General features: G+C 37.3%; 1 protein-coding gene across 1 annotated transcript; it reads left to right on the forward strand.

The window, feature by feature from the left end:
* The first annotated feature begins 29383 nt into the window (after positions 1 to 29383).
* On the forward strand, positions 29384 to 45777 carry TYRP1 (tyrosinase related protein 1). The gene is made up of 7 exons (XM_049895866.1): positions 29384 to 29768; positions 31260 to 31582; positions 34097 to 34301; positions 37866 to 38033; positions 39502 to 39681; positions 44144 to 44290; positions 45572 to 45777. The coding sequence occupies exons 1-7, from the start codon at positions 29384 to 29386 to the stop codon at positions 45775 to 45777; spliced, it is 1614 nt and encodes a 537-aa protein (XP_049751823.1).
* The last annotated feature ends 26312 nt before the right edge of the window (positions 45778 to 72089 follow it).

Here is a 72089-nt window from a genome sequence, read left to right on the forward strand (position 1 = left end):
CTGTAAATGTCTCTGGAAGCAGACAGCCCTATCTTTCCTCTGAGGAGCCACTGGTAGTTTTGAACTGCCGACCTTTCGGTTATCAGTCCATTGCTTTAACTACTGCACCACCAAGGCTCCTAGCTTTGGCCCATTTATGCTAAATTTCTTCATCTATTAGCCAAGTGAAAGTTTTAAAAAATAAAGTGAGATGATGGCAGTGCCTAATGTTTTAAGAACCCGATCTTTTCTCTTCAGTGATTAAAATAATGATGCGAATACTTAATACATATTTTCTTTGAATCCAAAAAAAAAAAGAAAACCCATAGCCATCGAGTTGATTCCAACTCACAGCAACCCTATGGAATATAAATTATTCCATAACCAGACTTCTATGCTTCATCTATTCAAATGAAAAGTGTGTTTCCTTCCCATTTGATCTTTTGTACTGATTAGTATCTAGGTTTAATTTTCTCTCTCATCAGTTTCCTAGTTTATTTGTTTAAACCTTTCACACATGTTGGAGAAAAATCATTGAGCACTTCAGAAAGAATATAGAGCCCTATTTTTTTACTTAAAAAAAAAATTTACCTGCTTATAATTCTGCACGAGAAAATAACCTACTGACAGAGCTCATTTTGAAATACAGGAAAAGGTTTAGTAATGACCACTGACTAAAACAAAACTCAAATAGCATCTGGAACATTGCACCACAACTGGACAAGGGAGTCGGTATTAAAAGACCATAGTCTATTTGTCTATATTTGTTAGTATAAGATATTAACATAGCTCATAAACAAAACACATCTATCAACCTATGTTGCAGTCCCTTACATAGTCCTTTAGATATAAGTTTGACTCCCTTAAACATTTCCTATCCTTCCCTTCAATTGTCCTGTTAATTTCAAACTGTAGATGTCCTTGCCCATTGTGGTCCAGAGAACTAAAGAAGCTTGCTCAAGTTTGCACACCAGTAAATCAGTAAGCTGGAATTGAGCACATTTTTTTAGTCCCATTTCTAGTATTATTGAATTGTGTCCCCCCCCAAAATATGCATCGGCTTGGTTAGGCCATGATTCCCAGTATTGTGTGGTTGTCCTCCATTTCGTGATTGTAATTTTATGTTAAAGGGGATTAGGGTGGGATTGTAACACCACCCTTACCCAGGTCGCATCCCTGATCCAATGCAAAGGGAGTTTCCCTGGGGTGTGGCCTGCACCACCTTTTATCTCTCAAGAGATAAAAAGGAAGCCAGCAGAGAAGGGGGATCTATTACCACTAAGAAAGCAGCATTGGCAGCAGAGCATATCCTTTGGACTCAGGGTCCCTGTGCAGAGAAGCTCCTAGTCTGGGGGAAGACTGATGAGGCCTACAGAGAGAGAAAGCATTTGCTTGAAGCTGATGCCCTGAATTTGGACTTTAAGCCTGCTTTTCTGTGAAGAAATAAATTTCTCTTCATTAAAGCCATCCGCTTGTTTTATTTCTGTTACAGCAGCATTAGATAACGAAGACAATAGCACAACCACAATCAGCTGTAATGTCATGGAAATAATACCGGAAATGGGACTAAAAAACATGCTCAATCCCAGCTGATTTATTTACTGATTTACTGGTGTGTAAACTTGAGCAAGCTACTTTAGTTCTCCAGACCGCAGTGGTTAAGAATATCTACCTTAGAAAGTTGGCATGAGGATTAAATGTAAGGCGTGTTGCACATTTGCCCCCAAAATTATAAGTACGCTTTTAGTACAAGTTCTCTTTCCTTTTCAATGTCCACTGAGAAGAACAGGTTCATAATAAATGGGTGAGCTAGGCATGACAGTCTTGACAAAGAGTCAGATTTATGAAACAAACAAGTGCTAAAAATAAAAACTGCAAAAGAAAAAAACAGGTCCTTAAAATATGTAAAAATTATATATGTTTTTATTAGGTAAAGACATAGTTCACTACTTATTATATGTACAGTATAAAATAAGTAGTGGTAATAGATCTTTAAATAATAAAAACATAATTTTATAAGAAAATTTTTTAATTAAGAAAATACTTAAGGATTTTGATGGAATATTTTACAAAGGGAATAAATCATGTTGACATTAACAAAACTGTTCTGTAGATCTCAAGAACTCCCAGATGCTGGTAGTAATGTTGTTAGTTGCCACTGAGTTGATTACAACTCATGGTGACCCCACGTGTGCGGAGCAGAACTGCTCCGAAGGGTTTTTAAGGCTATGACCTTTTGGAAGCAGATCCCTAGGCCCGTCATCTGAGGTGCCCCTGGGTGGGTCCAAACCACCAACCTTTTGACTAGTAATGCTTAGCCATTTGTGGCACCCAAGGGATCCCTGAAAGTAATAGATGTGAATAAACAGGCAGATGGCCTTTGTAATGAGCCAAGTGCCAGGCTATCCAAACGAATTGTAAAAACAATAGTAGTATTCACGGGCACGCACCAAGTCCCTCAATGTTGATGATGCTTTTCATTTATTTCTCTGGATTCTGTAATTTTGACTTCTTAAATGTCTCACTTTCTACATCTATAAATTGGAAAATTAAAATAAGCAAATTCGATAAAAAAAGAAAATTTATTTAAAATGTCATATTAGTTTGATCTTCCTCAATCCATTATTGCACATAGTTTTCATCCCATTTTATTATTTGACAGTAATCATGACAAATCTATCCAGAACTTCACTTCTCCATCTGTATATTAAAGTTTCATTTTTTAATATAAGGCATTTTTTTCTAAAAAATTCAAACATTCTTGTAGGATTTCAAGGATTTCTGATTTCAAAATATTATCATGCTTATTTGTGAGATTTTTATACTTGTATATCAGATATCTAAAGTAAATTCAATATAACTTGGATTAAAAAAAAACAGATTTAGCTTACATGGGCTTTGGTTTTATATAGTAACCTGCCTGACCAAAATGATGGGACCAGGGAATCCTTCCAGGGCTCTCTTCAGCCTACAGTAAGCAACTTACTTGCTCATATCTGGAGTGAACTATTCCCTCGGAATCTTCCCAGCACATGTTTTGTATATACTTTTTCCACTTAATCAGTGAGTTCTCCTGAGCTGCTCCCTCTCTATTTGAGTGTTTCTCTAACATTATCCAAAACATAACTAATTTTTTCTTTTTTTTTCTGGTCTCATAATTATCTGATGTCCTTTAGTAGTAAGGTCAGTTTCCACTAACATCTGGTAAAAAATTATCAACCATCTTTCAATGAGCAATAAGGAGTTGTCCAATCCAAAACCCCAGGTCTCTTTCGGTCAGCAGTGTTTCATTTCTGGTAGTGATTATCGTATTGTATTTTAGTGAAGACGCTTTTGAAAAAATCAACATAGTAGTTTGGCCAAAGGTCCCAGTCAGACAGGCACAACACTTTGTAAATCTTTTAATGCTTATCTCTGCATTATTTGTGAAGACAACCAGCTGTATTCCTAAATGGGAAATGGTATTTCACCAGCACCAGAGAAGTCCCATTGTTTTCTGGGTTTCTTGCTTAGCAGAGGTTTGCTAAGAGGTAATAACTGATTTCTTACAGTTGGAATTTTCCTTGCTTTCACTAGACCATGTGATTTCCAAATGTTTCATAGATTAGGCTGAGGCTTGGATTTTATTTGCATTTTGTAGTCAGCCTCTATTTGTCTTATGAGTCACTGAGGTTTAAAACTGCTCCTGTACTTTTTCCTCAGTGGAGGCAGTTATCAGGGTATCATTAATGTGGGGTACTAACTTATCCTTAGTGATATTACAAAGTTATGACATCCATTTCAATCAAGCATTCAGGTAACAGCAATGCAACCACAGAATATTATCTTGGTACCATAGCAGTCACTATACTTTCAAGCCTTAGCACTATGTTTTTTTCATAGTTCATACATTTTCTTCTAAAAAAGAACCTTAAAAAAATGGCCAAAGGACTTGACTAGACATTTCACCAAAGAAGAAATACAAATGGCCAACAAGTACTTGAAAGGATGCTCAATGTCATTAGTCACTAGCGAAATACAAATCAAAACCACAATAAAACCAAACCAAACTCAGTGCCGTCGAGTCTACTCCAACTCATAGCGACCGTATAGGACAGAGTAGAACAGCCCGGTAGAGTTTCCAAGGAGTGCCTGGTGGACTTGAACTGCCGACCCTTGGGTTAGCAGCTGTAGCACTTAACCACTACGCTACCAGCGTTTCTAAGACCACAATAGATATGATTTTATTTTCACTGTGATGGCTATGACTTAAAAAAAAAAAAAAACAGAAAACAACAGGTGTTGGTGAGGATATGGAGAAACTGGAACCCGTATCCATTGCTGGTGGGAATTTAAAATAGTGCAGCTGCTGTCTAAAGCAGTTTGAGGTTCCTCAAAAGTCTAAATGTAGAATTACCATATGATCTAGTATTTCTACTTCTGGGTATAACCCAAAAGAACTGAATGTAGGAACACAAATAGAAACATGTACGCCAATGTTCATTGCAGCACTATTCACAATAGCCAAAAGGTAGAAACAACCTAAATGTCCGTCAGCAGATGAAAGGATAAACAAAATGTGGTGCTTACATGCAAAGAAATATTACTCTGCTGTAAGAAGAAATAAGTCCTGATGTATGCTACAATATGGATGAACCCTGAAAACATCATGCTGAGTTAAATGTCACAAAAGGACAAATATTGTATGATCCCATTTATATGAAATGTATACAACAGGCAAATACATAAAGGCCAAAGTGGTTACCAGGGGTGGAAAGGAGAGGGAAAAAGGGAATCATTGCTTAGGGGGCACTGAGCTTCTGTTAAGGGTAATGGAAAAATTTGGAAATGGGTAGTGACGGTGATTGTACATCCAAATGAACATAACTAATGTCACTGAATTGTATATGTGAAAAATGTTGAAATGGCATACATTTTGTTAAATAACTTACAACAATGATTTTTTTTTTAATTCTAGATTCTAAAATAGCAACCACAATAAAAGAACCCTGGTTATGCATCAACCTGTAATTATCCTACCCCTCACCAAGTTTTCCTTTCCTTTGAAGCCATTATTACAGATTTCATCAAACATATTTTGGAGACCATAATTTTGCCTCTATGAAGAAAGGGGCCAATTTCTACTCTTCTTTTATGTCTAAGACACTGGCTGTCTTATTAGAAACTCTTCCCATTAGATACATCCATTTATTTTGGAATTCTGTCAGACCACTTCTGATTGGTACTAGCATTGGTCAGAGGAAAAGTAATCAGGGGAGACAAAAAAATCACTGGCAAGATCCAGGTCTCAGAAACATGATGAATCTTCCATCGGAAAAAATCAATCAATAAAAGAGTATAATTATTATGTTGGCCATTCTGGAGCCTTGAAGATAGTCTATGGTCAGTCATTGGGACAGAGACAACTAGCTGATCACCAAGTATATTTCCTCTTTTTCCTTGGCCCAGCCTTTCTTGTAGTATGTTGGGGCCAAATGACTATTTTCCGAATAATGGAATTTTATAGAATATGATGTATGATGTTGCAGGTCAGGCCTATGAAAACCTCCCACATAATGTAGTCCCTGCTCTTTCTCTCTTCCAGATCTTGATGCAAACGTATGGTATATTTAAAGCCATGTGTTGAAGATGAAAGATTCACAAAATGGAGGGAATATGAGTTCTCTCACTTGGAGGAGAACTAGTCTGACTAAAAAATTTGGGTTCCATGTGAACAAGAAATAAGCAATTATGATAAGTTATTGGTGTTTGAGGTTTATTTATCACAGCAACTAGAGCTACTATTTGTTTTAACAAACTGGAATTTATTTTCTCACAGTTCAGGAGTCTAAAAATCTGAATTCAGGGCACTGGCTCTAGGGGAAGAATTTCTCTGTCAACCCTGGGAGAAGGTCTTTGTCTCTTTTCAACTTCTATTCTTCAATTGGTTGGCAATCATCATGTGGCATCTATCCTCCCCCATCCGTGGTAGCTTTCTTCTGTGCCTAATCTGCTCCTTTTATATCTCAAAAGTGATTGGTTTAAGACATACCCTACACAGGTATGGTCTCTTTAACACAACAAAGAAAGCCCTGTTCTCAAATGGGATCACATCCACATGTCTAGGAGTTAGAATTCCAACGCATATTATTGGGGGACACAATTCAACCCATAACAATGACTGTGATGAAATTATGCCCTAGAGATATGTTGAGAAATATCAAAATGATCGTAGCTTTGTCTTTACCAACATTATAAAACAAAAAAAAACCAAACCCAGTGCCGTCGAGTCGATTCTGACTCATAGCGACCCCATAGGACAGAATAGAACTGCCCCATAGAGTTTCCAAGCAGCGCCTGGCGGATTCGAACTGCCAACCCTTTGGTTAGCAGCCGTAGCACTTAACCACTACGCCACCAGGGTTTCCATACCAACATTATAGTGCAGACCAAATCTTTGGAAATTAGCACAGTAATTTTAACTGCACTATAAATACACTACTTAATTCCACTGCAAACAAAACACTAAGCCTCTTTGATTATTTTGACTTTATCACTAACACACAGGTATTTAGAAAGCTCTCTGTAGGGAAGCCTAATAAGACCGTTTGCTTAAAAAAGCAGAATGGAGTGATCGGTAAAACAAATATTTTAAATTCTTTAATCATTAGTCAGCAACAGAGAGTTTCACTGGACAGAAATCAAATTATTGTTGAATAACCCTCACCAGTATTTGCAATGTTGTGTTGAGTTTTGAAAGCTCAATTAAGAAATCAATGGCACATTTTATCAGAGATCACGTTATCAGAGACCTCTACTGCAAAATATTCTGCCCTAGAAGAGAAATGCTATGTTTGATTGAACCTCTGCTCAATGACACAAAAACACATTCCTTTTCTTTTACTGAATTTAAGCTTCACCATGAGTTGAAAACACATGACTGGCCTAACAGACACATTGAAATGCCATAATGCCTGTGGAATTCTAACCATTAATCTAAGCTTAGTACAGCTAAAGACATAATTTAATGACATGTAATCCAATTGGAGGGAGCCCTGGTGGCGCAGTGGTTAAAGCATTCTGTTGCTAACCAAAATGTTGGCAGTTTGAACCCACCAGCCCCTCTGAGGAAGAAAAATGTGGCAGTCTGCTTCTGTAAAGATCTACAGCCTCGGAAACCCTATGGGGCAATTCTACTCTGTCCTACAGGGTTGCTACGGGTAGAAAGCGACTCGATTCCATGGGTTTGGTTTGGAATTCAATTGGATACTGAATACATGGAGTATCAATTGCCACAAATGATCACTAAAGATATTAATATTCATTAATAATTTGACTGGAAAAATACAGGAATTCAAGTGCCCCTGAAACTCTCTTTTCCTCAATTTAATCTAAATCCCTGGTCTTTATAATTCAATTTTTTATTAAGTTTTTGAATTAATTATTTTATAAATGACAATCAGAAGACTTCAAAGGAAAAAGTGGGAGGGGAGATGAGTTCTTTTTCCTGAAATATGATCTCAGTACCACTGTGAATGTATGGCACACCCGCCAATGGCAGTTACTAGTCTTTTGGTGCTGCCAAGTTGTACATTTCTAAACAGCCCTATTCTTAATTCTTTGTCAAGTATTCCTTCTTCTGTTTTTTTCTCTGTTGTCTTCAAAACTATTTCTTTGGTTTAAAAATGCATTAACACGAAGAGATATTTTATACAATGAAGCTGTATCATTTATCTAAAGATCTTTCAGTATTTGTTCTTATTAATTGATAATATTGAGTAATAAGTGATTTATAGATGGATGTATTGTTTGGTTTCTGCTGTAGGCAACTGAATGTTGCTAAATACTTCAGACTTCGCTCATTGCTCTATCATAAGGCAAAATTACTATCAAAAAACTCTATCTCCACCAATAAAATCTTAGAAATAATTTTTGCAGTGGACCAAGGGGTGTTACACATGTATTTTAAACATTCATTTCTAATCTAAGCTGTGAATAACTATACTGGATAATGGCATTTTAACCACTTCACAATGTTTGGTCAAAAAGGAAAAATATAAGTACATTTTTCTTTCTATGCTTTGCACCAGCATCCTGCATTAGAAGAACATCTATAAGCTGAGATATGATGTCAGTACTGTGGTGGAAAAAAAAAACAAGATGGGTTGATACAGTGACTGCAACAATGGGCTCACACATGGCAACAATAGTGACGATGGCACAGGACTGGGCAACATTTTGTTCTGATATACATAGGGTCACCATGGGTTGGAACTGACTCAATGGCACCTAACAACAACAACACATGTGGTGGAATACTCTACTACCGGTCTGTTTTCTGGTTTTTATAATTAATAGAAAATGCTTCTCTTCTTCCTTCATTCCTTGAAACTCCTATTTTACAGGACTAATAATGTTGCTTGGATATTTAGTAAAGGAGTAATAAAGAAGGCAATACGTAAAATGCTTTTCAGTCTACTAAGATGGTTATCAATAAGGTATTAGTTTCAGTATGTTTCATTTACTTTAATATTTCTAGCTTCAATTTGTTCATGTATTCAGTTAGTATTGATTGCATTCTATAAGTATTTTAAATTTAAGCTTATTTCTTTCAATAAGTATATACAGGCATACCTTGTTTTATTGTGCTTTGTTTTATTGTGCTTCATAGATATTACATTTTTTACAAATTGAAGGTTTGTGGCAACCTTTGTCAAGGAAGTCAGTCGGCACCATTTTTCCAACAGCATGTGCTCATTTCATGTCTCTGTGTCACAACTTGGTAATTCTCACAATATTTCAAGCTTTTTCATTATTACTATACCTGTTTATGGTGATCTGTGATCAGTGATCTTTGATGCTACTACTGTAATTGTTTTGGGGTGCCACAAACCCATATAAGATGGCAAACTCAATTGGTAAATGTGTGTGTTCTGACTATTCCACTGATGGCCCATCTCTCTGCCTCTCCTCTCCTTGGGCCTCCCTGTTTCCTGATGGCAATAATGAAATTAGGCCAATTAATAACCCTACTATGGCCTCTAAGTGTTCAAGTGAAAGGAAGAGTTGCACATCTCTCACTTTAAATCAAAAGCTAGAAATGATTAAGCTTAGTGAGGAAGGCATGTTGAAAGCTACGATAGGCTGAAAGCTAGGCCTCTTGCATCAAACAGCCAAGTTGTGAATGCAAAGGAAAAGTTCTTGACAGAAATTAAAAATGCTACTCCAGTGAACACACAAATGATAAGAAAAAGACAAGGCCTTATTGCTGCGATGGAGAAAGTTTTAATTGTCTGGCTGGAAGACCAAACCAGTCACAACATTCCCTTAGGCCAAAGCCTAATCCAGAGCAAGGCCCTAACTTTCTTCAATTCTGTGAAGGCTAAGAGAGGTGAGGAAGCTGTGGAAGAAAAGTTTGAAGCGAGCAGAGGTGGGTTCACAAGGTTTAAGGAAAGAAGCCGTCTCCATAATATCAAAGTGCAAGGTGAAGCAGCACGTGCTGATGTAGAAGCCGCAGCAAGTTCTCCAGAAGATCTAGCTAAGATAATTGATTGAAGATGTGACTGAATTGTTGCAATTTCATGATAAAACTTTAACAGATGTGGAGTTGCTTCTCCTGGATGAGCAAAGAAAGTGGTTTCTTGAGATGGAATCTACTACTGGTGAAGATGCTATGAACATTGTTGAAATGACAGCAAAGAATTTAGAATGTTAGGTAAATTTAGTTGATAATCCAGCAGCAGGGTTTCAGAGGATTGACTCCAATTTTGAAAGAAGTTCTACTGGGGGTAAAATGCTATCAAACAGCATTGTATGCTGCAGAGAAATCTTTTGTGAAAGGAAGAGTCAACCTATATGGCAAACTTCACTGTTGTCTTATTTTAAGAAGGAATTACCACAGCCACCTCAGCCTTCAGCAACCACCACCCTGATCAGTCAGCAGCCATCAACATCAAAGTAAGAACGTCCACCAGCAAAAAGGTTAAGCCTCACTGAAGACTCAGGTGGTCATTCGCATTTTTTAGCAAGAAAGTATTTTTTAATTAAGGAATGTACATTGTTTTTTTAGACAATGTTATTTCACACTTACAGGCTACAGTATAGCGTAAACATAAATTTTATATGCACTGGAAAACCAAAAAATTCATATGACTCGCTTTATTGAGATATTTGCTTTATTGCAGTGGTCTAGAATGAAACCCACAATATCTCTAAGATATGTCTGCATTTATTGTGGTTATTTTATAGATGAGGAACTTAGAGAAATAAAAGCACTTGCTCATGGTGGCAAAGCAGGTACGTTTTATGACTCGAAATATTGCATCCTTCACATTCCCCAGCCTTCTCTTATTTGAATGTAGTATGTATGACTCAGAGGAGTACTTGTAAAGGACAGACATTTTAGAACCAAACTAAGTTGCGTTCAAAGCCTGACTCTGCCACTTGCAAACTACCTCATCTTAGGAAACTTTAAGCCTTGGTTTTCTCATCTGTAAAACAGGGATAAGAGTAGTATTTTAATAGATTTTGAAAGAATGAGAAATAGTCTTATATAATATTTAGGAAATAATAAATGTTTATTAATAGTACTTTTTTTAAAATAAAATATTAAAGGCAGGTTATAGCTATACCTTATTGTAGGATGGTACAATATAGCAGAGAAATCATATTTATAAAAGGCTTCTGTTAGGCGGAGCCAAGATGGCAGAATAGACAGACGCTTCCGTGGAGCCCTCCTTACAACAAAGACCCGAAAAAAACAAGTGAAACAAGTATATTTGTGACAAGCTGGGAGGCATGAACATCAAAGGCAAGCTTAGACAATGAACTGAGGGGCAGGGAAAGGAAGAGACCATTCAGAAGCGGAGAGGAGTTACCGGACCTGAATCGCAGGGAGCCTTCAGGCACCATTCCTGAGCTGCAGCGGCGACGGCGGGCTGGTCCTAGTGTTTGGCCGCAGTTTCCTCAGGGAGAAGCAGCCAGCCACACAGCCCACTCAAATCTCTGGAAGGTGAGCAGAAGGGCGCTCTCAGCAAAAGCTAAGTACGTGTGTATATTTTACCACGCCCCCACATCCCCAAGCCAGCTTCAGCAGCTGAATCCCTCGGCCTGAGATAGACCCTGGTGAGCACATAGAGCCATCCTCCTGGCCTTGGGGAAGGAAAAAATTTCCAACTGGGGGGAAAGATAATTTGCTAGCTCCATTAACTGGGGGAGCTCAGGTCAGAAGCGGCTCCTGTCCAGGCATAAATCGTCCGTGGAGCTTGAGCACCTTTCCCTTCTGCATGGACCTGTGTGGGCCTATTTCGGGAGAATAGGCCCTTGTTGGCAAACTCCAATCATTTCAGCTGTGCGGTGGAGAGGTGGGTGTTTGACATTTGACATTGCTTTGCCTATTAAACAAGGTCCTCACTTACCCACATCAGGGACCTAAGGACTTGTGGCTCCACTTAGGTCACCCAGCCACCCGCGACAGGGGTCCAGGGATAACTGCTACCTCCCAGTCCTTACAACAAAAACTTTGGATGCCCATGGTCCCTCTGCAGAGCCCACCCACCAGCATGCTCTAGGGAACAGAGATGCGTTTTCCACGGAGATACTTGGGGGTCGGTTCTCAGCCCCCTGCCTTGTTCAGAGCATGACCCCCTGCTGCAATCAGATATGGGTATATATGCCAATCACCCCTGCCCCTCTAAGACTGTAGGACAGAGCCTGTACCACACACTTGAGATCAGCTACCTGGAGACCTGAGCTGAATTCATACAAGAAAACTGAATGGACTCCTAGACTGACATACCTGATAACAGCTCTAGCCAGCTGGGGACAGGACACCAGAGCTCCAAAGGTGAAAATAATCAAGCTAGCTCACTCAAGGAACCCATAGGGGTATAACAAAACAAAACAAAGCAAGCAGCTATGACACAGTAAGCAAGCATAAACTAATACAATAACTTATAGATGGCTTGGAGACAACAGTCAATATCAAGTCACATAAAGAAACAGGCTTTGATCATCTCAATAGGCTCTCAAAACAAAGAATCCAGGGATCTTTTAGATGAAAGTGCTTTCCTGGAATTACCAGATGCAGAATATAAAAGTTTAATATACAGAACCCTTGAAGACATCAGGAAGGAAATGAGACAATATGCAGAACAAGCCAAGGAACACACAGATAAAGCAACTGAAGAAATCAGAAAGATTATTCAGGAACATAATGAAAAGTTTAATAAGCTGGAAAAATCCATAGACAGACAACAATCAGAAATTCAGAAGATTAACAATAAATTACAGAATTAGGTAACTCAATAGAAAGTGAGCGGAGCAGAATTGAGCAAGTAGAAGCTAGAATTTCTGAACTCAAAGATAAATCACTTGGCACTAATATATTTGAAGAAAAATCAGATAAAAGAATATTAAAAAATGAAGAAACCTTAAGAATCATGTAGGACGCTATCAAGAGAAATAACCTATGAGTGACTGGAGTACCAGAACAGGGAGGGATAACAGAAAATACAGAGAAAATTGTTGAAGATTTATTGGCAGAAACTTCCCTGATATTGTGAAAGATGAGGGGATATCTATCCAAGATGCTCATCAAACTCCAAATAAGCTAGATTTTAAAAAAAGAAAGTCACCAAGACATATTATAATCAAGCTTGCCAAAACCAAAGATAAAGAGACAATTATAAGAGCAGCGAGAGATAAAAGAAAAGTCACCTACAAAGGACCGCCAATAAAAGTAAGCTCGAACTACTCGGCAGAAACCATGCAGGCAAGAAGGCAATGGGATGACATATTTAAAAAAATTGAAGGAAAAAAACTGCCTGCCAAGAATCATATACCCATCAAAACTGTCTCTCAAATATGAAGGTGAAATTAAGACATTTCCAGATAAATACAAGTTGAGGGAATTCGTAAAAACCAAACCAAAACTACAAGAAATACTGAAGGGAGTTCTTTGGTTAGAAAATCAATAATATCAGGTATCCGTCCAAGACTAGAACACTGGGCAGAGCAATCAAAAGTCAACCCAGACAGGGAAATCAAAAAAAATTAAAAAAAGCAAGATTTTTTTAAAAAAAGCCCAACACAGGGTAACGGCGATGTTATTACATAAAGAAGACAACATTAAAATAATAAAGAGGGACTAAGAAATATAATCATACACCTTCCATATGGAGAGGAAGATACAGCGATACAAAGAAATAAAAGTTAGTTTGAAATTTAGAAAAATAGGGGTAAATAAAAAGGTAACCACAAAGGAGACAAACTATCCTACACATCAAAATAAAATACAAGGGAAAAATACAGACTCAGCAGAAACAAAATCAACAACAAATATGAGGAAAGGACAATATACAAAGAAAATCTACTCAGCACATAAAATCAAGTGGGAAAAAGAAGCTGTCAACACACAAAAAAAGACATCAAAATGATAGCACTAAACTCATATAAAAACTAAACTCATACCTATCCATAATTACCCTGAATGTAAATGGACTAAATGCACCAATAAAGAGATAGAGAGTGGCAGAATGGATTAAAAAACAAGATCTGTCTATATGCTCCCTACAAGAGACACACCTTAGACTTAGAAAAACAAACAAACTAAAACTCAAAGGATGGAAAAAAATATATCAAGCAAACAACAATCAAAAAAGAGCAAGAGTAGCAATATTAATTTCTGACAAAATAGACTTTAAAGTTAAATCCATCAGAAAGGATAAGGAAGGACACTACATAATGATTAAAGGGACAATACACCAAGAAGATATAACCATATTAAATATTTATGCACCCAATGACAGGGCTGCAAGATACATAAAACAAACTCTATTAGCATTGAAAAGTGAGATAGACAGCTCCACAATAATAGCAGGCAACTTCAACACACCACTTTTGGTGAAGGACAGGACATCCAGAAAGAAGCTCAATAAAGACACAGAAGATCTAAATGCCACAGTCAACCAACTTGACCTCGTAGACATATACAGAACATTCCACCCAGCAGCAACCAACTATACTTTCTTTTCTAGTGCACATGGAACATTCTCTAGAATAGACCACATATTAGGTCATAAAGCAACCCTTAGCAGAATCCAAAACACTGAAATATTACAAAGCATCTTCTCTGACCATAAGGCCATACAAGTGGAAATCAATAACAGGAAAAGCAGGGAAAAGAAATCAAACACTTGGAAACTAAGCAATACAAAAAAAAAAAAAAAAAAAAAAGCAATACCCTGCTCAAAAAAGACTGGATTATAGAAGACATTAAGGATGGAATAAAGAAATTCAGAGAATCCAATGAGAATGAAAACACTTCGTATCAGAACCTTTGGGACACAGCAAAAGCGGTGTTCAGAGGCCAATTTATACCAATAAGTGCACACATCCAAAAAGGAGAAAGAGAACTATCCCTACAGCTTGAACAAATAGAGAGCAACAAAAGAAACCCACAGGCACCAGAAGAAAACAAATAATAAAAATTAGAGCTGAACTAAATGAAATAGAAAACAGAAAAAACAATTGAAAGAATTAACAAGACCAAAAGCTGTTTTTTTGAAAAAATCAACAAAATTGACAAACCACTGACAGAACTGACAAAAGAAAAACAGAAGAAGAAGCAAATAACCCGAATAAGAAATGAGATGGGCGATATTACAACAGACCCAACTGAAATTAAAAGAATCATATCAGATAACTATGAAAAACTATACTCAAACAAATTTGAAAACCTAGAAGAAATGGATGAATTCTTAGAAACACACTACCTACCTAAACTAACACAAACAGAGGTAGAACAACTAAATAGACCCATAACAAAAGAAGAGATTGAAAAGGTAATCAAAAAACTCCCAACAAAAAAAAAGCCCTGGTCCGGACGGCTTCACTGAAGAGTTCTACCAAACTTTCAGAGAAGAGTTAACACCACTACTACTAAAGGTCTTCCAGAGTATAGAAAAGGATGGAATACTACCAATCTCATTCTATGAAGCCACCATATCCCTGATACCAAAACCAGGTAAAGACACCACAAGAAAAGAAAATTATAGACCTATATCCCTCATGAATGCAGATGCAAAAATCCTCAACAAAATTCTAGCGAATAGAATTCAACAACATATCAAAAAAATAATTCACTGTGACCAAGTGGGATTCATACCAGGTATGCGGGGATGGTTCAACATTAGAAAAACAATGAATGTAATCCACCACATAAATAAAACAAAAGACAAGGGTCACATGATTTTATCAATTGATGCAGAAAAGGCATTTGACAAAGTTCAATACTCATTCATGATAAAAACTCTCAGCAAAATAAGAACAGAAGGAAAATTCCTCAACATAATAAAGGGAACTTATACAAAACCAACATCACCCTAAATGGAGAGAGCCTGAAAACATTCCCATTGAGATCAGGAACCAGACAAGGATGCCCTTTATCACCACTCTTATTCAACATTGTGCTGGAAGTCCTAGCCAGAGCAATTAGGCTAGATAAAGAAATAAAGGGCATCCAGATTGGCAAGGAAGAAGTAAAAGTATCTCTATTTGCAGATGACATGATCTTATACACAGAAAACCCTAAGGAATCCTCCAGAAAACTACTGAAACAAATAGAAGAGCTCAGCAGAGTATCGGGATACAAGACAAATATACAAAAATCAGTTGGATTCCTCTACACCAACAAAAAGAACGTTGAAGAGGAAATCACCAAATCAATGCCATTTACAGTAGCCCCCAAGAAGATAAAATACTTGGGAATAAATCTTACCAGAGATGTAAAAGACTTATACAAAGAAAACTACGGTACACTTCTGCAAGAAACCAAAAGAGACTTACATAAGTAGAAGAACATACCTTGCTCATGGATAGGAAGACTTAACATTATAAAAATGTCTATTCTACCAAAAGCAATCTGTACATTTAATGCAATTCCGATCCAAATCCCAAGGACATTCTTTAATGAGATGGAGAAACAAATCACCAATTTCATAGGGAAGGGAAAGAGGCCCTGGATAAATAAGGCATTACTAAAAAAGAGGAACAAAGTGGGAGGCCTTACTTTACCTGATTTTAGAACCTATTATACCGCCACGGTAGTCAAAACAGCCTGGTAATGGTACAACAACAGACACATGGACCAATGGAACAGAATTGAGAATCCAGACATAAATCCATCCACATATGAGCAGTTGATATTTGACAAAGGCCCCAAAACAGTTAAATGGGAAAAAGACAGTCTTTTTAACAAATGGTGCTGGCATAACTGGATATCCATCTGCAAAAAAATGAAACAAGACCCATATCTCACTCCAAGCACAAAAACTAACTCAAAATGGATCAAAGACCTAAATATAAACTCTAAAATGGTAAAGATCATGGAAGAAAAAATGGGGACAACATTAGGAGCCCTAATACATGGCATAAACAGTATAGAAAACATTATCAAGAACGTAGAAGAAAAACTAGGTAACTGGAAGCTCCTAAAAATCAAATACTTATGCTCATCCAAAGACTTCACCAAAAGAGTAAAAAGACTACCTACAGACTGGGAAAAAGTTTTTAGCTATGACATTTCTGATCAGCGCCTGATCTCTAAAATCTACATGATACTGCAAAAACTCAACTTCAAAAAGACAAATAAAACAATTAAAAAATGGGCAAAAGATATGAACAGACACTTCACTAAAGAAGACATTCAGGTAGCTAACAGATACATGAGGAAATGTTCACTATCATTAGCCATTAGAGAAATGCAGATCAAAACTACAACGAGATTTCAGCTCACTCCAAGAAGGCTGGCATTGATCCAGAAAACACAAAAGAATAAATGTTGGAGAGGCTGTGGAGAGATTGGAACACTTCTACACTGCTGGTGAGAATGTCAAATGGTACAACCACTTTGGAAATCGATTTGGTGCTTCCTTAAAAAGTTAAAAATAGAACTACCATATGATCCAGCAACCCCACTTCTTGGAATATATCCTAGAGAAATAAAAGCTTTTACACGAACAGATATATGCACACCCATGTTTATTGCAGCACTGTTTACAATAGCGAAAACATGGAAGCAACCAAGGTGCCCATCAACGGATGAATGGATAAATAAATTATGGTATATTCACACAATGGAGTACTATGCATCGTTAAAGAACAGTAAGGAATCTGTGAAACATTTCATAACATGGAGGAACCTGGAAGGCATTATGCTGAGTGAAATTAGTTGCAAAAGGACAAATATTGTATAAAACCACTATTATAAGAACTTGAGAAATAGTTTAAACTGAGAAGAAAACGTTCTTTTGTGGTTACGGGGCGGGGGGAGAGTGGGAGAGGGGTATTCACTAATTAGATAGTAGATAAGAACTACTTTAGGTGAAGGGAAAGACAGCACACAATACAGGGGAGGTCAGCACAATTGGACTAAACCAAAAGCAAAGAAGTTTCCTGAATAAACTGAATGCTTCAAAGGCCAGCATAGCAGGGGCGGGGGTCTAGGGACCATGGTTTCAGGGGACATCTAAGTCAATCGGCATAATAAAATCTTTAACAAAACATTCTGCATCCCACTTTGAAGATGGTATCTGGGGTCTTAAACACTAGCAAGCAGCCATCTAAGATGCATCAATTGGTCTCAACTCACCTGGATCAAAGGAGAATGAAGAACACCAAGGACACAAGGGGATTACGAGCCCAAGAGACAGGAAGGGCCACATGAACCAGCGACTACATCACCCTGAGGCCAGAAGAACTAGATGGTGCCCGGCTACAACCGATGACTGCCCTGACAGGGAACACAACAGAAAACCCCTGAGGGAGCAGGAGAGCAGTGGGATGCAGACCCCAAATTCTCATAGACCAGACTTAATGGTCTGACTGAGACTAGAAGGACCTCAGTGGTCATGGCCCCCAGACCTTCTGTTGGCCCAGGACAGGAACCATTCCCGAAGCCAACTCTTCAGACAGGGATTGGACTGGACAATGGGTTGGAGAGGGATGCTGGTGAGGAGTGAGCTTCTTGGATCAAGTGGACACTCACTCGAGGCTATGTTGGCACCTCCTGCCCGGAGGGGAGATGAGAGAGTGGAGGGGGTTAGAAGCTGGCGAGAAGGACACGAAAAGAGAGAGTGGAGGGAGAGAGCAGACTGTCTGATTAGGGGGAGAGTAATTGGGAGTGTGTAGCAAGGTGTATATGGGTTTTTGTGTGAGAGACTGACTTGATTTGTAAACTTTCACTTAAAGCACAATAAAAATTATTTAAAAAAAAAGTCTTCTGTTAGATATGATAAGTATTTGTTCTATACAGATGACCAATGCTTATTTTATGCCCTCTCAAGCTCCAGAAATAATGCTTTCCTCACCAGTGCTTTTCTAAAACTCTAAATCCCTTTTCTATACTAGTTTCCCAAAGTTAATTCTGTGTAACATGGGAATACCGAAGATGAAGTGTCTTATATAAAGACAGAAATCTCAGAAGGATGCCACCTACTTTATTCCATACACTGTGAGGCCTATTATCAGGTAACATCCATCTGTCCCAAATAGGTAACTATAACCTTGTAGGAGGTAGGAAATCTTCTCCAGTACTTTATAAAAAAAAAAAAAAAAAAAGTACATTTGTTGATAATGACTGAGTTAAAATTCTGAAATAAAGGCTACGTGCATTTTTGCCATAAATTAATATAGATGCAAATTTACACAATAGACCATGGATATTGTAGTTTATTAACGCTATCATCTAGTTCTTCTTCATTAAAAAACTGGTGACAATGCTCAAGCAGCCAAACCAAAAGGATAGTTTCTACTGTGACCCAGATTCAGCTTCTATATACATTCACATTTCAGGTATTCTCTCTATTCTTGCAACATGCCACATGGAGTTGGAGCCGTGGGTCTCAGAGCCCTCATGATTATCCAGAGACAATTCTTACTCTGCCCACGAAAAGTGTGAACCTCTAGGAAACAGAATTCTTAGAGGCTTTGCTTTTTTTATTCAATGTATTTTGTTAAAATGTTTTCTGTTAATGTGTTGTTCACTCTAAGAACAGCTTTTGTCTCTTGGCTTCACTACAGCTCTTTGCTCTAACCTTAGTGCTTAAATACTAGTTTTCTCCCTGACAGCTTGAATTTTTTTCTGAGGCTCTAGGAAGAAGAGCTGTTTCCCCAATTTGATGGTAAGAGTCGCTTCCTTGTCACAATAGAAATAGCAAGTCTAACTATGTATTTAGGCTTTTCTTATATTCATGTCAATATAACTGGATTGTGCAAAGTTTATAAAAAATTAAAAAATAAGAAATATACATTGAAAGAAAAAATTATGCAAAGTTAATAGCACTATGTAAATGAGTGTACACACTTTTGAAAAGTCCTGATGGCACAGTGGTTAAGAACTCAGCTGCTAACCAAAAGGTCAGCAGTTTGAATCCACCAGCTGCTCCTTGGAAACCCTATGTGGGCAGTTCTACTCTGTCCTATAAGGTCACTATGAGTCAGAATCGACTGAATGGCAATGGGTTATACACTTTTGAAGTGGAACTACGTATATAGAAATATAAACAAGAGTACAGTGTCATTTTTGTATAGATACCAGAGAAAATATATTGAGCTATATATTTAAAACAAAGAAATTAATTTTGTGGAAGTATATTTATAGCATTCAACTAAATAAAATTATATAAATAAAAACATTTGAATAAATTCCATAGGAGAATATTACCTTTCCATGAAATTTTGTTCATAATAAATAGAATTATATAATAATAGGTAATAAACATAATTGTATAATCACAATGAAATGTTTTAAAAAACTGATTTAAAAAATTATCTGAGTATTTTCCATTTCCTATAAAATGTTTTTTTTTTATAAAATGTAACCTTAATAAAATATATCCTTTCAATAGTTTCGTAGGTAGAAAGTTGAATATATTTTTCCAAGATACAATGATTTATATCTTTTAGCAGCCTGGCATAGTTGACTGACAAGTAAGAAATCACCAGTCCAGGTTACTCATCATTGTCTGTGCCCAGAACTCTACTTCCTGGTCTTTTAAAGTGTGACAGAAAGTGTGTGGGTATCTCTGGGAAAAAAAAAGTATTGTTTTATTATTACTTTGGGTTCCTTCTATCAAGACTTCTCACTTGCAACTTTCCAGACAGAACAGGTTGTTTTCTTCATTCTTTCTCTTTTCCCAAGGGACCTCTTCCTTCTTTCATTTACCTATTACACAGTTTCTTACCTATTAAGATATGTGATAATAGTCAAAAGTTGGTACTAAAAAACAATTCTTTTTTTTTCTCTTTGTCTTTCCCTTCACCTAAAATAGTTCTTATCTACTATCTAATTAGTGAACCCCCCCCGCTCTTGTAACCATCAAAGAATATTTTCTTCTCTGTTTAAACTATTTCTTGAGTTCTTATATTAGTGGAAATATTTATCCTTTTGCAACTGACTAATTTCACTCAGCATAATGCCTTCCAGATTTTATAGTAGGATATTGGAATTTTTGCTGACATTTTCTCCTTTTAATTCTGGCTCTGTAACAGGCCAGAGAATGGGAATAAATTTTGGTGTCTTTTAAGCCACCTCATATATTTGGCTGCACACTGTATTATTGGCTAAATAGAAATGAGAATAATTTATGAAAATGTATATTTAATTGACAAGAATATACCATAACTCAACAGAGAAATTTAGAAATAATTAGATCTGTTTAGAATAAACAGACCTTCTTCTAGCTTTTAATCTGGCTCACCTATCAAATATAACTTTTGGATATACGTCTGGTAACTTGTGTGGTAGTTTTCATTCTTTTTTTCACAAATGTGCAGTAATAGAAATAGCAACCATGGATTCTTAAGTCTAAATATTGAGCCTGGTGCCTTGAGATTATATTTTATGGTTATAAAACCACCTGTTAAAGACATTGGTATTTCCCTAGTCTATAACCTCCTGGGAATAGATCCAGATTATAATCTAATAAAACTCCCAACTGTTTCTTGTGATTCTAAGAAAATCCAGACTAGGCTGCAGACTAAAAGGGTATGGGTATATCACCTCCTTTAGGTCCCGGAAGTCACTGAGGTAGTTTTGATTTCTCACATTATACCTGTGTGCTCATCATTTTCTATAAGTACATAATTAAACAATGTTTCGGAGGTCTGGAGAAAAAAAAATTGAACATAAGAACCCACAACTAAGTGATTATATTTTAGGGTATAGGACAATATTTAAAATAGATTTCTACCCAAAATCAAATGTCATAACAATTCCAAATGTGTTAAAGACTCAAAGAAAGAAAAAGGAAGCCCAATTTATTATGAGGAGGACCTTTATCAGCAAAAGGTTATGAGAAGAGACAGTGAAGTAAATCCCTATTACTGTATTTAAAATGCACATGAAAATACCACAAACAAATCTTAAACAGAAAATTATAAACTGGGAAATGTATTTATGGCATAAAAGACAGCAACTCAAAAGATTAGATAGGAATATTAGAGGGCAGTGAGTTTTTGTTAATCAGGGAGGAACAACTCAGAAAAGGAGGGTGAGAACAGTTGCACAATCTGAAGAATGTAATCAATGTCACTGAACAGGTAGAAACTATGTTTTGCCATTGTTTTAGTTATCTAGTGCTGCTGTAACAGAAATACCACAAGTGGATGGCTTTAACATAGAGAAATTTATTCTCTTACAGTCTAGGATGCTAGAAGTCTGAATTCAGAACACCGGTTCCCAGGCAAGGCTTTCTTTCAATGTCAGTTCTAGGGAAAGGTCCTTTTCATCAATCTTTCCCTGGCCTAGGAGCTTCTCAGGCTCAGGGACACCAGGTCCAAAGAACATGCCCCTTCCTAGTCTTGGTGGTATGAGGTCCCTCTCTCTGCTTGCTTCTCTCTCCTTTTATCTTTTGAAAGATAAAAGGTGATGTAGGCTATACCCTAGGGAAACTACGCTTACATGAGATCAGGGCTGTGACCTGAGTGAGGGTGTTGCATCCTGCCCTAATCCTCTTTAACATAACCTAATCTTGCCTAATTGACCACACACAGAGATTGTGTCTAATTGACCACACACAGAGATTAGGATTTACAATACATAGGAAAATTACATCAGATCACAAAATTGAGGACAACCACACATACTGGGAATCATAGCCTATCCAAGCGGACAAATATTTTGGGGGGAACAATTCAATCCATGGCGGCTGTGTATATTCTCAACAACAACAACAACAAAATAATTAAAATTAAAATAAATAAAAATAAAATGTCAGTTATACCCTTGGGGGATGGAAAAGCACAAAAGACAAGTAAAGGGTTAATAAGCTCCCCATGTAAGAAATGCTAATAAATTGATTAAAAATGATACACATTCCATTAGAATACTGAGCCAAGATCATGAAGTAGCAAGTCACAAATGGTAAAAAACAGAAATGATATCATGAAGAAGTCATTATTTGACTTCACTAATAAAATTAAAACCACAAAGATATATCAATATACTCATATGCAATAGGAATATGTTATTATGGAAATGATAATAGCTATTATTGGGAAGTGGTGAAGAAATGGATAATCTCTATCCAATATATATCAAAAATCTTACTTTTTTTTTAATGTTCCCTACACCAAGCATTATACTCATAGAAAAGTAAGTTAACGAAGCAATCTGAGGTAAAAAGCTGATCAAATAATTATTGATAATAATGGAGAACTGGAAAGAAAGCAAAAATTATTAATGTTATTCATTAATGCACAGCAATATAAAAATGGAAAGTAAATATTATCCGTAATCCCAATGTCACCACCAAGAAGTCGCCATTTAAGCACTTGGCCTAATTTAGTCTAATCTGGGAATTTTTACTTACTCCTTCTTGTCTCTTTCTCACATACACACACGTGTATTTGTGTGTATGTGTGTGTGTAAAATTTGTTTTCTAAATTAAGAGTTAGGTATACAGCCCAGTGGTGCAGTGGTTAAGTGCTCAGCTGCTAATGAAAAGGTTGGCAGTTTCAACACATCAGCTGCTCCATAGGAGAAAGATGTGGCAGTCTTCCATAAAGATTTACGTTTAGGAAACCCTAGAGGGGCAATTCAACTCTGTCCTACAGGGTGTCTAAGAGTCAGAATCAACTCAACAGCAACAGGTATGCATTTTTAAAATGCATAAATGACTGTTACATTTACAATAAAAAAAAAATTCTTTTTAAAAATCATTAGCCGTTTGAAGTAAAGTAACAAGTGATGATTCATTCAACCATGTATTGAAAAATACTTACTGAGAAACTACTATATGGAAGACATATGCTAATTTGTCGAGATATAAATGCCACATTTACATTTTTATCCCCAGAACCAGAATATTTATATAAATATCTTTTATATAGATCCTAATATATTAATTAGTAAATATTTGCTAATTAAATGTAATGTAATTAATGAAAAAGGAATAATAGAAGTACATTTAAAGTAAAACAGGGACACAAAGAAAATAATCTTAACTTTAATGGATAATTAATTATAAGTTAAATAAATAAAAACATCAGAAGCAATCCTGTCCTTTAATTTCCTTGAGAATAAATACCCTTAAGTGCTTAGATTGGGGGAAAGGAATACAAAGACTAAGGAACTAAGCCTCCAGCTTAAGTCAGATAAAGAATAGCAGAATAAACCAAAAGAAAGTTAAAAAAAAAAAGTGATATAAGAGTAGAAATTAATAAATTAGATAAAATATATATTTGAGATCAACAGAACCTGAAGTTGATTCTATGAAAACATGAAGAATCACTCTGGCTACACCAATCAAAAGAAAAAGGCAAAGAATACAAATAAATACCATTAGGAATAAAGAAGAGGACACAACAACAAATACAGAGATTATAAAGAAAATACTAGTTTAGGTTTAAGTGAATAAAACTGAAAAATTCAAAGGGATGGAAAGATTTCTAGGAAAAAAAATGTATCAAGCATGTCTAAAAAAAATTAGAGAGCAGAAATAGTTATATAGCCATTGAAGATATTGAATCAGTAGTTTAAAATCTTCCCACAAAGAAAGCAACAGTCCCAGATAATTTTACAAGGGATTTCTATCAAATTTGCAAGGAAAAAAAAAAAATCTAATAGTATCCAAACACCAGTAAGTAAGCACAAATAAGCCCTTGGTTACCTTGTTTACTGGTCATCCATCCCATCAGGAAAGGTAAATTTGAAAAAAGACTTTGATTTTGTAGGAAGGTGCTGTGGGGTAGGAAGAGACAGATGTCAGCCATACCTAGAAGCAGAATCTTTGATGTGGTGAAATGAATGTGAAATTGTTCACTACAGATGATCTGGTAAGCAAGGTAAGCACCTGCTCACCTTGCTTATTGGATAATCCACCCCTGCCAAACACCTTCATAGATAAGAAAAAGGGGAAACACCCCACAACCTATTCGATGAGTTCAGAATAACTTTGATGCCAAACACAGACAAGGACAGAACTGGTAAGAAACTTGAGGCAAATCTCACTCATGAAAATAGCTTCAAAAAATCATAAACAAAAATCTGAGCAAATATGAGATTAGAAGACATTTGGGAAGAAGAACAATTTGGGAAGAATTTCAGAATGTCCCTACCACAGTAATGCCTATTATACAGTAGGAGTAATCAAGCATATGTAGTATTGACAAAACCAAAAAAGCAAACCTGTTGCCATCGAGTTCATAGCAACTCTATAGGACAGGGTAGAACTGCCCCATAGAGTTTCCAAGGAGTGCCTGATGGATTCAAACTGCCTGACCTTTAGCAGGTTAGCAGCCCGAGCTTTTAACCACTGTACCACTAAAAAAAAAAAAAAGTAGGATTAACGAGAATATGTAGTATTAACAAAAGGATAGTCAAATTCACCAACAGAACAGAATGACAATCCCAGAAAAAAAATCCATTCATACCTAAAAAACTTGAAAGTGTGACATTGCAGGTAACTGGGAAAAGAGTATACCATTCTGCAGATGGTGTTGGGACAATTGGTTATTGATAAAGAATAAAATATTGAATTGGATGCCTGCCCCACATCAGTCACAAGACCCAATTTATATACATTTAGAGAATTAAAAGTAAAAAATACTTAAAATACTTGCAGACAATATAAGAAAATATCTTCACTCCCTCAGGAAAGGCAAGGGTTTCTTAACTAAGACATGAAAACTACTAGCAATAAAAAAAAAGTTGATCCAATAAATGAAGAACTACTATTCATCAGGAAACCCTGGTGGTGTGGTGGTTAAGTGCTACAGCTGCTAACCAAAGGGTTGGCAGTTCAAATCCGCCAGGCGCCCCTTGGAAACTCTATGGGGCAGTTCTACTCTGTCCTATAGGGTTGCTATGAGTCAGAATCAACTCGATGGCACTGGGTGTGGTTTTTTGGGGGGTTTACTACTCATCAAAGGGCTGTAAGAAGAATGTGAAAATTAAGCCATAAATTAGAATAAGATGTTTTGAGTACATATTTCTGACGTAAGATTAGAACCCAAAATCTATGAAGAACTTATATATATCACATTGGCGAAAACAAGGCTCCAGGAATTGATGGAGTATCAACTGAGATGTTTCAACAAATGGATAAAGCGCTGAAGGTGTTCACTTGTCTATGCCAAGAAATACGGAAGATAGCTTCCTGGCCAACTGACTGGAGGAGATCTATATTTATACCTATTCCCAAGAAAGGTGATCCAACCAAATGCAGAAATTATAGAACAATATCACTAACATCACATGCAAGCAAAATTTTGCTGAAGATCAGCAGTACCTCGACAGGGAACTGCCAGAAATTCAGGCCAGTTTCGGAAGAGGCCGTGGAACCAGGGATATCATTGCTGATGTCAGATGGATCCTGGCTGAAAGCAAAGACTATCAGAAGGATGTTTACCTGTATTTTATTGACTATGCAAAGGCATTCGACTGTGTGGATCACAACAAATTATGGATAACATCGTGAAGAATGGGAATTCCAGAACACTTAATTTTGCTCACCAGGAACCTTTACATAGATCAAGAGGCAGAGCAAGGAGATACTGATTGGTTTAAAGTCAGGAAAGGTATGCATCAGGGTTGTACCCTTTCACCATACCTATTCAATCTGTATGCTGAGCAAATAATCCGAGAAGCTGGACTGTATGAAGAAGAAGGGGGCATCAGGATTGGAGGAAGACTCGTTAACAACCTGCGTTATGCAGATGACCCAACCTTGCTTGCTGAAAGTGAAGAGGACTTGAAGCACTTACTAATGAAGATCAAAGACCACAGCCTTGTATGGATTACATTTCAACATAAAGAAAACAAAAATCCTCATAACTGGACCAATGAGCAATATCATGATAAATGGAGAAAAGACTGAAGTTGCGAAGGATTTTATTTTACATGTATCCACAATCAACAGCCATGGATGCAGCAGTTAAGAAATCGAACGATGCATTACATTGGGTAAATCTGCTGCAAAGGACCTCTTTAAAGTGTTGAAGAGCAAAGATGTCACCTTGAAGACTAAGGTATGCCTGACCCAAGCCATGGTATTTTCAATCGCATCATATGCATGTGAAAGCTGGGCAATGAATAAGGAAGACCAAAGAAGAATTGACACCTTTAAATTGTGGTGTTTGCGAAGAATGCTGAATATACCATGGACTGCCAAAAGAACGAACAAATTTGTCTTAGAAGAAGTACAACCAGAATGTTCCTTAGATGCAAGGATGGCAAGGCTGCATCTTACATACTTTGGACATGTCAGGAGCAATCCATTCCTGGAGAAGGAGATCATGCTTGGCAAAGTACAGGATTAGTGGAAAAGAGGAAGACCTTCAGCGAGGTGGATTGACACAGTGACTGCAACAATGAGCTCAAGCATAACAACGATTGTGAGGATGGCACAGGACCGGGCAGTGTTTCATTCTGTTGTGCATAGGGTCGCTATGAGTCAGAACCAACTCGATGGCACCTAACAACAACAACAAAATATATCAAGAAGAAGACAAACAACATCTATAAACATGGTCAAAAGACATGAAAAAACATTTCATAATTAATGAAACAGAGGGATAAGAGCACAGGAATGATATTAAACCTATTAATTATCAAGATGAATGAAATACCATTTAACATACATATAACTGGCAAAAATTAAAACATCTGTTAATACCAAGTGTTAGCAAGCATGTGAATCAGTAAGAAATCTCAAACACTGCTTGTGGGAAAATAAATTGATACAACCATTTTTAAAGCCATTTAGAATTCTCTTGTAAATATTCATAAGTCCTGTGACTAGCAATCCCCTTTCCAGATACCACGAAGAATTTTTTATATATTTCCACCAGAAGACATTTACAATAAATAGCAGCATTATTTATAAGAACCAAAATATGTATATACATATATATTTAATATATTCCTGAAAAATGACCCAAATACCCACTAAATGGAGAAAGGGTAAATGATGTATCATGCTATAGTCTAACAATGATATATCAAACTACCAAAAATGACATATTAATTACTGTCATATGCAACAATATGGATAGATTTTAGAAACAAAGCATTAATGAAAAAAAAAAAGTCACTGAAGCCTACTAGGAATGACACTATTTTTCTGATTCTAATAGCCTAGAGATGCGGGGGTTGGGGGGGTGGGGAGGGGAATGGAAGGTAGACCTTTGCCCCCTAGGTATATGCTAGATCAAACCAGAATTGTTGCATTTTTTTAAAGCATTTTAGGAAATATTCTAATATGTATTCACATTAAGAGGTTGCTGTATATATAACAAACCAACCAATAAAAAGGAAAAGAATAATACTTCAGATTTATAGATACATATCTTCATCATGGTTTGACATGATTTAACAAATCATGCTGATGGAATAGGCAAGGGCTCTGAAAAGGAAATCTTTTAATTATTTCTTATTAACTGAATTTATACCTGTAGCCTTAGCTAGATTGTTTTTTTTTTTAACCATACACTCAATTCCTTTCTATAATTTTCTGGACAATTCATTGTATGGCTGGGAATCAAATAGGACAGATAACAATGATCATGAATCCTGATAACCTTTGTACGGTAATTATGAATTCCAAACTAAAGATTAGATTTGAAGATTGACTTCATATACTTGAGTTCTCAACTTCAGAAGAACATTTCTCTTGAAATAATTGGCTTCAGACTCCTTAGAGAGAAAGTAGGAAATAAGAACCCACTTAGTGAGCAGCTTCCAGGCAATGGAAGTAGCAGTGAACCTGTGATGCTTTGTTGCAGAGATGGAGACCAGCCTGGATGGAAGTAAAGGAGTTGGGTGCCAAATCTGGGAGCACCAGTAGGTGCCATGATGGCCAACGTCATGTGATTTGATGTAATTGTGACTGATGCTCTTCTACCACAATTATTCTTTCTAGAAATTGTAAGAATGACAGCATCTGTTTTAGAATCAGAGCACAACCAAAAACTACTATCAGGTGAAAGCACTAACCTGGCCCTTGTATCACCAAGAAAAATTAGTTAAGCTCATGTCATCTTCTAAAGATATGCTGTCAAATAAAATAAAACAAAATAAAAGCTCTGCAATGAAAACAGGAGCTCTCTCAGTTTCTCTGACTTGTCATGTTCCAAATTAGCGCCTCTGACCTTTTCTTAAAACTTTAAGCATCACAAGGAGATCAGCAGGAATCATGTGCTGACCAAGTACTTAAAGGGCAGAAAAATCTCACTGTAGTGGAAGGGGATTAATAAAGGGTGGAGAAGAGGGCTAGCCCCTCCCAGCTTGTGTGAGCAGATTTGGGATTAGTTATCAGGCAGAAACTGGCAAGTAATTAACAGCTCTGACATCAGGGGCCCAGCAAATATAAAACACTCAGCTGTAGGAGAGGTTCAGCAGAGAAACCCCTCAGGAGTTGAAGGTACTAGAGACTAGCTCTATGGGGAGTAGGCGGACTCCCACCAAAACTCCCTAAGGATGGGGGGCTTTACATCACAGAAATTCACTTGCTGGAAATATGCTCCCAATTCTTCAGCTCCATGGTTAGATGTGATTACTGGTGGTGACCTGCTAATGAATGCTTTTGATAAATGACGTTCAGGATAAGTATTTCTATATATAAATTAAAATGAAGTCTAGGATAGGGGATTTAATTATGTAGGTATTATACACGTCACATTTTTAAAGGTAAATTACTATTTTTATTAATCCTTTGTTGGAAATGTCATTTCACAAGTATGGAAAGCATTCTGAAAGTGGGTTGGGAAAGACTTATGCCATTTATAAGAGAACAACAACAACAAAAAAGACTGCCTAATTGTGTTTTTGCTTTCTCCTTTTTGCAGCTGAATCTATGTGCCACAGTCTCCTCTACACAGAGGGCTGCTAACTAGAACTTCGTCTTGCACTCTGGCTTGAAGCACAATGAAACCTTGTAAACCTCTCTCTCTGGGTTATGTCTTCTTTCCCCTGCTGCTTCTTCAGCAGGTCTGTGCTCAGTTCCCAAGACAGTGTGTCACTGCTGACGCTTTGAGAAGTGGCATGTGTTGCCCAGACCTGTCTCCTGTGTCTGGGCCTGGGACAGACCGCTGTGGCTCGTCAACCGGCAGGGGCAGGTGTGAGGTGGTGACTGCAGACTCCCGACCCCACAGTCCGCAGTACCCGCACGATGGCACAGATGACCGGGAGGGCTGGCCCACACGGTTCTTCAATAGAACATGCCACTGCAATGGCAATTTCTCAGGACACAACTGTGGGACATGCCGTCCTGGGTGGAGAGGCACTGCTTGTGACCGAAGGGTTCTCATAGGTAAGTGAAGACGTGAACCAGGTACACAGCCCTGCATGAGGTTGAAGGCCCTTCATAGAATGGTAAATCATTTGGTCTGGAGTAACATGGGGAGATCATATAACTCAAGCCTCTCTTTTGCACAGTGGAGGAAACTGAGGCTTAGACTGGTTAAGAAACTTAACCGAAGTCTAAAGGGTTGAAGATGGTGCTCAGACATTCTAACCAATAATATTTACTTTCACAAACATTCATTGAGCAACCACCATATGCTGGAAAGGATGGTAGGTTTTCCTGACCAGTCCTTGCAATAACTCCTCAAGGTAGTTATTTTAATTGTCATAACCAGTTGTTAAGCAGATGCTGTCAAGTCAATTCTGACCCATGGTGACCCCATGTGTATCAGAGTAGAACTGTGCTCCATAGGGTTTTCAATGACTGATTTTTTCAGAAGTAGATCACCAGGCCTTTCTTCCGAGGGTCCTCTGGGTGGAATCAAATCCCCAACCTTTTTGTTAGCAGCCGAGCATGTTAACCATTTGCACTACCAAATTCACACAGATGACAATTAATAAACCTAGAATTTACACTGGGGTTTGTCTAGCTCTTTTACACTTAAGCTGCTTCTACTACCCTTGCTGACTCACAGAGAAATTTCCCACTGAGATGATCAAATTCAGGAATGATTCTGTTCTGCGACCTAAATAGCACTCTATAACAAAGCACTAAATAATAACAGTGAACAATACTTGATTGTTTTCTATGTGCTAGACACTGGACCAAGGAGCACTGGTGGCTGCTAAGCAGTTCGAATCCACCAGCTGCTCCTTGGAAAACTTATGGGGCAGTTCTACTCTGTGCTATAGGGTCACTACGAGTCAGAATCAACTCAACGGCAATGGGTAGACATTGGACCAAAGGTTTAACAGAACATTTATTGTTTATTATGAGCCAGACCCTGATCTAATTGCTTCTTATGTTTGTGTGCTCTTTAATCCTTATAACAACTCTGTAAAGCAGCTATTATTATCCATGCTTTATAGATGAAAAACAGGCTTTGAAATATACTTCCAGCATCATAGAACAAGTCTCTGGTCTTACCAACTATGATATACCACCAACTTTGTTCTTTTGCAAGATTTATTATATTAAAAAGTGTAGAAAATTCCAAGTGAAATGCCAATAGTGAGTAGATATAAATATAATACGATCATAGAATTATAAAATCCATATATAAGATTAAAGAAAGCGAATAGAAATTCCAGAGTAAGTTGGAGGGAAGTAGGGAAAGAGGTGGAGAAAGTGAGAGAGAGAGAGAGACAGATACTTGAAGTAGGGGTTTTAGTCGGGGTATTATAAGAAATAGAAAAGAATTTAAAACAGATGCGAATATCTGTACAAATGTTCTTTAATGGGTAAATGAGATATGTTGTTTTACAAGATGATTGTACCCATTCTCTACCCACCCCCACAAGGCAGATGTTTTCATAACTGAATTTTCTATCCCTAAAGTCAGGAGAAATCTTTTGGACTTAAGTGTAGAAGAAAAGAACCGTTTTGTCCGAGCCCTGGATATGGCAAAGCGCACAACTCATCCCCAGTTTGTCATTGCCACCAGGAGATCAGAAGAAATACTGGGGCCAGATGGCAACACACCACAATTTGAGAACATTTCCATCTACAACTACTTTGTTTGGACACACTATTACTCCGTCAAAAAGACTTTCCTTGGGAAAGGGCAGGAGAGCTTTGGTGAAGTAGATTTCTCTCATGAAGGACCAGCTTTTCTCACATGGCACAGGTACCATCTACTGCAGCTGGAGAAGGACATGCAGGTAAGCATGGAACATTTTGATGTTCAGATCCTTTATAGACCAGGGCCCTTGTTTGTAAGCCATTTTAATTCACTCTTGTTCTGAATGGTAAGGACATGTGATGAGAAAGCAATTTCAAGTTTCTGCCTTTGACATTCACTTAAACTTTCTTCCTGTACCAATTACTTATTTAATTAATTGATCATGTTTTGTAGAAGTGAGAAGGAAGTCACATCAATGATGAGGAGGCCAACTGAGGTATTTCTAGGTGTGAATTAAAGCTTTAAAAATATTCCACAGCTCTGTAATTGAAAAATGACACTCATAAAGTCTGAATGAAAAGAATCTCAATTAACACATCTTTCTTCAGTCCCAGATATAAATAGATACCTTCTCCTGGTCTGGGTGAAGGAGTGTGTGTATACTTCTCAGGCTCTCCAGTCCCAAGTGTATATCTTATCATTCCAGTTGATGGCTCTTCCCAATACGGTACAGGGTTTTAGTGCTGAAAAAAGTTTTTTTGTTTTTTTTTTCCCAATTTGGTTTGTCATATTTTATCCAACTCTATTTTTTCTCCCCCATGCCCTCTACCATTGTGCGGCTTAAAGAAAAAAAAATTAAAAATTTTACCTCAGTCAGACATTGTTTCTAATTAAAAGGTATTGGTCTTATTTGACATAAAGTGAACTTCAACTCAAGCATATTTATTTCCTGCTTAGTTTGTAAGCAGATAAGCTCAAAGCACATCAAAGTACCTGCTCATGTAAATAGCTTATCGTTGTCTTTTTTATCCATTGCTATGTTTCTTGAGGAAAGTACTGTAATTTTAAAATAAAAATTTAAATTATTAGATCTCACTAGAAAATCTACAAATTAAAGCTGTTTTCTGTGTGAAAACAGTAATCAATCCTCCCCTTCCCCCCAAGTTAAAATTTAACACTAACCTAAAAATGTCTGAAGGCAGAAATGGCGTTTAGATTCATATATCGATTTCCAGAGTGCTTCTGCTCAACATTATTTAAAAAATGAATAGTTGGGTGGTGAGAAATTAACCCATTAAAATATGGAATAAAATATTCTCATGAAAGTAGTCTATCCATATATAATTGGAGAGTGAATAAATACTCTGAACTTTATATTTTATGGCTCTGATTACAATTCAGACATTTAGTAGATTAGGAGTAGATAAATCTGTCATTCGTAATTGGCTCCAGCTCTTGATGCCTCCAATTCATCTTCCCATGGGCACACCAAAATGAAAGGGTAGGCGGAAAGTATCTAAAAGCTTTGATTTTGCCTGTGTAAACTTCAGCCTCTATGACTTACATTTTAAAAACACAACAGCACAAGGGATCATACAAATTACTACTTAAATGTAACACACAGTTGAAATGCCACATGACTACACTTCGGCTCCTGATTGTCAGTTGCTGGACCACAAATGGACCCTTAACGATCCCTTGGAAGCTGTCACTAATTTTTGTGAACCAGAATGATGGATTCTAAATGAGGACTCGAAAGCCCTGGAGATCAATAACTGGGAATGCCTTTGAAAGTTTTTGGCCCTCCAAACACCCTGAGGACAAGGAAATGCTTCCCAGAAAGGAGCTTAAATTTAAAAAAAGCAGAGATGATCTAGAACTCGAGAGGTGAGATAAAACAATGGTGATCCCTACACTGAAATCCAACCATCTAAATAGAACTCCCCAAAGGCCCAAAGAAATGAGGACTAACAAGTAAATATATGTTCTAAATATCCCAATAAAATAAATATGTGATTTTGAGCCCCAGTATTTTTTTTAAAAAATGGGAGCTCAGCTCTAAATGGTAAAAACTAGGCCTGCCTCTGGTCCAAAGAACAAAGCGCAGCACAAAGAAATACTGTGTTTTGTTTAGAATTTCCCGTTGGTATGAGTTTCAGGAAGACCATTGAGTCTTCTAAGTTTAGACTCTGAAACAGGGGCCTCAAAGTAAAACACCTTTAGTCCCCAGGCAGATCACCTAAGTGTAAAAGAGCCTGTGTGGTCTGTGGCCAAACCAGAATCTAAACAGAAAAATCACTGTCCACAAAACATATATCAAGGCTGGATCTGGCTCCCAGACTAAGAGTTAGTGACACTTGAATTAAAAAAAAAAAAGAGATAGTAAAATCAGAAAAAGGTGGAAATGTCAAGGCTTGGAGTTATTATTAATAATTTTTGGTAAAAACAATAGAAATGGAATTGACTGCCTAATTAAAGAAAGAGGAAGACTTTTTCCCCAAAAAATCATTTGCAGAAACTTCTATATAATGAGCTGAGTTTCCTTCCCTCTAGTGCCTAAAGGGTTCCTTATAGTAAATTAGAAGCTTTGTTAAATAGGTATCTAACTTCTCCAGGCCCCTCAGACACCACTGATACACTTACTGATTGCTAAGTGGCTGAAGACAGCTAAAAGAAAGAGAGATCAGGAATGTAAACCAAGCAAAGAGGGAGAATTTTTAAACAGAGAGAGAGGATACTAAGAACGCTACTAAACAGAGTTTCTGTGATCTAGGAAATGTTGCAGGATCCTTCTTTCTCCCTTCCTTACTGGAATTTTGCAACTGGAAAGAATGTCTGTGATATCTGCACCGATGACTTGATGGGATCGAGAAGCAACTTTGATTCCACTCTTATAAGTCCGAACTCTGTCTTTTCTCAATGGAGAATAGTCTGTGAATCCCTGGAAGATTATGATACCCTGGGAACCCTTTGTAACAGTAAGTTCCAAATGAAATATAGAAGTAAGAATTCCTTCTTAGATAAAAAGATTAAATGTGCTGCCCGGAAATTCCTTTATTCTAGTAGAGACTTCAGACTACCATCTACTTTTACGATGGAAAATCATTGAGCACTTAGGATAGTCAATGCAATCTGTAAGGTACTCCCAGGAGTCAGAGTGCCCATACATTTGTACATTGCTTTTCTTAAATAATTTGGTCAGTGCATTGTCAACTTCTTTATTTTGGAAATGTCTAGTTATAAAAATTAATCCTCTTAGTATACTCAGCACTGCTTAGTAGTCATGTGTCTCATGTTGGAATTTCACAGAAAAGTTTTCTGTAGACAATCTGAAATACGCACAGAGTTAGGACTAAAAAAAGAAACATTATGCTTATTTAGTCAGAGGGGTAAAAACCAAAAGGTGATACTAAGACTGCTTTTAAGAAAATGAAGACACTGCACAGAAGACGTCTACCACCTAGCTGCCTTCCAGTTCCTCAAATGTCAGTGAGAATAAGAGCCAATGCCTAGTCAGTTGTCCTGGCATCCTTCCTCCAGTGATTGCAATGCCACCTCAGCCAGGTGGGTCTGTTCCTAGGTTTCCTGTTGTTTTCTTTAGGTCATGTTATCTGTCCCTGTGCTAGTGACACAAGGTTTTAATTACTAGAATCCTTCTACCCCATCTTATTTTTCTTCCTTGGACATGTCTTGACTATTTTGAACTTTTGGTCTTCCGTAGAATTATGGGAAATTATTTTATTATTAATGTAATTTATTCATGTTACCTTTATTCTGCATATATGCAGAATATTTTATGCATCAAATATTAAAATATTTTTAACTTAAAAATAACATTCTAAACACATCAGAAGGGATTCAGTAGACTTCCCTTCATCAGAAGATTATTTACCTAAGTATAAGAGTAGTGACAGTGTATGAAATCTCCCCTGGAGAAGTGTAAATATTAGAATAAATTTCTGTATGTTTGGCATGCTGAATAAGTGGTCCCACCTTGTGGCCGACAAATGAAATTGAGGGTCAAGATATCTTTAAATACCATAACTTTTTTCTGTTTCTGACTATCCTATTATATTTTGTCCAGGGAGTTTTCTAGACATTTTCCAAGCATTTTAATCATTGGATACCAAAATGTAAACCAAAAACCAAACCCACTGCTGTCAAGTCAATTCCAACTCCCAGCGACCTATAGATCAAAGTAGAATTACCCATGACGTTTCCAAGGAGTGGATGGTTAATTCAAACTGCCGACATTTTTGGTTAACAGCCAAGCACTTAACCACTGCGCCACCAGGGTTCCAAGCACAATTTAAATGGATATATAAAATTATATCATAGGAGGAAAGAAGAAAGGGGAGGAGATTTTTTTTTCATCACCATTTTTCTTGTCAACTAATATAACAAACCACTTCATTTCATACCAATTAAAGATTATACATTTTTGGTTAAACAAATTTCAAAATGATCTCTTTCCTCAGTTCAATAAATACTCAGCAGTATTGATTAGGTAAGGGAAAAAAGAAAGGAACTATCATTTTATTGACCATCTCTGAAAAGGTGCAATATGCTTTTAATATTCTTATTTAATCCATATAGCAATTCTTTCCTCTATTTTTCTTTTTGGATGGTCTTATCCATTCCTGTGGTTTCATTTATCATCTTTTACAGAAGACTTATACGTGAACACACTTAATTTAAACCTTAATTAGACTTTCCAAACCTATGTCTTTATATGTTTGTTGCACAAAAAAACAAAAACCCCATTGCTGTCGGGTCAATTGCGACCCATAGTGACCCTATAGGGCAAAGCAGAACTACCCCACAGAGTTTCCAAGGAGCGACTAGTGGATGCAAACTGCAGACCTTTTCAATAGCAGCCAAAGGCTTAACCGCTTCTCCACCAGGACTCCTCTTGTTGCATAGTACCTTCCAAATATGTATTCCATTAATACACCAAACTCACTGTATTAAAAAGGGAATTATTGACACCTAACATTCTTCCAGCTATTATAACATCATATTTGATTCCTCCTATGAAAAACATTGCCAAGTTCTTTCCTCACAGTATTTCACAAACCCATTTTCTCCTTCAGACACTCAGAACCATTCATTCAGGGCAGCATTTCCTACTTGGAAGTTCTCCAAAACTCAAACCAATAGGATGTTAATAGGTGTAGTGGCAGAAGTTCTCAAGATGCAAGTATATTATTTGGAAATCACTGGGTTAAAGTTAAACTAGCTTAACTAGTTTCTTCACTATCAAATTCTTTACTTTGAAACTCCCTGAGGATAATTCAAGATGTGATGCTTTCGAAACCCACCTTGGCAATACTTTTTCTTTGTTCTTCGTGAACGGTCATCCCTAACACATCACTGGAATTGATATTTTCAGTGGTCTCTGAACATTTCTGATGATCGTGTACACGGAAAAAAAGCACATGTCCTTCCCAGACTCAAGATAGGCAGAAGTTTTATTTACATATAATAAAAATAAAATTCATTGAGCTAGTTCGTTATGCACTAATCATGATGTTACTCATAACGCATACAAAATAGGAACTTTCATGAAAGCTAATCATCCTTTATCACCTTTGCCTAAAATGTTTGACTTTTAAAATTAAAGTTTCTCGCATTTCACTTATGGAAACTCTCTTTAATCCTTTGGGGCTTTTTGCAAATCTCTCTTCTTCATGAAGCCCCGTAGCTACCCAACTAGAGGGGACTTTCTGTCTCTCTCTCCGTCTCTCTCTGTGTGTGTGTGTCTCCTTGCTATTTCTCCTTAAGGCACCTGTCGTATCATCAGTTGTATCACAGTTCTTTGTCTGCCTGATTGTCTTACTGCCTACAAATAATTATCTCCCACAATAATTTTTAAATATACGTTGATCAAAAATATGCACCACTTTGCAAAAAAAATTTTAAAGGTTTTTCCTCTCATTCCTCTGAAGGCTTGACACAGACAGAATTGGGGTACAAATTTATTTATATGTATATTCTTGCCTCGTTTCAAAATAATTGGAGGCAACTTTCCCCTCCTTCAAAGTTTATGCTGTGCTGTAGAATTCTAATGCTTAAGCTCTTTGGTATTGAACTTCTGGGTGTTACTATAACACTTTGTTACTGAGGACATTACCAGATAAGAACATTTCTACGGAATACTTTTGAAGCAATTGGGAAACAATATCCCAGTGCTTAAATGCATTTTGGATGTGGGAGCCTCAGTGTAGAATTTAGATGTCTGAGGTTATTTTGGCAAAATTAAATTTTCCATGAAAGAAGCGTATGTTGATTTAACAGACACCAGGAGCTACCTCTGGTAGTGTGATCCTTTTTTCCTTTAGATGATTTTATGTATCACATATCTAGTCCACACAGAACTTATCTTAGATTTTTTTTTCACTTTGATATCACTAAATTTGCATTTTTTAATCTTCTCTTTTGCCAAGGAAAACTCTTTCAGTGTTCATGTTGTGCAAAAGTAGTTTTAAAGAGCAGTGATAAGAATCGTTCTGTAAGTGTCCATATACCCATCTTTTTCCCAGGCACTGAAGGTGGGCCCATTAGGAGAAATCCAGCCGGAAACGTGGCTAGACCAATGGTGCAACGTCTTCCTGAACCACAGGATGTCACTCAGTGCTTGGAAGTCGGTTTATTTGACACACCTCCTTTTTACTCCAATTCTACAAATAGCTTCCGAAACACAGTGGAAGGCAAGTAAACAATGTTGGTGTTCTGAATTGATTCAGTTTTCTTTGAAAGGCTTTTGAATGACATCAGTCCCATGAGTTTATGTCACTGGGGTTACCTATGAAGATTCGGTCACAATTCTCTCCTCAAAAAAGAACTTTCTTAAAGAGAAGTATCAGACCATGAAACTCTTTTAATTATCATAGAAGAGGCCTTGGAAATTATTTTTCATAAACCTAAACACTATTTAAACCCAATTTTCTATCTAGCTAATTGGCCAACATGAGTAACTGTACCAAATTCTAGTATCGGCAAATAACGTTCAAGACTTTGAGAGCTTATGAGTTATTTTTTTCTAAACAGTTGTCATCTACAGAAGCCTGGTTTGGGCATATGTTTTATTTAGGTCTGTATCATTTTGTAACTTTTTAAATATCTATAAAAATTCAAATTAGCATCTACTAAGATTTTATTTGATTTTCCTTATCTAATACAAAGTATTTTAAAGCTGAGGAAACTGAGGGTCCAAAGAGGTGAAATGACTTTCCCAAGATATTCAATATGCACTGTTCCACTGAAAGAAAAACAGTGATAATTTTTATAATCGAACATTTAACGTAAACCATCAAGTATTTTGCCAGTTTTCTAATGTTCACCTAAAAAACATAGATGCTGGACAAAGCGATTGTATATATGTGAGTGTGTGTATGATAATTATCAAAGTCCCGTAACTGTTTTGACATTAAGCTTTCCAGATGGTTAAAACTAATACAGAGGTGGTGGGAAAGTTCTGAGAAATTGTAACTTCCCCACACCATTAGGTAATTTTCTAAAAATAAACATGCTGACAGTCATTTCAAAGGAGTAAAGTAGGAGGCTAAAGTAACACCTGGCAATTTTAAGTTCCAGGACAATCAGAGTGGCGCCCCCCCAATTGGGTCAGCAATTTTAACTAGAGGCTGGAGTTTTCCACTATCTTTATTTCAATGTAGACCAATGTCTGCCTTGTCAAAATAGAGTATTCTATATATTTTGACTGATTTCCTTTGTAGGTCATTATTTTTGACCTAAAAGATACATTTAGAATGTCATGCCACTAGCTTAAAAATAACCTAGCTTGCGGTATAGCAAGCAAATGTCACCAACCATAGGAACAGAGAAGCAATACTATTACTGTATATTAAGGCATGAAGTGGCCTGAGAAGCATTGCAAAGAAAAAAAATTGTTTCGCAATATAATCACTGTTGTTGACTTTAAAAGTAAAATATTTGGAATAGTCTTTACTATTCTTGGAAACCCTGGTGGTGTAGTGGTTAAGTGCTACGGCTGCTAACCAAAGGGTCAGCAGTTCAAATCCGCCAGGCACTACTTGGAAACTCCACGGGGCAGTTCTACTCTGTCGTATAGGGTCGCTATGAGTCGGAATCGACTCGACAGCACTGGGTTTGGTTTTGGTTGGTTACTATTCTTATCCTTACTTTTATATCTAGGTTATAGTGATCCCACAGGAAAGTATGATCCTGCCGTTCGAAGCCTTCACAATTTGGCTCATCTCTTTCTGAATGGAACAGGGGGACAAACCCATTTATCTCCAAATGATCCTATTTTTGTCCTCCTGCATACTTTCACGGATGCAGTCTTTGATGAATGGCTGAGGAGATACAATGCTGGTGAGCCACTTTCATATGTTTTTTGCAGGCTCAGCAAAAGAGATTGTTCAGGTAGCATAGTACTCACTGACGCCTAAGCACTTGACACACATAAAGTACACTTCAAAATAAAATGCTATAATTTCTCACCATTTTCAAAATATTCAAAAACACTTTGAAAATGCAGGTAAGAAATATCTCAGAATAGTTATGAGATAACATTTTTCATCATTCACTAGGACTAAGCAGGTAATCCCTTCTCATTTTGCCTGTGAAAAGATGACTACTGTTTCCCCAAGTTTTCTTCCCTGTGTCTTCCAAAATTCTTGTTGCTTTTAAAATTGAATGGGAACCCTTGCAGAGCTTGTCTTTGATACCCCAAAGACTGAAACATCATATTCGTAGTCCATAGAGCTTTGTGGCCTCTCACAAACAGCAGTTTTGTTGAACTTGAAGAGTTAAAGGTGGTTTGTGTATCATACCGTCAGAATCTCAGTTGAGTTCATTTTAAGTGCGTTCTTTAAAATATTATCTGCGAGGCCTCTTTCTCTTTGCTCCTACTCAGCTAAGCAGTTTATACTTTTCAAACAATGAAAATGTTTCTATTGGTTAAAACAGCATAAATTGTTCCTATTGGGAAAGTATTCTAAATGTTGGCTTCTGGGCCTATACTTCATCAGGCACGTGAACAAATATTGGAGATTTTCTATCTATTCAGTCAGCCAGCCATTTGGTCAGTTTCTTATTTCCCTGTTGTGTGTGTGTGCGTGTGCACGCATGAGTGTGTGTGTGTGTACAATGGAAGCCCCTAATCCAACCTAATTAAGACCATTAATTAAGACCATTAATTGATAGGTTGGTCAAAATAGTTTGCTCCATCAGAAAATCATTTAAGAAAGAAGTAACTTACACATAAATATGCATTCACTTATCAATCTTTTAGTACAAAGCCAAGAACCATTCTCTGGACATGAGTTGACTGATGGGAGTTCCACTTCATTTTTTATGTGTATGTACTTACAGTTATACAACCATAATGAAGAATTTACAGTGTCATATTTTTAAATGAAACAAGTAATTAATGGTAATCTGAGTGCAGTATTATTCTAGATTTTTATAACATGTCCCTAACCATATACAGTCACATTGTCCACTCCTAATTCTATTGCAATATTTCAGCTATTCCTTCTTAACACATATTTCTAAGTCATTCAACCTACTTATTATTATAGAAATAAAATCTTCCTCTCTTTTAAAATCATAACTGTCATTTTATGTATGTTTAACCAAATTTTATTTTGTTATAATAACAAGCACAACTGGGATAAATAGGTTTAGGAACAAACAACTTTTGGTAAACATACACTTCTGGGAAGTAGGCAGCAGCATACAAAATGTAGTCATTTAGCCATTAGCAATTCCATGGATGTTAGTATGTTTTTTAGAGGAAACAAATCTGGCAAGTCTCTGAGGTGGAGTTCTCTTTCAACTGTGAAAACACATATTCCTTTGCTTTTACACAGCTTCATTAAAAACATAATTATGTCATGTTGTTGTTGTTGTTAGGGCCCATCAAGTTGGTTCCGGCTCATAGTGACCCAGAAGACTGCCCCATAGGGTTTCCAAGGAGTGGCTGGTGGATTTTAACTGCCGACCTTTTGGTTAGCAGCCGAGCTCTTAACCACTACGCTACCAGGGCTCCGATTATGTCATATTAATAGCAATTTACAAAAGTTCTCCAAATTTTAATCTAAAATTCATTGATGAACCAGAAAAAATATCTTTGATCCTCAGTTATTTTTGCTTGGCTCCCTTTGTTTGTCCTAGAAGTAATTCGCATAAAGTCTCTTAGTCATCTGGGTAGTAGTGAGGAAAAGAAAAGTACCACAGAAATAGAGAACTAACCAGAAGCCTATTGCTGATAAAATGTAGCCACAAAATTATAAGACAAGCCAAGGTAAACACATACAAATTGCATGGAAACTAAACGCAAATCATGAGCCACCTTCTTAAATATTCCACTGGGCAGCAACTACCCTTTGGGAAACAATATGGTAGAATAACTATGTTAGGGAGAAAGAAACATAAGAAGATTAGAAGAATTTCTAAAGCTATTCATAAAGCAAAGTCTTTTTGGGTGGAGGATGGAGTTATTTTTCAAAATGTGGCAAAAGTTCTTATAGATTTGAGAATCTTCAGAAATCACAGGAATATTGAATTGTTAGGGTCAGAAAAGAGCAAGTACCACATTTTACAGGTGAAGATTACAGTCGTTCACATTCTAATGTTCCTTACAGAATCCTCTCCTTACACAAAAGAGATAATACAATATAGAACACCTAAACTTTAAATAATATAATGTTAATTTCAATTCACTAAAGTTTTAGATCTATGTACACATTTAATTCAACTTCGGTTGTTTTTCAGCTGAGTCGTGAAAGTTACAGAAGTTCAGTACTGTTTTCAAAAGGAGCAGTTATACATTTTCCAGACTGAGCAGTATTCTACTTATTATATCCTATAAGGAATGAAGCAATCACACACATACACACACACATGCAAATACACACACATACACAACATTTCAACAAATGTTATTTGAGCATCTACTATTTCCTAGGCAGTATTCTAGGCACTAGAATATAGTGAGATACAAAACCAAGGAAAATGTCCTCCCTCCTGGAACTTTGCCACTTTAGGACTGACAACAAACATATGTAAATAATACATAGTACCTCAAATGGTGGATAATCTTTGTAGACAAATACATTAAGGCAATAGAAAGTCCTATGTGGGTATGTGGAGGAAGACCGTCCCAGGAAAAAAGAACAGAAAAAAGCCCGTTGTGACTCGAGCAGAGTGGGAAATAGGGAGAGAAGGGTGGGAGATCAGGTCCGATGGATATCGGGGTGGATTCTAATGGACCCTGAATTTAACACTAAGTGAGACGGGGCACCGAAGGGTCTTATGGAGGGAAGTGACTTGACAATACCAATTGTTATTTTTACTATTATTCCTCCACTTATTTTTATGCACATAACTTCCACTATCACATAACTGAAGCTGAACGGAGTCAAAGCTTTTCAAGTCAGGATTCAGTAGGAAGGTGAAATGGGAAGTTAAAAAAATATATATCTAAATGATAAGCCTTATCTAATGTTTAGTTTTAATAAATAATTCCTAATAATATATCAGAATGTGAGTTCCTGGAGGGTAGAAATTTTGTCTATTTTGTTCAATGTTATGACCTCGGTGCCTGGACCAGTGCCTGGCACTAGTAGGCATTCAATGGATTTCAAAAAGTAAATACTGAATTTGTTTTAATACACGATAAACTTAAAAGTCACAAAGATATAAACACTACCTGCCATTTCACTATCAGTTGTTCCTCAAACTGGTAAAACCTGGGAAAGCTGGAATCTGTGTAAAACCGAAAGCTGTAAGGGAAGGGAAACTCAAATATTTTCCACTAAAAGAGAGAGAAAGAAAAGTGGTAAGATTACTTTCTGTCAAAGGCATCAAAGTTCTAAGACCTAGAGAAATAAGGCTGTTCCCTCAAGTTCCAGCTCTCACAGTTTTTACTGTACCTGCTAAAGCACCTTTCCTTGCTTTAGAGAAGGACAGAGACTGTCTATGCAATGTACCTTTTGCAAACAAAACCTAGTACCTCGCTAGTCTTCCCACTTATTCTCATTACTGCTCCACCCAAGCCCACTTCCAACTCTGATTTGTGACATCCCATTTGGTATTTAATTATGTGAACATAAATACAGAATGAGAAAAAAAGGTATTTGCAACAAAGAACCTATCACTCTTTTCTTCCCTGAAGATAGAAATTCACTAATAATACAAATCCCTGTAGCTTTTATTAAAATAGAAAAAAGAAAAAGGTACCAGGAAGCCAATGGGATTCCAGGGCAATGATTAAAATTTTTACTTTTTTTTTTTTTTGTTTTTGCTAGTATAGTAAAACTCTGAAAATAAAGTTAATATTGATTTGTTCACTATAAAAGTTAACAAAGAAATTAAAAAAATAAACAGAAATATTCAGCATCAAAGACAAACCTCCTTGGATACACTGTCTCTCTAATTTAAATTACAGACAAGGCTATAACAAACTTCAGGTTCATCTTTTCTTTAGCTTTGAAAAATAAGTGTAATGAGTTTTATTCAAACTAGTGTCTCTAATTTAAAAATAAAACAACTGATGATCATCACAGATGATAAAATAGTAAAACTTCCCTGCTTTTAAACTTTCTTATTCTACCGGGTGATATGCTGGTGCTGTACTTAAATCATTTGAACTCTCTTTCATGTAATTCCCTGTTCTGGTGAAACTTTTTTGTGTCTTTACTCAGTGTAAAGTATGAAAGAACATTTTTCATGTTCTCCTTGAATACTCTTAGACGACTCCAGAATATAATAATGACATTAATATTAATTTTACATTGTCTATTAATAAGTTGTCTTTGGCATATTTTAGATATATCCTCATTTCCACTGGAAAATGCCCCTATTGGACATAATAGACAATATAATATGGTGCCATTCTGGCCACCAGTCACCAGCACAGAGATGTTTGTTACTGCTCCAGACAACCTGGGATATGCTTATGAAGTACAATGGCCTAGTGAGTATTTAAAATTTATTTCCATTGTGGAAATTTCCAGAATCAAATTTGTTACTTTTAAAGTAAAGTTAATCGCAACATCAGGGGTCCCTAGGTGGGGCAAACAATTCAGCCATTGAAAGCTCTACGGAGCACAGTTCTACTCTGACACACACAGGGTCGCCGTGAGTTGGAGTCAAATGGACAGCAACTGGTTTTAATCACAGTATTGCTGAGGGTTACATTTTCCATTTGGACTTAGAAGTTTTCATTTTGATTTTTATCTAGGGTTAAAGAAAGGCATTTAATATTTGTTGAGAGCCCTGACCTGGTGTTGCGCTAATTATATAGCATACTATCTTACTTAATCTGTACAACCCTGTGAGGTAAATATTATAATCTTCATTTTACTAATAAGGTAACTGAGGCTTAAAACTAAAAAATCAAACCATTGCCATTGAGTCGATTCTGACTAATGGTGACCCTATAGGACAGAGTAGAACTGTCCCATAGGGTTTCCAAGGAGCAGCTGGTGGAGTCAATCTACCAACTTTTTGATTAGCAGCCAAACTCTTAACCACTGCACAACCAGGGTTCCATCCAAGACTTACCCATTGCCGTCGAGTCTATTCCAACTCATAGCAGCCCTATAGGACAAGTAGAACTGCTCCATAGGGTTTCCAAGGAGCAGCTGGTGGATCCAAATTGCTGAACTTTTGGTTAGTACTCGAGCTCTTAATCACTGTGACACCAGGAGTCCACCCGAGGCTTAGAGAGGTTGTCAAAGGTCACCTTTCTAGTAAGGGAAGAGAATGAGTTCTGAACTTAGGCCCATGAAATATGACAAGATTTTTTTACGGTACAATGACACCTCCAACTACTTAACCTAAATAGGGGAGATTGAGAGACTCTGAGCCATCTTTCTTGGGATTTTGAAATTCAAAACTTTCTTGTTTAATTTCAAGCCTCTTTCTCACTAGGGCATAGTGGAAGGGCAAAGGTTTTGGATCCTGACAGACCTGGGCTCCAAAACCCGCTCTACAGCCTATTAACCAAGTGACCTTGTGGACAGGTGACCTTCCTCACATTTTGAATGGAAATGATAATATAAATTCCAATAGGGTTCATTCATTAAAAGAAATTAGGAAGTGCCTTTGAGAGGTGCTGTAATAGGCAATGTGTTCTGATAAAAAATAAATGTGAGAACTTCTGTAGCTATGCTTAAATTTGTGGTTTCCGATTCTTGGTGGAACAGCAACTATTTTATTGTTCACTTTTACTCTCATTTTCTTTTTCAAATAGGTCGGGATTTTAGTATTTCGGAGATTGTTACCATAGGAGTAGTTGCTGCTCTAGTAGTGGTTGCGGTCATTTTTGCTGGTGCGTCTTGTCTGATTCGTGCCAGAAGCCACATGGATGAAGCAAATCAGCCTCTCCTCTCTGATCACTATCAACACTATACTGATGATTATGAAAAAATTCAGAATCCTAATCAATCTGTGGTCTGAAGACAAGTGACCAATTCTCTTAAAACTTTCTACAGAAACTCATTCATATCACAAAACCACCTGGTTGAAAATAATAGATTGAATCACTAAGTGTTATTTGTCTTTACTCTGTTACTTTCTTCCTTATATGCCTTATATGCCTTAGGGTTAAAATTCCAGAAGTTACTTTCCAAGCTTAGGAAGAATCATTAACAAGCTTTCCAATGGGTTGCATTTTTCAGCTCCATTTTAAATGGTGGTTTGCACCAACTCCATGGTATTTAAGCAGCTAATGTAAAGATCATTGGCATGCTTCAAGGGTTGGCTATATGATGATTTAAATATACTGCTGTGCTTTGTTTGAGTTTATGTGCAAAGGAAAATAACGATTGATAGAAAATCCCTGTTTAAAATACATGAGTAGACATTTCTACGATGTTGAAATGTATATACGTTCATTGATATTGGCCAACAGATGTAAAATTAGTTAAAACAAATTATTTGGAGTTGGAAATGGGATGCGGATTAGTAACTTTTTCAAAATAGTCTTTTGGGTATCAACATATGTCACGTATTCTAAGAGTCAAGGTTACAACAAGATCAAAATCTTCGTCAGAATAGGTAAAAATCTCACTTTGTTTAAGAGGCAGTTCGTACTACCTATGTTTACCACTGTGTGTTCTCTTGCTTCCCAATTCACTGAAAAAGGAGCCGCCCATTCATCCATTTTACCCCACCCCCAATTCCACTTCTAATATCCTGGAGGTCCACAAAGAAGCCTTGTTAAGTGGAGACCACACCTCATAGTTCCACAAATAACATTCAATTCATTTTGTTTAATACACATAGCACTCTCTTATAATTTACCAGGCTTTATGTATTTTTACAATTAAAATTACTTAAAACATTGTATCATTAGTCCCCTATCCTATTCTGCAAGAATCCTATTCTTCCCCCTCCCGCTCTTCTTATCCCACCATCATCTAAAATTAGTTTTTCTCATCTTGGTCTTGTGTTACTGAAACAATAGTCTCAATGAAGAACTCTATAGCCTCGTTATAAGTGAACACACATTTTAAGTAAAATTGATTTAAAAGTAACAACAATAATAACCACATACTAAAGAAAATTGCTAACCTGATATATACAATAAACAGAACTCAAGAAACAGAAACAACTTTGAAATCGTGTACACTGATTTTTTTACTGAGATTCCATGTTAGGCAAACTTAAGGTCCTATAGACAAGATAAACAGACAAAATATGTTAGTGAGTAAGCACACACGTAACAGGATTTTCTTTTAACCTTCAACTAGTATTGCCCACTTGGTTCTCTTGGAATGCATTTTGATTTGTTAAAATATTATACACTCAAAACTGTTTAGAGACATTATTGTGTAATGTAAGATTTCTTTGTCTAGAATGTCAATGAAAGTAAGTTCCCCATTGCATACTTTTTTGGAGATTTGCTAATTACTCACTTCATAAATATTTATTAAGCACATACTAAATGTCAGACATAGTTCAAGGCAAGGGGGCTTGGGAAGGAGAGAGTCAAGGATAGTAAAATTGAGAAGGTCACGTTTGACTTGGGCCTCAAGAATGCCAATGGATTTACAAAGTATAAGAGTTTGAGAAAGGCAGGATATGTAAAAGGGACAGCATGAGCAAAGGCACAGAAGCTAGGAAGAGGATGGAACATTCCAAAATATAAAATAGATCAGTGGGGCTAGATCATAGTTTCAGAGAGAATAGTAAGAAAGATTGTGAATAAAACCAACATGTGTCCTACACGCAGTTCTAAGAAATCTGGATTTTAGACCATAGCAAGGAAGGACTGGGGGGAGTAATAAATAAGCTTGTACCTTACAAAGATATTGTTGGTGGTGGTATTTGTAGGTAACATTAGCGAGAAGTGGTTTGGAATGGTTAGAATAGTTTATATGTAATAGTTTGAAAGGAAAAAAAACTAAACATTCTAAATTTTTTTTTTTTAAAGAGAACTACACCCATAAATATAGATTTAATAATTTCTCCCTGGAGTTGTTGCTTTATTTTTCCTGCATTGAAGGTCTTTGGTTGTCTTTGTACTTATTGTACAGCTCTGTATGATCTTAATCAGGTGACCATTACTATTCCTATAATAAGCTATACTATTTATTGCAAATAACATTCATGTGCAATCTCGGACATTTTTGCACTGTTGTTAGCCCTCCAGTTCTCTTATAAAACATAGTATATGAGGTATAATGCACTCAGTGGAAAAGTAAATTCCATACCACTTTTAACCCATTCTTTTTGCTGCATAAGTACCCATTGCATGCCAATGCCACAAATTGAGTTAAACTTTACAGGCTAAAGAGAGTGAGTAAAAATGCTTAAGTGAACCTTCCTATGTAATCCTATTATTTTTGTGGCCATCTAAAGTTATATCCTATCTTCATTCCCAAAAGCAGATTTCAGAGTCAGTGGCCCCAACAACTCCATGCAATCTTTACACTTGGGTGCAGAAGAAAATGAATTTTTGGCTATTAAAATAAATGTTCTATGGGTTTGTTATAAGACATTCATTCTGAGCTCAGTACATGGATATTCAAAACATTATGCATTCTTTCCTTTGCCATAATCTGGTTCAAATTTTTATCGACCAACTAATCAACCAATGGAAGATCAAATTGGTCAAACAGCTACTATAAAAAAGAAAAAAATAAGATTTAAAAGAATAGATTCACAAATCAAGAGCAGGGCTTGACATGAAAGAGATAAAATTTAATAAGGAAAAAAAAGGCAAAATATGGTACTTCGAAAGCACAATTTCAAATTTTACCGGGTAGAGGAAGACAGGAATAAGCAGGATTCTCTACAAAATTACTTGGAGATTCTAGTGGATTTTAAGTTCAATATGATTCAACAGTGCAATGTAACTGATAAAGGGGACAAGTCTATAAAAATAAATGGGAAAGAAGGAAAATGCCTCATTAACTCAGAAACAAAAGATCTGTGGTGGTCGAGTCACATCTGGAGCATTTACTCAGCTTTAACGTCACAGTTTAAGGAGAATATTGACAAATTCAAATGTGTCCTCTTCATCATTTCCTCTCATCTCAGGGGTTTAAGTGATAAAATTACTAGTCCAAGGGAGAAATGTGGCAGTCATCCTTGAATTTTACTATCTCTTTCAATCCTTACATTCAATTAAATAATAATTTTGTTAACATGGTCAATATTTATTGAACACCTACTATATTCTAAGCACCGAACATATCAGCTAAGGCAACAATTCTCAACTAGGGGATAATTTTGCCCCCCAGGGGACATTTGGAAATGTCTAGAAGCACTTTTGGTTGTCACAACTGAGGGTGGGATGCTAGTGGCATCTAGTGGGTAAAGGCCAAAGATGCTGCTAAGTATACCTACTCCTCACTTATCAACTATCTCGTTACCTGACATTTCATATTTATGACTGTAGTAAAAAATCTACTATTTGACTATTTTGCACATTAATGATGTATGTCCAGCAGTAACAAATGCCAAGGTGTGGGTTGGGTATAAGGATGGCTGTGATGGTTAAGGTTATGTGTCAACTTGACTGAGCCACTATTATCAGTGGTTCGGCAGTTATGTAATGATGTAGTCATCCTCCATTTTGTTATCTGATGTGGTCATTCTCCATTTTTTTATAAAGCCAGTTTTCACATAATTAGTCTTTGGAATCTAACCATGTCAATAAGTGAGGAGTGGGTGTACTCTACTGTGCACAAGTCAGTCCCCACAAAAATAATTACCCAGGCCAAAATGTCAATAGTGCTGCAGCTTAGAACCTGAGTTTAATAGCATCCTGGGCATCAAGGAATCAACTCAACGGCAATGGGTCTGGTAACAGGTTTGGCATCATGGAGCTTAATATCAAATGGGCGAGACCAGCAAAAACTAATATGAACAGACTTGTTCAAGGCAACACAACTAGTGAGCAGCTAACTAAGAATAGAATTCAAGCCTAACAATTTCCAGAGAAAGTGAAGTGGCTTCCAAAGCACTTATTTTTTTAGTATCCTGTGAGTTATTATTATTAATGGAAAGCTGTTAAAGAGAAACATCTTAGTCAAATTCCTGCTAACACACTGACTTTTTATTCCCTTAGAGCACACTTGATTTGGTAAGAGGGCATGCTGGAGAATGGATAGATTATCAGACAAGGCAAAGATGTAAACAGCACAGAAACACAACCTTTACAGAAGAGGTAGCTGTCCCATGAACACAGGGGTTATGACTCATCTACTCCAGATTATTGCATCAATTCTAGTGCAAGGACGGTCAGTGCTTACCAAGGGGACAAATGAATAGGTGTACTTTCTTTCCTAGTCAGAAATATACATAGAACCAAAGAAAAACGAAACCCAATACAGTTAGTTATTAAAAAGTAGAATAGGTAAGACAGATAAGGTCCTAGAGAAAGAAATGTTTTTGACTGAGACTATAGAATTAATCATTTAGGAAGGAATGACTATTAGAAAAGCTTTCCAGAAACAAGTTAAGCCTAAAAAAATGAAAAAAAAAAATTGGAAACATGTAATTGTATAGATAAGGCACTAAGAGTAAATTTAGTCTGAATAAAATAAGCATTAATTGTATCATGTACTTTCTCAATAAATTTTTAAGTTTTTGGAATACAGGACTAAGTCATTATATCTTCCTCTTTGCTCATTCCTAGTAGAATATCTTGCACATAATAAATTATGTATAAATGTTCATTGAAAAAATAATAATGGTTTAAAAAGAGGAAGAACTATGCCATAGCTAATGGAAATGAAAGGATAATGATTATGATCTCAGGGTGGGAGGGGGATTAAGCAATCAGACTTTGTCAAACTTGATTATCCAGAGGGCAGTACTCTGACAATTCAGATATTTCCATTTCTGGAAAAGTGTACTTTTTAATCAAGAAAAACAACTCAATAATTCCAATGGCCTGGTTGAATAACTATGAAAATGTTACACTTTTCATTTTCCACTATCCCATGCTTAAATAAATCTAATATTTTGTCCGGTTCTTAAAATCAGAAAAGAGAAAAGGATACATATTCTGCAAAGTATACACCCCATTGTAAATTAATAGTCTTTCTCGTATACCTGGCTACACCAGTAATGTACATCTTTATTTTAGGACCTAACTGGTATCCTGAGTGATTTCTATGTAAAAGTTCTAAATTTAACCTTTATAGAGAAGAGACAGCCAACCTTGAACTAGCCTAAATAATATCTGCCACTCCACAAAAATATCATTATCAATTACCTGGAAAATCAAAGACAAAAAAAACCAAACCCGCTGCCGTTGAGTCGAATTCCATCTCATAGCAACCCTATAGGGGAGAGTAGAATTGCCCCATAGAGTTTCCAAGGAGCTCCTGGCAGATTTGAACTGCTGACCTTTTGGTTAGCAGCTGTAGCACTTAACCACTACACCACCAGAATGAAGAGAACAGAAAGACACAAAACGCAAATCTCTATATGGAAGAAACAGTAAAATAGTTGTGTTGAGAGGACATTTTTAGGTCTATCAAAATTGTGATTGTCGTTAGGTGGTGTTGGGTTGGTCCTGGCTCATATTGACCCTATGTACAACTGAACAGAACACTGCTTGATCCTGAGCTACCCTCACAATTGTTGCTGTGTTTCAACCTGTTGTTGCAGCCCCTGTGTCGATCCATCTCATTGGGGGTCTTCCTCATTTTTGCTGACCCTCTACTTTACCAAGTATGATGTCCTTCTTCAGGGACTGGTCTCTCCTGGTAACATGTCCAAAGGAAGTCTTGCCATTCTTGCTTCTAAGGAGCATTCTGGCTGTACTTCTTCCAAGACAAATTTGTTCTTTCTTCTAGCAATCCATAGTATATTCAATATTCTTTGTCAACACCATAATTCAGATCCATCAGTTCTTCTGTCTTCCTTACTCATTGCCCAGCTTTTGCATGTGTATGAGGCAACTGAAAATACCATGGCTTGGGTCAGGCACCTTAGTCCTCAATGTGACATCTTTGGTTTTTAACAATTTAAAGAGGTCTTTTTCAGCAGATTTGCCCAATGCAATACTTCATTTGCTTTCTTGACTGCTGCTTCCATGGGCATTGATTGTGGATCCAAGTAAAATGAATTCCTTGACAACTTCAATATTTTCTCCATTTATCATGATGTTGCTTATTGGTCTGTCTAGTTGTGAGGATTTTTGTTTCCTTTATGTTCAGGTGTAATCCGTATTGAAGGATGTAGTCTTTGATCTTCATCAGTAAGTGCTTCAAGTCCTCTCCACTTCCAATAAGCAAGGAAGTATCATCTGCATATTGCAGGTTGTCTTATGCGGGGTTCTCTAGAGAAGCAACGCCAGTAAAGAGTATAAATATACACAGAGAGGATTTATATTAAGTAAATGGCTCACATAGTTATAGAAGCTGAAATATTCCAAGTCCATGGGTCAGGCTAGAGGCTTCTCCTGATTCACGTAGCCATAGGGATTGATGAACACTAGACTGGCAAGTCAGACAGCAGGGCTCTGTCTCACAGGCTGCAAAGTCCAATGAATCCCAAGATCAGAAGGCAAGATGGCAGGTAAGCTGCTGGCTCAAGTCCCAACAACCAGAGGTCAAATGAAGAGGAACCAGCGGCAGGATCTAGTTTCAGCAAAAGTCCCTAAGCCTTGCAGAATGTCCACCTCTATTGGATAGAGCCCATACCCCTAAGGAAACTCCCTTTCAACTGGTTGGCTATCCACAGCAGATCCCATCATGGAGGTGATCACATTATACCAAATCTCATCATGGAGGTGATCACATCATTATACGACAGTCAAACTACATCATAACTGCCAAACCACTGAGAATCGTGGCCCAGACAAGTTGGGATACAACCTTAATGATCACACAGGTTGTTAATGAGTCTTCACCCAATCCTGATGCCACATTCTTTTTTATATAGTCCAGCTTTTGAGATGATTTTCTCAGCATACAAACTGAGTAAGTATGATGAAAAGGTACAACCCTGACGCACACTTTTCCTGATGTTAAACCATGCAGTATCTCCTCATTCTGTTTGAACAACTGCCTCTTGATCTATGTATAGGTTCCCCATAAGCACAATGAAGTGTTCTGGAATTCCCATTCTTGACAATGTTATCCATAATTTGTTATGACCCACAGAGTTATATGCCTTTGCATAGTCAATAAAACACAGGTAAACATCTTTCTGGTATTCCCTGCTTTCAGCCAAGATCCACCTGACATCAGCAATGATATCCTTCAGTTCCATGTCCTCTTCTGAATCCAGCCTGAATTTCTGGCAGTTTCTTGTCAATGTATCAATGCAACTATTTTTTAATTATATTCAGCAAAATGTTACTTGCATGTGATATTAATGATATTGTTTGATGATTTCCATATTCTATTGGATCACCTTTCTTTGGCATGGGCACAAATACAGATCTCTTCCAGTCATGCAAATATATTAAACACTAAGCAAATGAAAAAAATGAGATAACTATTAATTCTAGGGAAACAGTGATTTGTGTCAAAAAAAATGTAACTGTAGTATTCTATGCGGGAAGCTGTAGACAAAAAAATTGTTGTCTAAATGGTGAAAACAATAAATATTAATTTAACAACAAAAAAATGTGATATAACTAAACTGGAAAATGGTGTCAGGAACAACGTGTGATGTGTTGGTGAGGCAGGACTATGACAAAAGCTGATTCCTCATTATCCACTGTTGGCCATAAAAAGATAACTAATTTTTCTTTAATACATAGAAAGTAGAACTTTAAATATTACTTAGAAACAAGGAGGCAAAATAGAAAGAAGCAGCCTGAAGAGTGAAACTAATTGCATTTGGGAAGTATGATTTTCCTACAGGCAGTGTTAGAGCAGGGGACTTCAATAACCTTGATCTTTTAAAAGGAAATTTTTAAAGAAGAAGGTAATTTCGGAAACTTCAGTTAAGAATGATTAATTTCAAAATTTATATCTCTAAGTTGATGTTTCTTCTTAATTTTTTTTTTTTCTCTATGATATCAGAAATGTAGGCCCTTAATTTGGGGAAGAGGAAAATAAAGAATAATGAAGAAAATTTGCCATGGCTTTCAAATAGAAACTACTAGCAAATGAGTAAAACCATTTATTAATCCATTAGAATTAAATAAGCAAATTATATGTGGCAAAACTCTCTGACATTCTTTTTTACTTAGGCTTCAAAATATATTTCCACAACTTTGACTCCTGAAATAGTCTTCAGATTCAGCCAGTCTTTTGTCAATAGATATGTTAAAAATTGAAACAAATATTACCATAAAATGACATCTTTCAATGTATTTCAAAATGTTGATTATGAACATCAAATGCCTCCAACTGAAATGAATAGTGAAGACATCTGCTATTTCTCTTCTGGTTTAAAAAAAATGCTCACATAATCCTTGCAAGCAGAAGGAATGCAACTTTCATTCCGGTGGAAAATGACTTGTGAGATTAGTAATCTCTACATGGCTGAAATTCTCAACCAAATAATAGTAACAAAAATGTGTCTTCTTTACTGACTCAAACTGTCTTGTATTCATTATCTCCCTTCATTGTAATCACTGACCATCAGACCCTTCCCAGCCACAAAATGAAGAGTGAGTGGCTTATCACCCAAATGGTTTCACCTACAATAGATGATTCTGTCAGCACCAAAGACACTGATAACTTGTGACAAGGGTGAAGGGCTGGCCAGCTAAGGGAATCGACTCCACTGATCCACTGAGACACAAATAATAAAACTCATGGTTAACTTTGTAGATGTATACCTAAAGCTTTCAAAGAACAACTGGCCTAATAGAATGTTTTTTTAAAAATCATTTTTAACGTACTTTGAAAAAAAATTTCAAATTACAGAAACATTGCAAGAAGAATACACTGAACTACCATATATACTCCACTCATATTTAGCAATCGCTAATATTTTACTACATTTTCTTTATCATTCTCTATTTTCCTATGGTGGCTTAGTGGTTAAGTGCTACAGCTGCTAATCAAAAGGTCAGCAGTTCAAATCCGCCAGGCGCTCCTTGGAAACTCTACAGGACAGTTCTACCCTGTCTTTACAGGGTTGCCATGAGTTGGAATCAACTCGATGGCAGTGGTTTGGTTTTTTCTGGTTTTGATGTATATAAAACTGTTTTTAATGTTTTTCCTGAACAAGTTTGAAAATAATAGCCGATATGATCCTTGATACCTATTTCAGTGTGTGTCTCTTAAGACCATGTTTAAGGATATTCTCTTACATAACCCCAAAACAACTGTCAAATGCACAAAATTTACCATGCATACAATATTATTTTCCAATATTCAAATATCTCCAATTGTTTCAATCATGTCCTTTACCGTATGTTTTTTTAAATAGCTAACTCAACGGTTTGAAGCAGAAATAAAAACAAAAACCAAAAAATCAGAAACAGAAGACAAAATTCTTTAACTGAAGGTGAGCAAAGCCAAGTAAATCTAAAAAGTAGGGGGGCAGGGAGGGGAGAAGAGGAACTTCTACCAACTTCCCTAAAATGATAATAATAATAATTATTATTATTAACATCAATGGTAGACGATATTATAGGACAAACTTTGTATCTGAGCAACTCTAAGTTGATTTCCTGTCTCTTCTATTTATTAACAGTATGTTCTTAAGTAAGTTGAATTACTTCTCCAAGCTTCATTTTTCTTTTCTGTAAAATAAGAACAGTTCTTACAAAATAGGGATTTTCAGGATATTAAAAAGAGATAATGCACGGCAACTGTATGCCCCAGGGCCTGGAACGTAGTAAGGGTTTAATAAATCTTAACTTTCAATCCTAGAATCTTAAATACTTAACCCCTTCCAACAATTCCCTTAAAAAAATGTGTTGGGGGAAAAGTCCATCCTCCAAAGTTAAACCTCACGGTTCGCTCTGCCATGCGGCACTCTGGTTTCCAAGTGAACGCCCTCATCCCACTGCCATCGAGGGGCAGGTCACAGCTAATTATCTGCCATCACGCCCTGTTGCATAGGCGGATCCCTGCCTGCTGCTGCCGGGCCCTCAGCGCTGTCTGTTGGTTCATTTGCATTGTCTCCCGAGAGTCTCTGCTGCAGACGGATCACACAGAATGAAGCCTAGGGGCCAACTGGCGGGCCCAGCTGAATTGGGGAACATATCTAAGGCCCCTCCTCATTACTGAGGGGTAATGTGGGGGTGTTCGCTGGTTCACACACACTGGCAGTGTAAACGGTCATCTGCTGCCTCATCTGCTTTTCTGCGTCTGGGGTGCGGGGCCAGGTCGGAGAAGGAGATTTGCTAGCATTTATGCAAAGAGCTATGGGGTCTCTTGGGTTTGGCACCACTTCCTTTCAGAAGCATCGTTTGTGGCTGCACCGTCTGCCTTCTTTGTGCTTTCCTAGTTTTGTGAGGCAACTTCAAAACTGGTCTCTCCCCTACTCATGTGGTATTTATACCGAAAGGCTAACATCCTTTCCCATACCTCAAATGTACCCTGTTCAATATCCGAGTGATTGTGATGATGTTTTAATTTAAACTCTAAAAGAGCATATATTTCAGACTAAATCAAACTAAGCACGTTTAGACAGATGTTCCAAATTAAGGGGAAATTGCATTTCCTTAACTGATTCCCCAATTAAGACTTAAAATACATAAATAAATTTTTAAAGCACATGTATAATTGAACAATGAGTCCTAAACCCTTAGGCGTTCGTGTATAATATTATAATTTTGTTCCAATACGAACTTTATTCTCCCAACTATACTGCAGAACACATATCTAAAAAAAAAAAAAAGAGGAAAAAGAATTTGATTTCAAAATTTTCCTAAAAATTTGTCGTTTCTTCAACTTACTGACTTTGCTCAGCAACTACGGAATCTGCAACAGCACCGAATGATAAGGGTACATTTTCACCTTGGTAAGAATTCTTATTCCATTAATGGATGAAATTTCTTAATTTTTCCTTCTCTTCTCTCTACATTATTCTATACTTTTTACTCTAAGATATTCCTATAAAAACAAAATTAAAATTCTGCTCAGAAAAGAAGGAAAGAAATCAAGCATTGTAAATAAGCCCCAGTCATGGGGAACTTAGACCTACAAGGGCTGGAAAAAGGACAGCAAATCCGTGATGCTTTAATATGATTTCCTCTAGGTGTCAGTATAGCCCTAGATCTTATAAACTTTCAGCCTAATGAAAAAGTAAGAGCACAGTAAAATAAATTTGTTGCCACACAGATACAGTCCGGAAGGTTTTTCTTTAGAAAATTGGTCTAAATTTGTAACCATGAATGTCCATCTTAGATGATAGAATGGATTTTGTGCTAGAAAGAGCAAAATGTGACTCTGCTACAGTTATGCGAACGTATATTGTTTTCCACATCTTTTTTGGCATTGTAAGACTCTGTTATTCATTCTTGGCTAATTTAACTTACTCTGTCCTTTATAGAGACATTAATGTTTTAAAAACTCAAATTTTAAAACATCTTAGACAATTTTTGACACTCATCAAAATAATTGGATTCAACTCGACATGCTTATTGTCACAGAGTCTTGAGTTATACCTTTAGCACCAATAGAGCAGATTTGTTTAATTAGACTAGCAAAATTTAAATAAATAAAAGGTTCTACCAAGTGGATAGTTCACTATGTATCTCAGCATATACCCTATTAAAAACACTGGAATCCCCCTTTTTTTTTTCCAGCCACAGAAAATTCTTGAAATGTTACTTTTCTCTGTTTTCTGTTTAAGTTGAGTTCCCTTAACTAAGTAGCCCAGGTGGTGCAGTGGTTAACAGCTATGGCTACTAACCAAAAGGTCAGCGGTTCAGATCTACCAGCCACTCCTTGGAAACCCAATGGGGCACTTATACGATCAACTCCGTGGCAGTGGGGATGTATCAACTGGAAACCTCTCAACAATTAGACTAGGGAAGTAACAGTGACAGTTCTATACTTACAGATTTAGTGCATTTCAGAAATTCATTATATCCTATCTCTGAATTTTTTCCTCCAAACTTTATTTTGAATAATTGTCAAACTGAAAGGAAATTGAAAGAGCAAAACAATGAATACTCACATATATTTCATCTAAATTAATCAGCTGTCAACATTGTATGACATGTTTTATCTTTCTAAATAAATACCTTGACACTTCATTTACAGTAGAACATATTTCTGAGGATAGAATAGAAAATTGTTGTTAGTCATAAATTTGGATAATGTAAATAGTCTGATCAGAAATAACCCCTGAAAGCTGTCTGTGAAGTCCTTAGTCTAAGTCTGATACTAGAGGGCACACACTGGGAGTATGTACAGATGTGTGTATATGTGTACACACACACACATATGTCTAACCACCTGCTGGTATGAATGGCAGTCGGCCAAAAAAGTGAAAAAAAGACTGGAGATCTTGTTCAGGCAGGTAATCACACACAGAGCTATCAGGAAGCAATACTAAGATGATAGGATCTTTGAGATACCTTCAAAAACTGACACTCCAAAGCCAGCACAACTTTTACCTCCTCTGAACACCCAGGGCATCTCATCTCTTATTAACACTGCTCTGTCATCTGAAAGTGAAGAGGACTTGAAGCACTTACTGATGAAGATCAAAGACTACAGCCTTTGGTACGGATTACATCTCAATATAAAGAAAACAAAAATCCTAAAACTGGGCCAATAAGCAACATCATAATAACCAGAAAATATTGAAGTTGTCAAGGATTTCATCTTACTTGGGTCAACAATCAAGGCTCATGGAAGCAGAAGTCAAATCAAACAACACATTGCATTGGACAGATCTGCTGCAAAAGACCTCTTTAAAGTGTTAAAAGGCAAAGATGTTACTTTGAGGACTAAGGGGCCCCTGACCCAAGCTATGGTATTTTCAATCTCTTCATATGCCTGTGGAAGCTGGACAATGAATAAGAAAGACTGAAGAAGAATTGATGCCTTTGAATTATGGTGTTGATGAAGAATATTGACTATACCCTGGACTGCAAGAAGAATAAACAAATCTATCTGGGAAGAAGTACAGCCAGAGTGCTCCTTAGAAGAAAGGATGGAGAGACTTTGTCTCATGTGCTTTGGACATATTATCAGGAGGGACCAGTCCCTCAGAAAGACATCATGCTTGTTAAGTTAGAAGATCATTGAAAAAGAGGAAGACCCTCAATGAGATGGATTGATACAGTGGCTGTGACAACGGGCTCAAACACAGCAACGATTGTGAGGATGGTGCAGGACTAGGCAGTGTTTCATTCTGTTGTTCATAGGGTCCCAATGAGTCAGAATCTAACAACAACACTGTCATCTTAACACCCATGAACTTTAGATGGATGAATAAGTAGATAAATGAATAAGTACCTCCCCTTCCCGGATTGAGGAGGGAGCAAATTACAGAGAAGGTTGAATGGTCTTGGTAAGCAATCTATAAGGTTCTGGAAGACATCACTGGAAAATTTAAAAATATGGTTCTAATAACCTCACGGACAGCTCCTTCCCTGTCTGGCAAAATGTAAAGTTGTCCCTGTCTGGTCAATGGAAACAGAATTTTCAAGTGAAACAAACAAACTAAATTGTTAACTCCGTGATAGAAGTGACCTTCTGTACTAAATAAATTAATATGCATTTATCCACTAATTCCAACTCATAGCAACCCTATTAGAACTGCCCCATAGGGTTTCCAAGGAGCATCTAGTGGATTTGAACTTTTGACCTTTTGGTTAGAAGCCGTAGCTTTTAACCACTATGCCACCAGGGTTTGGGTGAGTCGGAATTGACTCGAGGGCAATGGGTTTGTTCATTTATTAGTTTGAATGGGTGATAATATTAGCCTATCCTGAGCACTAAATCTTAGTCTACCCAACTTACTTCCATGGCCCTATGGCTAATTCTACTGATCATATCACTGCATTTTTACACAAATAATGCACGCCTTCTATGTATGCTTGCCAACCAAACCCTCCTCCCTCGAGGTATTTTCATAAGTGCCAATATGCCAATTTTTTTTTACATGTTGCTGTAAAAAAAAATAGTATAGCATGCTTACAAAAATACTTCGTGGAAGGAGGGTGAAGTTGGCAAACACACATAGAAGCTGTGTGTAATTTGCGCAAAAATATGGTATTCCTATAGTTGAAGGTTAAAGTTCATCTATCAACATTCTCCATAGACTAAGACTGGAACGGAAGAAAAGGGAGTGAGGAAATGGAGAAGACTTGTCATAGTGAAAAAGAACTAGACATACTGGGGAATATGGAAACAGGAAGTTACGGTTAATAAAATTTTACAGTTTACTTTGGAGTCACTTTCCTACTTAAATATCAAAAGCCCAAATCACTTGACTAGCCACACATCTAATCTGGTAGATGGAGCTGCTTCTAGAACAACCGCATATTGAAAACTCCACCCACTCACACCCTTACGCTACTCAATCCATGCTTAGTGGGCACGTTAGTCAATCTGCCTGCCCATCTTGTTCTGCCACAAACCCTAAAAATTTGCTCTCACAAACCCTATTGAATGCAGGCTTCTTCATCATAAGTGATTGAAGTGATGGGGGGAGGCGTTGGAAATGGCACATCTGACATTCTTTCTTAGAAGAGTTGAGAATCAGGGGCTTTAGTCACTGTCTGTTGAGTGGTTGGATTGGGAAGCAAGGTCAAGTCATCACAAAGGAAGTACCACTGGGTTGTTTTTCAAGTGAAGGAAAGAAAACTTGAGAGTAAGGGAGAACGAATGAGGCAGGTAGAGAAAGCAGAGACCAGAGATTATGCAGCCCTGAGACAGATATTAGCTGCCCACGTCTGATGTCTTTCAGTAGAGGGTTGCGTTTCCTGCACTTGGGTTCTGAAAGACCCTCATCTTGTCTTCCAATATGGTATACTATTCAATCAAGCTAGATTATTTTCTCCTCCTTGTAGAAAAAATTCTAATATGGCAACTCTTTTTCTCATCAAGAGAGTCAATAAAGGGAACATTTATTTGATGGATTGAGTAGAAATATAGTGTAAACCTTAAAAATAATTAGAAGGGCTTTAACTAAGTTATTTTCAAACACCGGAGCCAACTCTTTTTCAGGCCTTCTTTTGTGCTTTGTCAAAACATATAGAATATTTCATTCTTCTTTTAAGTAAAGGTTTGGGGGATTTTTAAATATATATATGTAATATCTTTGAAGATCTCTAGGGCAATTATTTTAAAAGTTAAAAATTCTGCATCAGTTTCCTATTGCCACTGTAATAAATCACCAAAAACTTGGAGGTTAAAATAATGCAAATTTCTTCTGTTACCGTTCTGGAGTCCTGAAGTCCAAAATCAGTTCCACTGGGGCTTTCCATGTCACTTGCCTTTTCCACGTTCTAGAGCTGTATTATTTGCCTCCTTGGTTCCTGGCCCCTTCTTCCATCTTTAAAGCGTGCACCATTGCACCTTCTCCCTCTTCCTCTGCTTCTCTCTGCTTTTGTCTACATCTGTCCCATGGCCTTCTTCTTTGTCAAATTTCCCTCTGCCTCCCTCCTATAAGAACACTCGCGATTGTATTTAGCTCCCCAGCCACCCATCCACCCACGCCAGATCATCCAGGATGATCTCCTCATTTCAAAATTATTAACTTAATCGCATTTGCAAAATCCATTTTGCCATATAAGGGAACATTCACAGGTTCTAGAAATTGGGACCAGATATCCTTGGGGTTGATTATTCAGCCTACCACAAATATTTTCTTTGTGTGCCCATTTTGAAAGATCAGCTTGGTTATTATCAATAGAGAAAAAGGAAGCCAGTTCCAAATTCTTCATTTGTCTTCATTAAGCTGCCATGAGAAGCTTCTCCTTGGCCTTTATTCTGGCACTGATAGAAGATACCGAATTAGAACTATAAAACTGATGAAGGAATTCTACTGCAGCCTCATAAATCTTTCATGAAATCTCAGGCGCTTCAATTATTTTCCCCCCTCTTCACCTGGAATCGTTATTTTCTGCCATATTTCTATACACATTCTGTTGTTGTGTGCTGACAAGCCAATTCCAACTCACAGAGAGGCCCTACAAGACGGAGTGGAACTGCCTTGGGTTTCCTAGGTGGTAATTTTTACTGAAGCAGATTGCCAGATCTTTGCTCCCTCAGAGCCACTGGTGGGTTCAAACCAATGAACTTTTCGGTTAGCAGCCGATTGGAGCGGGGACTAGATATTTTTCAAATTGAACAAAATTGAAATGAAGGAACTTGAAGGAGCTACTTGCAAATCTTTTCGCTTCCACCAGGTGGCACTACTTTTATTCTCAGTAGAAACCAAATCCCCAAAATGAAAAAAAAACGTTCCAAGATGGTGATGTGTGTATTTGTACGCACCCACACATGTGCAGATGTTTCCTTTTGGATCTTTATAAAGGTAAAGTTAAAAATGTATATATATTAAATTACTGGGCAGTTATAGAATCAATCCTCCTAAACAAAACGAACCTCACGTCCTTTTCATTCAGAATATTATTACCCAGAGGCTTTCAAGAGTAGAAATGGTAGTGAATTTCTATTCTTGGGGTGATTTAAATACATTCCTACCTAGAGAGATGGGGTGATGGGAAGATGTGGGGGCTTAGAACAAGGAGCTTCTGCTGGGTGAATTTTTAACCCTCTGAGACTCAAGATCTCAGCTTAAAAACTGAGTGTAAAGAATTAAACATTACACAACCTGTAATACTTATAAAGTAAGGAGCAGAGTGAAGAAACTCAAGATCTGACAGCAATTACGATTAAAGGCAGTTAGATAGACCAGGATACTTTTAGGAATTTCATCTGGCCTGAAAGCTGAAAGAATTCAAACAGCTGTTTTGTTTCGATAAACTACCTGAGCTGGAATCTGTTTCAAACACTTGTTTTATATGTAGCTCTAGGCAAGTGACCTAACCCCATTAGCCTCATTTTTCTAAGCTGTAAAATGGACCTAATAAGAGTTCCTACCTAATATGGTGGTTAGAAGAATTGACTTAAGTATTAGCTATTAGTCTGATTTAGAAAATAATATTGGAATTACTACTCCCTGTCCTTGAGCAAAGAGAATGTGACCCAACTGAAGCTGAGCCCACAAGGACTCACAAGGACACATCAATTGGGCTCTGGGATAAAGACAATGGATGGGACAATCTTAGAAATTATCTTTTAGGGAAGAAAAATATTTCTCAGGGAACTTTTCACATAAAGCCAATCAAACAGAACACAAAAGACTTTCCACTCCTGTCTTTTTCTATTAACATTTAGTGAATAGAAATTTGTTGAACCGATGAAGACCCTCCTGACTGTGGCTACTGAAACCTATACCAATGATTGTTAAGTAAGGCAATTCAAAATGTCAGACAACAGTTTCTAGCCAATCTGTGAAAAGGTGAAGCTTTGGATAGTTCTACCCACTTTGTGTGGTGTGAATACATATTGATGATTCTGTAACCTTCCTCAGATCCGGGCAGACATTAGCTCTGGCAACCTGTTCGTCTGCTTCCTACTTTTGTCCTTTTGAATATATGCCGAATAAAATTCTCTTTTTGCTTTACTAAACTTTATGATGTTTTTCCCCTACAACAAGTCTAATAGTAATGAAGCAACGGTAGCAGAAGTGTAGGATGTGGCAGGTTGTCTGCCTCAAACTCTAACCATGGCCTAGGCCTGGCATTTGACTTCAGAATGCTGATCCCACTAATGGCACTGGGTTCAGAGAAATTATGTTTAGATCTGTCAGTAAGGTTTAAAAAGCAAAGTCATGTATTTTCTGTGACTTCTTTCTCAGGAAGGTGCTCTTTCCCTTTAACCTGTATGTTTACATTGCAAATGCAAATATGCACCTGCTGCCTTAATTTCTATCCTTCAATGCCTCCCCTAGTAGGGTGATAAATATCTTTTATAACAGTATCATTGCAGCAATAATATCCTATTTGGGAGTTCTGCCCTTCCAAAATAGAGATTGGCTACCTCCTTCTTAAATATCAGACAGCCATAGGAAAAAAATAGAAGAAACCTGGCGTCTTTTTTTGGTAATAAATATATGAAAAAAAAAAAATTTTTTTTTTTTTTTTTTTGACCACCTAGAAAATGACTCTTTTTTCCCTGGTGGTGTAGTGGTTAAGTGCCAGGGCGGCTAACCAAGGGGTCGGCAGTTCAAATCTGCCAGGCGCTCCTTGGAAACTCTATGGTGCAGTTCTACTCTGTCCTATAGGGTCGCTATGAGTCGGAATCGACTCCACGGCAATGGGTTTTTTTGGGTATTGGTGGCCAATACACACGGGGGTGTTTACTGATCTGGGTATGCAGAGGACTAGCAGGGCTGGGACCCCAGAGTATGGGGAAGTGAGCAAATGAATATCTCCCTCAATAACTAACTCATTCCTAAAATTCCACAGTTAAAGATCCCTTCTTTTGACATAAAACCTTTGACCCCTGGTAAACACATGCAAGAACAGGTGGCTCTTGAAATCTTATCAGTTATTTGCATCTAAATAGAAGTGATTTTTATCAGACATTATTAGAGCGGCCCCTTCTTCTGAGACAAATTTTGAGTAGGGAAGGATGGAAAAAGCAAAAAAGTCACCAAAACCTGGGGGATCGGGGTGAGGAGGAGGCTGTTTGGGGTACACTCATTCCATCATTTTCCATACTTCTCCCACTCATGCTGTGACATTCATATTTAATATATTTATTCTCATTTTATAGACAAAGAAAATGAAGCTCAGAGAAGCCAATCAACATTAAGCAGCAGAATTTGTATTCAAATGAAAATCTCTATCTCCAAAATACGTATCTCCAAAGTTCTGACTGTGAGGCCAAGATGTGGCTGACTTTATCAATGCCACAATTCTATAGAAGCCCTGGTGGTGCAGTGGTTAAGAGCTAGACTGCTAACCAAATGGTCAGCAGTTCGAACCCACCAACTGCACCTTGGAAACCCTGTGGGGCAGTTTTACTCTGTCCTGTAGGGTCGCTATGAGTCTGAATCAACTCGACAGCAATGGGATTTTTGTTTTTTGTTTTTGGTATAGTTCTAGATGGAATGGTCTGCCTCTCCTGTTTCCTATTGTCACAAGGCTGCCACTTTATGGACAGGTAAGGGAAAGGAACACTCTAAGTAGAGAGCTGGGGTCTCTGGGTGGTGCAAATGGTTGAGTACTTGACTACTAACCTAAAAGTTGGTGGTTCGGACTCACCTAGATGCGGCTCAGAAGACATGCCCGGCAATCTGCTTCCAAAAGGTCACAGCCATGAAAACCTTATGGGGCAGTTCCACTCTGCAACACTTGGAGTAGCCATGAGTCAGAATCAACTCAGCTGCAACTGGTAAGTAGGGAATCCTTGTTACGATGCAACCCAGCTTTACAACTTCCATCATACATCTAGATCTTTCTCCCTTGTCATTCCACACATGTTCATAAGTTTAATTTAATATATGTAAGAGACTTGTTGAAAAATGTGTTTCAAATTCTAGGCTATCTTCCAGCAGCTATGAGTGTTCATAGCAAATACAACTAAGAGTTACTTCATGAACACTTTTTAACTCCAAAAATTATTTCACTTGCTATCCCAGCTGCTCCACCTCCCTTTAAAGCAACTAAAATTATGAGATGTTGTGAAGGAACTTAAAATGATACTATACTATACTGCCCTCCTTCTCGAAGTTAAATATGGTAGTTGAATCTGACCTCTGTTAAGATTCTTCCCAAATTTTCACCATCACAACTTGACATAACGAATAGCATTTTGCAAAAGCGATGGCTGTATGGTGAGAATTTTAGCATTTCTGTCACTGCCTGGTTTGACAGATGGTAGAACACATTTCTACCAACAAAAGGATAAAAGTGAATGCATTGCAATTCTTTCTCAGCAAATAATATTTGTTAGTGCAGTGCTAATCCAGATCTCATGTATCACCTTTGAAAACGAACCATGTTGTTGAAATGCAGCAGTGATATAGGGCCTTTTCAGTAATCATGATCCATGGTGTAATTTTCTTATTTTTTGTCTACAAATGTGGTTTTCTAAAGTGCTTTCTTCAGTCAACTAATCAAAGCAACTATAAAAATCTATTTTCAAGTAAAGAATTTATAGGCCGAAGCAGGGTGTCATTAATTATCCATTGGTTCAATTAATTCAATAAGTAACATATTAAAAACCTACTGTGCATACGCCTCTGAGTTTACAAATATGTACAGGGCATGGGCCTTGGCCCCGAGGAACTTATAGGAAACCCACATATGAAAACAAACATGCAAAGCAGCATATGCTAAGCAAGTACCCACATAACCTTACTGCAGTGAGCAAGCTATGATAGCCGTCAAACAGCTGCAGGGACCAACAAGCAACGTAGGTGAATGAAATGCTTCAGAAAACCTATGTCCTTCTAAAAGGGCAGCTGCCACCCAACCTAAGCTAACTGTTGTCATGCAAGAAGACAAGTCCAGTGCTGTCAGGTTTTGTGATTGTACAAAAGAAAATCCACATTTTTAATGTGGAAATCTCCCACTATTTAATGAATTATAATTATAGCAGCAGATATAGTTTTTTTTTTTTTTTTAATACTGTGCACGTTAAACAACAAACACATCTGCTGACAAATCCTGTACAGTTCCCAAAGTAGAAAGAAGGCACATCTGGCCAGCATGACCTAGGAAAGCTGCGTGCAAAAGGCAGTGTTTTAGCTCTGTCTCAAAGAGGAGACAAAGTTTTCAAAAGATACTGGGGAAATAAGCATTTCAAATGGAGGCCAAGTTTGAGGACAGGGAAAGCAGGCAAAACTGTACTAAGGGAGCAGAGTTTAGTTTTTCCCATTTAATACATGTTTAGAATTATTTATGATGTGGCCACAGTGATCTATTGATTCTTTAAAAATTGATGATGAAGATACAGTAGGACCTTAAGGTTTAAACCACTTTGAAAGAAGGACTTTTTTCTTATTTTTACAAAATGAAACATGTTCAACTTAGAAAATACAGATAAGCCAAGATAAGAAAATAATATTATCTGTAATCCCATCATCAAAATGTAACAACTGTTAACATTTCATTAAATAAAAATAATAATAGCTAACAGTTACTGTGCATTCACTTTCTTACAGGTACTATGTGAAACACTCTTCAGATCGTCACATCTTTTTTATGCAAATATAGATTGTAAGCCAAAATTGATTACAGTATATGCTGTTTTTTTTTGACTTATTTATACACCAAAACATTATATCATTCTATGTCATTATATCCCTTTCTACAGTATCACTTTTAATTCCTGCTTATTATTCCATTGCAGAGCCCTGGTGGCAAGTGGTTAAGAGCTACAGCTGCGAACCAAAGGGTCACAGTTCGAATTCATTAACTGCTCCTTGAAAACCCTATGGGGCAGTTCTACTCTGTCCTATAGGGTCAGTATGAACCAGAATTGACTTGACAGCAATGGATTTGGGTTTTTTTGTTGTTGTTGTTTGTTTATTTTTTTGGTTTGTTCCATCGTGTTTGCAATTATTTATTTAACCATTTTCTACTGGTAGATATTTAGAATGTTTGTAGTTTTTCCCTCCATAAAGAATCAATGTTGATGCATTCAACCAAAAGTGAGGGAAGATCCAACTCCAAATAATTAAATGACAGTAAGTGACACATGGGCTCACTGGTAGGCTGTGGTTCAATCAAAGCTGAGACTTCTTTTCTGTGAGATCCTCTTGGCCCTGCCCTCTTCCTCCGGCTGTGCAGTCCTTAGGCTTGTAATGACGACAGTAGTTCTGGGCCTCACATTCAAGCACAACAATCCAGAAGAACAGAAACCACTTCTTCTAATGTCCGCAGCAAAATGCTCTCCTGTGTCTCTAATACCCATTTATGATCCATTTCCTGAGACGGGAAGAATGCCATCAACGGACTGGCTTAGGCCTGTGTTTCTAAATTGATCTCTGGGGACAGAGTGAATCTGGTCTTAAGCAATGAGGCTCAGCTCCAGAAGCCAGAGGACGCAAAGCTTAGTCTTGAAGTAATGAGTGTGGGATGGATAACTGAAAGTAACTCAAAATTGCTGAAAACAAAAAATATATCAGATGAAACAACCAGTGGTGTTCAATACAATAAGTAACAGCGTAACAAACTCTCTTAGAAAAAAAAAAATGTAGAGAGACCATGAGTTTGTATACAACCATTATTTCCTTAAGGGCTTGTTCCCAGAGAAGGAATTGCTAGAACAAAAATGATTTTTAAAAAAATACTTTTTTTTTTAAAGTAAATATGTGCAACATCAAATTGCCAACCAGAATTGCTGTACCAATTTACGCTCCTTTAAATAGTGAGGAAAGGTCTATTTAACTGACTTAAAAATGTAAGTGGTTGATAGTTGATAAGACTACAAACAAGTTGAGCTGAACTGTGGACATGCTGAAATGCCCAAATGAGGACTGGAACTTTAGTAAGAATTTAAATATTTTTATTATTTTTGCTTGACATGTTTGCTTGACTTGCTTTTTCCTAAAGCAAATCTGAAAAGGCTTAGAGTAAAGGACACACATACAATAAGATTAATTAAATATAAATGAAGTCTTTTGTGCAAAAGGGAGTGGCAAGTGCTTTAGGAGATTAATCCTGCAGCCTTGTTGAGGAAGATCTTAGAGTAAATGAAACAGGTGGAAGGAAAGGAGGTATAAAGCTATTATAATTGTCCAAACAAGGAGTCATAAAATTTTTAAGTAGGATGGTGTCAGTGGACGAGCACAGAATATACATGGGAAATAAAGGCACCAGTAAGATTTACCAATTGGTTGAATACTGATCTGTTTGGGGCAAGAGTCACTGAAAACCATGAACCTTGAGGAAACCTGAATCCAACTCCATGATTCTCAAACGGTGAACAATCTGTTTGAGCAAAACCTCGTCTGTCTTCCCAGCTCATCTCCTGTAACTTCTCATTTATGTTTTTCCACAAGCAGTACTGAAGTATTCGTTGAGTTGCTGTTAGGTGCCGTCCAGCCAGTTCCTACTCATGATGACCCTTATGTACAACAGAAGGAAACACTGCCAGGTCCTGCACCATCCCTACAATCATTGCTATGTTTGAGCCCGTTGTTTCAGCCACTGTGTCTATCCATCTTATTAGAGTCTTCCTCTTTTTCACTGACCCTGTACTTTACCAAGCATGATGTTCTTCTCCAGGGACTGGACCCTCCTGACAACATGTCCAAAGTACATGAGATTGAAGCTCTTAGCATTCTCTAAACCATACCATAGGAGCCCTGGTGGGCAGTGGTTAAGCACTAGGCTGCTAACCAAAAGGTCAGCATTCAAATCCACCAGTGGCTCCATGGGAGAAAGATGTGGCAATCTGCTTGCATAAAGATTTACAACCTTGGAAACCCTATGCAAGCAGTTCTACTCTGTCGGTACAGTCACTCTGAGTTAAAATCAACTCAAAGGCAATGGGTTTGGTTTGGTTTTAAACAATACCACTTTCAAGCCATTGTACCCTTACACAGTCTACTTCCTTTGATGGAACTATCTTGCCCTGGCCTTCCAATACAGAGTTTGACACCAGACCAGTCAAAAAAAAAAAACTAATTGCCGTTGAGTCGATTCCAACTCCTAGTGACCCTGTAGAACAGAGTAGAACTGCCCCGTAGGGTTTCCAAGGAGCGCCTGGTGGATTCAAACTGCTCACCTTTTGGTTAGCCGCTGTAGCTCTTAACCACTAAGCCACCAGTGTTTTCACTAGACAATGTCATTAAAACATCCAATCTGCCATTTACTAGCTGTGTAACCTTGGGTGAGTTAATTCCCCGTTTGCCTCTAATTGTTTTTACCCATTAAAATTGAGATAATAAAATAAAAATATACACTTCACAGGTTTGTCGATGGGGTTAACGGAGATAAAATACTGAGCCAAATGTCTATATACTAAATGCACAATTACGTATTTTTTTTTCTTTTCCCTTTACACTGTTCCCAAAACACACTTACACACACACACACACACACACACACACACATAGAGGCAGTCTCTGATGACCTCATTTGCTGTCTATCCAACTCCTTCTAAAACTCGCTCTAATGAAAAGACCTGATAAAGTGATTCCTACAAAAGGGTAAACAACTGATAAGCCTTGAAGTGTTCCCTTGAGGTATTCACCAGGTTAAAAAAAAAAAAAAAAAAAAAAACTGTAACCATGGAATTTAAGCATCAGGTGATGGCTGCAGAGGTATTCTGTTGGGCAAGGATCTTTTCCAGGACTCCTTCAATGTTCTCTACCTACCCTTTCTTCCCTCCTCCCAAACTCACCCAACCAGAAAATTCTGCCTTACTACCTCCAAGCCTTCAAGCCTGTTCCTCTCCTCCTGCTCCTACTGTGTGGAGTGCACACCACCCTTCTCCCAGAAGTCAGACTGCATCGTTATTGTTCGCCTGTGTCTTTTTTCCACAGGCCAGTAAGTTCAAGTTTTACTAATAGAGTGTAAGAGAATTCTGACCCATTCTTTTCTGGAGGCCGTATCTGTGAGCATAAATAGTTGGGGACTACTTTGGAACTGTTAAGGATAAGTTCTGAACTATGTAGTGGTTTCCTGGCCAAGAGGAGGTGTGGTCACATATTATACTTCTGCTGTGACCTAGTCCTTCAGATGTGAGGACTGAAGGATGTGCAGCATTGAGAGTGCTGAGTGGCACCTAACTCCCCCTGCTTGCCTTTTTTTTTTTTTTCTGAAGAACCACTCTGACATAGACAGGTCTCCTTCAGAGAAAAAAAAAAGAGCTTCCTTGTAAAGAGTCACATGAATAATGTGGTAGGCTGATAAACTCTTTAAATATATGTCAAATACCATGAGCCTATGAATGTAACCTTATTTGGAAAAAAAGGTCCTTGCAGATGTTATTAAATTCAGTTATTCTGGATTATGAGTACCTGAGTGGTGCAAGCAGTTAATGGGCTCAGCTGTTAACAGAGGTTTAGAGGTTCAAGTCCACCCTGAGGGACCTCAGAAGAAAGGCCAGGCAATTCACTTCTGAAAAATCCCTGTGGAGTTCAGTTCTACTCCGACACACATGGAATAAACAACCATGAGGCAGAGTCAACTCAACATCAACTGGTTTTATCCTAGGTTATCTGAGTGGGCCTTAAGTGCCTTCACAAGTATCCTTAGGAGAAAAAGAGAGGCAGAGGAAAATTAGACACATGTGGAGAAGAAGGCAATATGAAGAGGGAGACAGAAATTGGAATGATGAGGCCACAAGCCAAGAAACACCAGCAACCACCAGAAGGTGAAAGAGGCAAGGAACTGAGTCTCCCCGAGTCTCCAGAAGGAGAATGGCCCTGCTGACATCTGGATTTTGAATTTCCTGGCTTCAGATTTGTGAGGGAATAAAACGTCTTTTGTTCTGGTCCACCAAATCTATGATATTTTGTTATAGCAGCCACGGTAAACTAATACAAATAGCAATGAATCTGAAGCTAGCACGTCAGCAATGCTCTGAGCAGCTTCAGAAAATACTTTTTATCCCTGTGTTTTGCTTACATAAAATGCACTCCTTGTTTCTGTCCTTTCCCCCCTCTTTTATCAGTGGGGATTTTCCCCCTCTACTCTTTATATTTCTTTATGTCATACCCCTTGCCATTGAGTTGATTCCGACTCATAGCGACCCTGTAGGACAGAGTAGAACTGCCCCATAGAGTTTCCAAGGCTGCAGTCTTTATGGAACCAGACTACAACATCTTTCTCCTGGGGAGTGGCTGGTGGGTTCAAACAGCCAACCCTTCCCTTAGCAGCCAAGTGCTTAACCACTGTGACACCAGGGCTATTTCCATTTATCTTAGTTTCTAGTGCCTCATACTTTCAATTTACCATATTTCCTCATTGATTCTATAAAGGTCCCTGGGTGGCACAATCCTTTTGTGCTTGACTAACTTAAAGGATGGTGATTCGAAACCCACCCAGTGGTGCCACAGAAGAAAGGCCTGGCAATCTGTTTCCATAAAGATTATGGCCAAGAAAATCCTCTGGAGTAGTTCTATTCTGTAACTCATGGGGTTGCCATGAGTAGGAATCAACTTGAAGGTAATTGTTTTGGTTATTTTTTGTTTTTTTAATTGATTCTACATCATGGAATCTCCCTTTCATCCTTTCTATGTTAATTTCTGCCTCCAGCTGCCAACTCATCTCATTCTTTTCCAGTCCAGACTCCTAAAAGGGCAAAAGTAATTGGCGCAGCATACCATAGGTTGCTTTGGATTTGTTTTTCTTGGTCAGATGTTGAGCTCCAGAACAATAGCTATATCCCAGGTCTCCT

This window comes from Elephas maximus, chromosome 9 (assembly GCF_024166365.1).
Source record: "Elephas maximus indicus isolate mEleMax1 chromosome 9, mEleMax1 primary haplotype, whole genome shotgun sequence".
Classification (NCBI taxonomy): Eukaryota; Metazoa; Chordata; class Mammalia; order Proboscidea; family Elephantidae; genus Elephas; species Elephas maximus.

Bases quoted from the DNA above. Each gene is read 5' to 3' on its own strand.
- TYRP1 (XM_049895866.1), top strand. From the start codon at position 29,384: ATGAAACCTTGTAAACCTCTCTCTCTGGGTTATGTCTTCTTTCCCCTG. The intron at 29,769-31,259 runs GTAAGTGAAGAC...CTATCCCTAAAG, and splicing joins TGACCGAAGGGTTCTCATAG to TCAGGAGAAATCTTTTGGAC. The intron at 38,034-39,501 runs GCAAGTAAACAA...TTTTATATCTAG, and splicing joins CTTCCGAAACACAGTGGAAG to GTTATAGTGATCCCACAGGA.